The 72,089-nt window shown below is 35.8% G+C and overlaps 2 protein-coding genes across 3 annotated transcripts in view; both read left to right on the plus strand.

Moving 5' to 3' along the window:
• Window positions 1-6,809: 6,809 nt before the first annotated feature.
• On the plus strand, window positions 6,810-52,572 carry LOC124021069 (charged multivesicular body protein 2b-like). 2 transcript variants are annotated; one of them, XM_046336388.1, is made up of 7 exons: window positions 6,810-6,967; window positions 8,132-8,223; window positions 11,777-11,971; window positions 12,383-12,485; window positions 50,580-50,686; window positions 51,873-51,992; window positions 52,068-52,572. In XM_046336388.1, exons 1-6 carry the CDS (start codon window positions 6,934-6,936, stop codon window positions 51,984-51,986), a joined length of 645 nt encoding a protein of 214 aa, XP_046192344.1. In that variant the 5' UTR covers window positions 6,810-6,933; the 3' UTR covers window positions 51,987-51,992; window positions 52,068-52,572. The 2 variants fall into 2 exon arrangements, with proteins under 2 accessions (XP_046192344.1, XP_046192343.1); XM_046336387.1 differs by having other exon boundaries at window positions 51,873-52,572.
• Window positions 52,573-69,899: 17,327 nt separating this feature from the next.
• The window catches only part of LOC124021065, a 4,652-nt gene continuing 2,462 nt past the window's right edge, over window positions 69,900-72,089 (plus strand). Inside the window, exon 1 of the mRNA XM_046336384.1 lies at window positions 69,900-72,089. This exon is cut by the window's right edge and continues 2,462 nt beyond it. Within this exon, the coding sequence (XP_046192340.1) occupies window positions 71,650-72,089 (440 nt within the window). The 5' untranslated portion in view covers window positions 69,900-71,649.

Genomic DNA, 72,089 nt, shown 5'->3' on the forward strand with positions numbered 1-72,089 from the left:
GTCAGAATACACTGGGAGATAAACATGTCATTATAATACACTGGGAGATAAACATGGCATTATAATACACTGGGAGATAAACATGTCATTATAATACACTGGGAGATAAACATGTCATTATAATACACTGGGAGATAAACATGTCAGAATACACTGGGAGATAAACATGTCATTATAATACACTGGGAGATAAACATGTCATTATAATACACTGGGAGATAAACATGTCATTATAATACACTGGGAGATAAACATGGCATTATAATACACTGGGAGATAAACATGTCAGAATACACTGGGAGATAAACATGTCATTATAATACACTGGGAGATAAACATGTCATTATAATACACTGGGAGATAAACATGTCAGAATACACTGGGAGATAAACATGGAATACACTGGGAGATATAATACACTGGGAGATAAACATGTCATTATAATACACTGGGAGATAAACATGTCATTATAATACACTGGGAGATAAACATGAGATAAACATTATAATACACTGGGAGATAAACATGGCATTATAATACACTGGGAGATAAACATGTCAGAATACACTGGGAGATAAACATGGGAGATAAACATGTCATTATAATACACTGGGAGATAAACATGTCATTATAATACACTGGGAGATAAACATGTCAGAATACACTGGGAGATAAACATGTCATTATAATACACTGGGAGATAAACATGTCATCATAATACACTGGGAGATAAACATGTCAGAATACACTGGGAGATAAACATGTCATTATAATACACTGGGAGATAAACATGTACACTGGGAGATTATAATACACTGGGAGATAAACATGGCATTATAATACACTGGGAGATAAACATGTCATTATAATACACTGGGAGATAAACATGTCAGAATACACTGGGAGATAAACATGTCAGAATACACTGGGAGATAAACATGTCATTATAATACACTGGGAGATAAACATGGCATTATAATACACTGGGAGATAAACATGATAAACATGAATACACTGGGAGATAAACATGTCATTATAATACACTGGGAGATAAACATGTCATTATAATACACTGGGAGATAAACATGTCATTATAATACACTGGGAGATAAACATGCATTATAATACACTGGGAGATAAACATGTCATTATAATACACTGGGAGATAAACATGTCAGAATACACTGGGAGATAAACATGTCAGAATACACTGGGAGATAAACATGTCATTATAATACACTGGGAGATAAACATGGCATTATAATACACTGGGAGATAAACATGTCATTATAATACACTGGGAGATAAACATGGCATTATAATACACTGGGAGATAAACATGTCATTATAATACACTGGGAGATAAACATGTCATTATAATACACTGGGAGATAAACATGTCATTATAATACACTGGGAGATAAACATGGGAGATAAACATGTCATTATAATACACTGGGAGATAAACATGTCATTAGAATACACTGGGAGATAAACATGTCATTATAATACACTGGGAGATAAACATGTCAGAATACACTGGGAGATAAACATGTCATAATACACTGGGAGATAAACATGTCAGAATACACTGGGAGATAAACATGTCATTATAATACACTGGGAGATAAACATGGCATTATAATACACTGGGAGATAAACATGTCATTATAATACACTGGGAGATAAACATGGCATTATAATACACTGGGAGATAAACATGTCATTATAATACACTGGGAGATAAACATGTCATTATAATACACTGGGAGATAAACATGTCATTATAATACACTGGGAGATAAACATGGCATTATAATACACTGGGAGATAAACATGTCAGAATACACTGGGAGATAAACATGTCAGAATACACTGGGAGATAAACATGTCATTATAATACACTGGGAGATAAACATGTCAGAATACACTGGGAGATAAACATGTCATTATAATACACTGGGAGATAAACATGTCATTATAATACACTGGGAGATAAACATGTCATTATAATACACTGGGAGATAAACATGTCAGAATACACTGGGAGATAAACATGTCATTATAATACACTGGGAGATAAACATGTCAGAATACACTGGGAGATAAACATGTCATTATAATACACTGGGAGATAAACATGGCATTATAATACACTGGGAGATAAACATGTCATTATAATACACTGGGAGATAAACATGTCATTATAATACACTGGGAGATAAACATGTCAGAATACACTGGGAGATAAACATGTCATTATAATACACTGGGAGATAAACATGGCATTATAATACACTGGGAGATAAACATGTCAGAATACACTGGGAGATAAACATGGCATTATAATACACTGGGAGATAAACATGTCAGAATACACTGGGAGATAAACATGTCAGAATACACTGGGAGATAAACATGTCATTATAATACACTGGGAGATAAACATGTCATTATAATACACTGGGAGATAAACATGTCAGAATACACTGGGAGATAAACATGTCAGAATACACTGGGAGATAAACATGTCAGAATACACTGGGAGATAAACATGTCATTATAATACACTGGGAGATAAACATGTCATTATAATACACTGGGAGATAAACATGTCAGAATACACTGGGAGATAAACATGGCATTATAATACACTGGGAGATAAACATGTCATTATAATACACTGGGAGATAAACATGTCATTAATACACTGGGAGATAAACATGTCATTATAATACACTGGGAGATAAACATGGCATTATAATACACTGGGAGATAAACATGTCATTATAATACACTGGGAGATAAACATGTCATCAGAATACACTGGGAGATAAACATGTCAGAATACACTGGGAGATAAACATGTCATTATAATACACTGGGAGATAAACATGTCAGAATACACTGGGAGATAAACATGGCATTATAATACACTGGGAGATAAACATGGCATTATAATACACTGGGAGATAAACATGTCAGAATACACTGGGAGATAAACATGGCATTATAATACACTGGGAGATAAACATGGCATTATAATACACTGGGAGATAAACATGTCAGAATTATAATACACTGGGAGATAAACATGGCATTATAATACACTGGGAGATAAACATGTCATTATAATACACTGGGAGATAAACATGGCATTATAATACACTGGGAGATAAACATGGCATTATAATACACTGGGAGATAAACATGTCATTATAATACATACACTGGGAGATAAACTGGGAGATAAACATGGCATTATAATACACTGGGAGATAAACATGGCATTATAATACACTGGGAGATAAACATGTCATTATAATAGACTGGGAGATAAACATGGCATTATAATACACTGGGAGATAAACATGTCAGAATACACTGGGAGATAAACATGTCATTATAATACACTGGGAGATAAACATGTCATTATAATACACTGGGAGATAAACATGTCATTATAATACACTGGGAGATAAACATGTCATTATAATACACTGGGAGATAAACATGTCAGAATACACTGGGAGATAAACATGTCAGAATACACTGGGAGATAAACATGTCATTATAATACACTGGGAGATAAACATGTCATTATAATACACTGGGAGATAAACATGTCAGAATACACTGGGAGATAAACATGTCAGAATACACTGGGAGATAAACATGGCATTATAATACACTGGGAGATAAACATGTCAGAATACACTGGGAGATAAACATGGCATTATAATACACTGGGAGATAAACATGGCATTATAATACACTGGGAGATAAACATGTCATAATACACTGGGAGATAAACATGTCAGAATACACTGGGAGATAAACATGTCATTATAATACACTGGGAGATAAACATGTCATTATAATACACTGGGAGATAAACATGGCATTATGTCATTATAATACACTGGGAGATAAACATGTCATTATAATACACTGGGAGATAAACATGTCATTATAATACACTGGGAGATAAACATGTCAGAATACACTGGGAGATAAACATGTCAGAATACACTGGGAGATAAACATGTCATTATAATACACTGGGAGATAAACATGGCATTATAATACACTGGGAGATAAACATGTCATTATAATACACTGGGAGATAAACATGTCAGAATACACTGGGAGATAAACATGTCATTATAATACACTGGGAGATAAACATGGCATTATAATACACTGGGAGATAAACATGTCATTATAATACACTGGGAGATAAACATGTCAGAATACACTGGGAGATAAACATGGCATTATGATACACTGGGAGATAAACATGTCATTATAATACACTGGGAGATAAACATGGCATTATAATACACTGGGAGATAAACATGGCATTATAATACACTGGGAGATAAACATGGCATTATAATACACTGGGAGATAAACATGTCAGAATACACTGGGAGATAAACATGTCAGAATACACTGGGAGATAAACATGGCATTATAATACACTGGGAGATAAACATGTCAGAATACACTGGGAGATAAACATGGCATTATAATACACTGGGAGATAAACATGGCATTATAATACACTGGGAGATAAACATGTCATTATAATACACTGGGAGATAAACATGGCATTATAATACACTGGGAGATAAACATGTCAGAATACACTGGGAGATAAACATGTCATTATAATACACTGGGAGATAAACATGTCATTATAATACACTGGGAGATAAACATGTCATTATAATACACTGGGAGATAAACATGGCATTATAATACACTGGGAGATAAACATGTCAGAATACACTGGGAGATAAACATGTCATTATAATACACTGGGAGATAAACATGTCAGAATACACTGGGAGATAAACATGTCAGAATACACTGGGAGATAAACATGTCATTATAATACACTGGGAGATAAACATGTCATTATAATACACTGGGAGATAAACATGTCAGAATACACTGGGAGATAAACATGTCAGAATACACTGGGAGATAAACATGTCATTATAATACACTGGGAGATAAACATGTCATTATAATACACTGGGAGATAAACATGTCAGAATACACTGGGAGATAAACATGTCATTATAATACACTGGGAGATAAACATGTCATTATAATACACTGGGAGATAAACATGTCAGAATACACTGGGAGATAAACATGTCAGAATACACTGGGAGATAAACATGTCATTATAATACACTGGGAGATAAACATGTCATTATAATACACTGGGAGATAAACATGGCATTATAATACACTGGGAGATAAACATGTCATTATAATACACTGGGAGATAAACATGGCATTATAATACACTGGGAGATAAACATGTCAGAATACACTGGGAGATAAACATGTCAGAATACACTGGGAGATAAACATGGCATTATAATACACTGGGAGATAAACATGTCATTATAATACACTGGGAGATAAACATGGCATTATGATACACTGGGAGATAAACATGGCATTATAATACACTGGGAGATAAACATGTCATTATAATACACTGGGAGATAAACATGTCAGAATACACTGGGAGATAAACATGTCATTATAATACACTGGGAGATAAACATGTCAGAATACACTGGGAGATAAACATGGCATTATAATACACTGGGAGATAAACATGTCATTATAATACACTGGGAGATAAACATGTCAGAATACACTGGCAGATAAACATGTCATTATAATACACTGGGAGATAAACATGGCATTATAATACACTGGGAGATAAACATGTCAGAATACACTGGGAGATAAACATGGCATTATAATACACTGGGAGATAAACATGGCATTATAATACACTGGGAGATAAACATGGCCTCACAAGGTGAGGTATTGAAAACAGGGGTGCCAATAATTTTGGCACATGTCTTGTTTAGAATCAAAAGAATTACTTGTTGAACAAAATCTCTTCCTCTGAGCAATTGTATTAGTATAAAATAATATAATTTACGAATGCAAGCCTATAATATAGCTCAGTATATTCCAGGCGTTGTGGAATTTCAGCTCAGATGACATCAAGTCGCTCCAACGTCAATACTTCAAAACCAATTTTACATTTTGAAAACGCTTTATCTTGTACTTATGTTTGTCCCCTTGCGGTTGCCTTTCTTTATTTGATGAAAACCATACTTTTTCAAATAAACGTTAATCAAAAACAACCACCGACTATTTGCTCATTAATGTTGATCTAAAATGGAGACTCACGAGAAAATGCCGATGTGCCAATTGAATCTCAACAAGGAAACAAGTCCGTGGCTGTATTTAATTAACGTTATTTTTTTTTCAAGTAAGGATTTAATCTAACAAAGAATATGTTTTTTTTTTAAACTATAATTTGTTTGGGAGCATGAAAGCTGTAGTTTATGGTTGACCCCGCGGCTGTTTGCCATTAACCAAATCGGCGTTCTCAACAAGTTTAAAGCACTTGAAACCACACAAATCGTTGACCCAGTTTGCAATATTCCCACTTGGTTCCCACTTGTTATGAACACAGCATAATGTCACTATCAGGAGGAAACACCCACTTGGCAATAAAACTCAATACTTATTCAAATTCAAGACCCATTCCCAAATCATGAACAGACAGATCGAGTCAGCTGGAAGCTATTTACAGGTCTGTAAAAGAGCTCTGTGTTTGGCTGGGTATCCCCATGCAGCTGTGGGTGTGATGTGACTATGGAATTAGGTATCTACTGCCACCTAGCGGATATCTTTCAACCCAGGCGACATGGCTCAGTGTGAGCGCAGCGCTTATATTCTAGGCTGTCTCGAACGCCCCCATTAAAAGTGCTGCACTTCCTGCTTCTCTCCGAACCAGGAAATAAACAAGGTTTAATTAACAGGCGGTGTCCTTTTAAAATAGCATTGGATTATAGCTATTTGGCCAAATTATCCCGTGTCACCATGGCCGGCTTCTTCAAGAAAAAGACAGTAGATGGTAAGTGTACACAGACTCGGCGTTTCAGCTTGCGGACATTAGCAAAGTTAGATTCAGTCTCTTATTATAAGAGAGTGTAATACTTAACGTTACTCATCTGTCTTAACAGTTCGGCTCAGCACTCCTGAACATTCATATTACAAGTCAGAATGTTGAATAAACTTAATGTTTTTCTATTTTAAAAAAACAACAACTAGTTTTTGTCCTTAAATAGAAGGTAATCTGAAGGGACAGTGTTATCTGCCTGCCTTTCAGTACGCTGGTCTGTATAGAGTAGCACAGAGTCAGAACAACAATAACCTTTCAGTACGCTGGTCTGTATAGAGTAGCACAGAGTCATAACAACAATAACCTTTCAGTACGCTGGTCTGTATAGAGTAGCACAGAGTCATAACAACAATAACCTTTCAGTACGCTGGTCTGTATAGAGTAGCACAGAGTCATAACAACAATAACCTTTCAGTGCGCTGGTCTGTATAGAGTAGCACAGAGTCAGAACAACAATAACCTTTCAGTACGCTGGTCTGTATAGAGTAGCACAGAGTCAGAACAACAATAACCTTTCAGTACGCTGGTCTGTATAGAGTAGCACAGAGTCATAACAACAATAACCTTTCAGTACGCTGGTCTGTATAGAGTAGCACAGAGTCATAACAACAATAACCTTTCAGTACGCTGGTCTGTATAGAGTAGCACAGAGTCATAACAACAATAACCTTTCAGTACGCTGGTCTGTATAGAGTAGCACAGAGTCAGAACAACAATAACGTGGCAGCAGTTCGTGCTGTTGGTCCTTTTGGCCGTAGTGGGTGGCGATAAGAGTATCCACAGGAGAGGTTTGCTCTCCCGACTTTTTGGCGGTACAGGTAGGTTCTGTCACGTGGATTTTTTTAGTCTCTTCATGATGATGATGATGATGAAGATGATGATGATGATGTAGAATCCCCTCTGTGGATCTCTCGTCTGTCTCCTCTCTCTCAATTCAAAGGGCTTCATTGACATGGGAAACATGTTTTGGCCAAAACAAGTGAAATAAACAACAACAATTGTTTCTCTCTTCTCCTCTGTTTGCCAAGAACTAGTACTGATCTTGTAGTTTTCTTTCCCACCGCTACCAAGGCCTAGTACTGATCTTGTAGTTTTCTCTCCCACCGTTGTGTCTAGATGTGATAAAGGAGCAGACCAAAGAGCTGAGAGGAACCCAGAGACAGATCACCAGAGACAGATCTTCCCTGGAGAAACAGGAAAAACAACTGGTGGGGGTGTAGTAGTAGTCTGTTCTGTAGTAGTGAATACAGAGAGTATCTGAGTCATGGATAATGTACAGTGTATTCAGACTGCCTCAATCCACACACACACACACACACACACACACACACACACACACACACACACACACACACACACACACACACACACACACACACACACACACACACACACACACACACACACACACACACACACACACACACACACACTGACAAAAAATAACTGAAATATCACATTTTACATCAGTATTCAGATCCTTTACTCAGTACCCTTTCCCTCGACACTGACAAGTTTCCCAGTCCCTGCTGTAGAAAAACATCCCCACCGCATGATGCTGCCACCACCATGCTTCACTGTAGGGATGGTATTGGCCAGGTGATGAGTGGTGCCTGGTTTCCTCCAGACGTGATGCTGCCACCACCATGCTTCACTGTAGGGATGGTATTGGCCAGGTGATGAGTGGTGCCTGGTTTCCTCCAGACGTGATGCTGCCACCCCCATGCTTCACTGTAGGGACGGTATGGGCCAGGTGATGAGTGGTGCCTGGTTTCCTCCAGACGTGATGCTGCCACCACCATGCTTCACTGTAGGGACGGTATGGGCCAGGTGATGAGTGGTGTCTGGTTTCCTCCAGATGTGATGCTGCCACCACCATGCTTCACTGTAGGGACGGTATTGTCCAGGTGATGAGTGGTGCCTGGTTTTCTCCAGACGTGATGCTGCCACCACCATGCTTCACTGTAGGGACGGTATGGGCCAGGTGATGAGTGGTGCCTGGTTTCCTCCAGACGTGATGCTGCCACCACCATGCTTCACTGTAGGGATGGTATTGGCCAGGTGATGAGTGGTGCCTGGTTTCCTCCAGACGTGATGCTGCCACCACCATGCTTCACTGTAGGGATGGTATTGGCCAGGTGATGAGTGGTGCCTGGTTTCCTCCAGACGTGATGCTGCCACCCCCATGCTTCACTGTAGGGACGGTATGGGCCAGGTGATGAGTGGTGCCTGGTTTCCTCCAGATGTGATGCTGCCACCACCATGCTTCACTGTAGGGACGGTATTGGCCAGGTGATGAGTGGTGCCTGGTTTCCTCCAGATGTGATGCTGCCACCACCATGCTTCACTGTAGGGACGGTATGGGCCAGGTGATGAGTGGTGCCTGGTTTCCTCCAGACGTGATGCTGCCACCACCATGCTTCACTGTAGGGATGGTATTGGCCAGGTGATGAGTGGTGCCTGGTTTCCTCCAGATGTGATGCTGCCACCACCATGCTTCACTGTAGGGACGGTATTGGCCAGGTGATGAGTGGTGCCTGGTTTCCTCCAGATGTGATGCTGCCACCACCATGCTTCACTGTAGGGACGGTATGGGCCAGGTGATGAGTGGTGCCTGGTTTCCTCCAGACGTGATGCTGCCACCACCATGCTTCACTGTAGGGATGGTATTGGCCAGGTGATGAGTGGTGCCTGGTTTCCTCCAGACGTGATGCTGCCACCACCATGCTTCACTGTAGGGATGGTATTGGCCAGGTGATGAGTGGTGCCTGGTTTCCTCCAGACATGACGCTTGGCTTTCAGGCCAAAGAGTTCAATATTGGTCCTTTAGGTGCCTTTTTGGCAAACTCCAAGCGGGCTGTTATGTGACTTTTACTGAGGAGTGGCTTCCGTCTGGCCACTCTACCATGAAGGCCTGATTGGTGGAGTGCTGCAGAGATGGTTGTCTTTCTGGAAATTTATCCCATCTCCACAGAGGAACTCTGGAGCTCTGTCAGAGTGACCATCGGGTTCTTGGTCACCTCCCTGACCAAGGCCCTTCTCCCCCGATTGCTCAGTTTGGCCGGGCGACCAGCTCTAGGAAGAGTCTTGGTGGTTCCAAACTTCTTCCAATTAAGAATGATGGAGGCCACTGTGTTCTTGGGGAACTTTAATTCTGCATAAATGTTTTGGTACCCTTCCCCAGATCTGTGCCTCGACACAATCCTGTCTCGGAGCTCTACGGACGATTCCTTGAACCTCATGGCTTGGTTTTTGCTCTGACATGCACTGTCAACTGTAGGACCTTATATAGACAGGTGTGAGCCTTTCCAAATCATGTCCAATCAATTGAATTTACCACAGGTGGACTCCAATCAAGTTGTAGAAACATCTCAAGGATGATCAATGGAAACAGAGTGTACCTGAGCTCAATGTCAGGTCTCATAGCAAAGGGTCTGAATACTTATGTCAACAAGGTTTCTGTTTTTTTAAAATTTGTAATACATTTGTAAAAATATCTAAACCTGTTTTTGCTTTGTCATTATGGGATATTGTGTGTAGATTGATGAGAAAAAACCCATAAGTTTATTTAAGAATAAGGCTGTAATGTAAGAAAATGTGTAAAAAAGAAAAGAAAGTCTAGGGGTCTGAATTCTTTCCGGATGCTCTGTGGGTCCATGTGGAAAACCTTGAGTCTGTTTGTGACATCATTACTTTCATGCCAAACATAACAATGGAGTGACAAGAAGTTGGTATGATGGCGAAAACAGGCTGTCACCCAGGCTAGTCAGCCCCAGATTACTGTCTTGGTTTCTGGCTTTGTCTTTTGTATACAGTGCCCACCACGCTGGTGGGAGGCAGGTAGCCTAGTGGCTAGAGTGTAGAGGAGGCAGGTAGCCTAGCGGCTAGAGTGTAGAGGAGGCAGGTAGCCTAGCGGTTAGAGTGTAGAGGAGGCAGGTAGTCTAGCGGCTAGAGTGTAGAGGAGGCAGGTAGCCTAGCGGCTAGAGTGTAGAGGAGGCAGGTAGCCTAGCGGCTAGAGTGTAGAGGAGGCAGGTAGCCTAGCGGCTAGAGTGTAGAGGAGGCAGGTAGCCTAGCGGCTAGAGTGTAGAGGAGGCAGGTAGCCTAGCGGCTAGAGTGTAGAGGAGGCAGGTAGCCTAGCGGCTAGAGTGTAGAGGAGGCAGGTAGCCTAGCGGCTAGAGTGTAGAGGAGGCAGGTAGCCTAGCGGCTAGAGTGTAGAGGAGGCAGGTAGCCTAGTGGTTAGTGTTGGACTTGTAACCTGAAAGGTTGCTAGATCAAATCCCTGAGCTGACAAGGTAAAAACAAATCTGTCGTTCTGCCTCTGAACAAGGCAGTTAACCCACTGTTCCTAGGACCGTCATTGAAAATAACAATTTGTTCTTAACTGACTTGCCTAGTTAAATAAAGGTTAAATAAATAAAAATGCTTCACCGTAGGGATGGTACCAGGTTCCCAGTGCATTTCTAAAAACCTGTTTTTGCTTTGTCATTATGGGGTATTGTGATGTCATTATGGGCTATTGTGATGTCATTATGGGCTATTGTGATGTCATTATGGGCTATTGTGATGTCATTATGGGCTATTGTGATGTCATTATGGGCTATTGTGATGTCATTATGGGCTATTGTGATGTCATTATGGGCTATTGTGTGGTAGATTGATGAGGGGGGGGAGACGATTTAAATAATTTTAGAATGCTGTAACAAAATATGGGAAAAGTCCAAGGGGTCTGAATACTTTCCCGAATGTCCCGTTGTCTCCCAGGAGATGGAGATTAAGAAGATGGCGAAGACGGGGAACAAGGAGGCGTGTACCATCCTGGCCAAACAGCTGGTTCAGCTGAGGAGACAGAAGAACAGAAGCTACGCCGTCGGTTCAAAGGTCACCTCCATGTCCTCTCAGACCAAACTCATGAACTCTCAGATGAAGATGGCAGGGGCCATGGCGACCACTACCAAAGTACGTGTGGATCAGTGGGCTGCTTCTTCTTCCCACAGGGGGGGGGGGGGGGGGGGTGTACCTAGTGTGGGTCAGTGGGCTGCTTCTTCCCACAGGGGGGGGGGGTGTACCTAGTGTGGGTCAGTGGGCTGCTTCTTCCCACAGGGGGGGGTGTACCTAGTGTAGACACCTTGAACAGCGTTCTGTCTGTCTCTCCTTTGTCTGTGTCTCTGTCTCTGCGTCTCTGGTCTGTCTCTCCTGTCTGTCTGTGTCTCTGTCTCTGCGTCTCTGGTCTGTCTCTCCTGTCTGTCTGTGTCTCTGGTCTCTGTGTGTCTCTTGTCTGTCTCTGTGTGTGCTGTATTTTAATGGGTGTTGCCTGCCTTTTGTAAAGTGTAACCAGTCCATGTGACTCCCTCTCCTCTCCCGTCTCAGACTATGCAGGCTGTCAATAAGAAGATGGACCCTCAGAAGATGCAACAGACCATGCAGAACTTCCAGAAGGAGAACATGAAGATGGAGATGTCAGAGGAGCTGAGTAAGACTGGATCTATATTACACATTCTATGTTGTCCTCATGATGATAAGACTGGATCTATATTATACATTCTGTTGTCCTCCGTGATGGTAAGACTGGATCTATATTACACATTCTATGTTGTCCTCCATGATGGTAAGACTGGATCTATATTACACATTCTATGTTGTTGTCCTCCATGATGGTAAGACTGGATCTATATTATACATTCTATGTTGTCCTCCGTGATGGTAAGACTGGATCTATATTATACATTCTATGTTGTTGTCCTCATGATGATAAGACTGCTAACGCCACATTTAGCATAATGAAGAATACAGTGCCTTGCGACAAGTACTTTTTTCAAAAACGGCCCCCTTTTGAACTTTGATCTCTGAATGATCCAATGTTTTGACCACATTTCAAGTCTCCGTATCAATGCACCTGCACTGTGATAGTCTCAGAGGTCCGTTAAAAGCGCAGAGAGCATCATGAAGAACAAGGAACACACCAGGCAGGTCCGAGATACTGTTGTGAAGAAGTTTAAAGCCGGATTTGGATACAAAAAGATTTCCCAAGCTTTAAACATCCCAAGGAGCACTGTGCAAGCGATAATATTGAAATGGAAGGAGTATCAGACCACTGCAAATCTACCAAGACCTGGCCGTCCCTCTAAACTTTCAGCTCATACAAGAAGACTGATCAGAGATGCAGCCAAGAGGCCCATGATCACTCTGGATGAACTGCAGAGATCTACAGCTGAGGTGGGAGACTCTGTCCATAGGACAACAATCAGTCGTATATTGCACAAATCTGGCCTTTATGGAAGAGTGGCAAGAAGAAAGCCATTTCTTAAAGATATCCATAAAAAGTGTCGTTTAAAGTTTGCCACAAGCCACCTGGGAGACACACCAAACATGTGGAAGAAGGTGCTCTGGTCAGATGAAACCAAAATGGAACTTTTTGGCAACAATGCAAACGTTATGTTTGGCGTAAAAGCAACACAGCTCATCACCCTGAACACACCATCCCCACTGTCAACCATGGTGGTGGCAGCATCATGGTTTGGGCCTGCTTTTCTTCAGCAGGGACAGGGAAGATGGTTAAAATTGATGGGAAGATGGATGGAGCCAAATACAGGACCATTCTGGAAGAAACCCTGATGGAGTCTGCAAAAGACCTGAGACTGGGACGGAGATTTGTCTTCCAACAAGACAATGATCCAAAACATAAAGCAAAATCTACAATGGAATGGTTCAAAAATAAACATATCCAGGTGTTAGAATGGCCAAGTCAAAGTCCAGACCTGAATCCAATCGAGAATCTGTGGAAAGAACTGAAAACTGCTGTTCACAAATGCTCTCCATCCAACCTCACTGAGCTCGAGCTGTTTTGCAAGGAGGAATGGGAAAAAATGTCAGTCTCTCGATGTGCAAAACTGATAGAGACATACCCCAAGCGACTTACAGCTGTAATCGCAGCAAAGGTGGCGCTACAAAGTATTAACTTAAGGGGCTGAATGATTTTGCACGCCCAAATTTTTCAGTTTTTGATTTGTTAAAAAAGTTTGAAATATCCAATAAATGTCGTTCCACTTCATGATTGTGTCCCACTTGTTGTTGATTCTTCACAAAAAATACAGTTTTATATCTTTATGTTGAAGCCTGAAATGTGGAAAAAGGTCGCAAAGTTCAAGGGGGCCGAATACATTCGCAAGGCACTGTATATATATATATATATATATTTAGTGTACTACATACTATTAATACCTATATAGTGTGTACTACATGCTATTAATACCTATATAGTGTACTACTATTAATACCTATATAGTGTACTACATGCTATTAATACCTATATAGTGTACTACTATTAATACCTATATAGTGTACTGCTATTAATACCTATATAGTGTACTACATGCTATTAATACCTATATAGTGTACTACTATTAATACCTATATAGTGTACTACATGCTATTAATACCTATATAGTGTACTACTATTAATACCTATATAGTGTACTGCTATTAATACCTATATAGTGTACTACATGCTATTAATACCTATATAGTGTACTACTATTAATACCTATATAGTGTACTACATGCTATTAATACCTATATAGTACTACATGCTATTAATACCTATATAGTGTACTGCTATTAATACCTATATAGTGTACTGCTATTAATACCTATATAGTGTACTACTATTAATACCTATATAGTGTACTGCTATTAATACCTATATAGTGTACTGCTATTAATACCTATATAGTGTACTACTATTAAAACCTATATAGTGTACTACTATTAATACCTATATAGTGTACTGCTATTAATACCTATATAGTGTACTACATGCTATTAATACCTATATAGTGTACTACATACTATTAATACCTATATAGTGTACTACTATTAATACCTATATAGTGTACTACTATTAATACCTATATAGTGTACTGCTATTAATACCTATATAGTGTACTGCTATTAATACCTATATAGTGTACTACTATTAATACCTATATAGTGTACTACTATTAATACCTATATAGTGTATTACTATTAATACCTATATAGTGTACTACTATTAATACCTATATAGTGTACTGCTATTAATACCTATATAGTGTACTGCTATTAATACCTATATAGTGTACTGCTATTAATACCTATATAGTGTACTGCTATTAATACCTATATAGTGTACTGCTATTAATACCTATATAGTGTACTGCTATTAATACCTATATAGTGTACTGCTATTAATACCTATATAGTGTACTACTATTAATACCTATATAGTGTACTACTATTAATACCTATATAGTGTACTGCTATTAATACCTATATAGTGTACTGCTATTAATACCTATATAGTGTACTACTATTAATACCTATATAGTGTACTACTATTAATACCTATATAGTGTACTGCTATTAATACCTATATAGTGTACTGCTATTAATACCTATATAGTGTACTACATGCTATTAATACCTATATAGTGTACTGCTATTAATACCTATATAGTGTACTACATGCTATTAATACCTATATAGTGTACTACATGCTATTAATACCTATATAGTGTACTACTATTAATACCTATATAGTGTACTACTATTAATACCTATATAGTGTACTACTATTAATACCTATATAGTGTACTACTATTAATACCTATATAGTAATATAATAAAATAATATATGCCATTTAGCAGACGCTTTTATCCAAAGCGACTTACAGTCATGTGTGCATACATTCTACGTATGGGTGGTCCCGGGGATCGAACCCACTACCCTGGCGTTACAAGCGCCATGCTCTACCAACTGAGCTACAGAAGGACCATATAGTGTACTACTATTAATACCTATATAGTGTACTGCTATTAATACCTATATAGTGTACTGCTATTAATACCTATATAGTGTATTACATGCTATTAATACCTATATAGTGTACTACTATTAATACCTATATAGTGTACTGCTATTAATACCTATATAGTGTACTGCTATTAATACCTATATAGTGTATTACATGCTATTAATACCTATATAGTGTACTACTATTAATACCTATATAGTGTACTACATGCTATTAATACCTATATAGTGTACTACTATTAATACCTATATAGTGTACTGCTATTAATACCTATATAGTGTACTGCTATTAATACCTATATAGTGTACTGCATGCTATTAATACCTATATAGTGTATTACATGCTATTAATACCTATATAGTGTACTACTATTAATACCTATATAGTGTACTGCTATTAATACCTATATAGTGTACTGCTATTAATACCTATATAGTGTACTGCATGCTATTAATACCTATATAGTGTATTACATGCTATTAATACCTATATAGTGTACTACTATTAATACCTATATAGTGTGTACTACATGCTATTAATACCTACATAGTGTATTACTATTAATACCTATATAGTGTACTGCTATTAATACCTATATAGTGTATTACTATTAATACCTATATAGTGTACTGCATGCTATTAATACCTATATAGTGTACTACTATTAATACCTATATAGTGTACTACTATTAATACCTATATAGTGTACTGCTATTAATACCTATATAGTGTACTGCTATTAATACCTATATAGTGTACTACTATTAATACCTATATAGTGTACTACTATTAATACCTATATAGTGTACTGCTATTAATACCTATATAGTGTACTACTATTAATACCTATATAGTGTACTACTATTAATACCTATATAGTGTACTACTATTAATACCTATATAGTGTACTGCTATTAATACCTATATAGTGTACTGCTATTAATACCTATATAGTGTACTGCTATTAATACCTATATAGTGTACTGCTATTAATACCTATATAGTGTACTGCTATTAATACCTATATAGTGTACTGCTATTAATACCTATATAGTGTACTGCTATTAATACCTATATAGTGTACTGCTATTAATACCTATATAGTGTACTACTATTAATACCTATATAGTGTACTGCTATTAATACCTATATAGTGTACTGCTATTAATACCTATATAGTGTACTACATGCTATTAATACCTATATAGTGTACTACATGCTATTAATACCTATATAGTGTACTACATGCTATTAATACCTATATAGTGTACTACATGCTATTAATACCTATATAGTGTACTACATGCTATTAATACCTATATAGTGTACTACATGCTATTAATACCTATATAGTGTACTACATGCTATTAATACCTATATAGTGTACTGCTATTAATACCTATATAGTGTACTGCTATTAATACCTATATAGTGTACTACATGCTATTAATACCTATATAGTGTACTACATGCTATTAATACCTATATAGTGTACTACATGCTATTAATACCTATATAGTGTACTACATGCTATTAATACCTATATAGTGTACTACATGCTATTAATACCTATATAGTGTACTGCTATTAATACCTATATAGTGTACTGCTATTAATACCTATATAGTGTACTGCTATTAATACCTATATAGTGTACTACATGCTATTAATACCTATATAGTGTACTACATGCTATTAATACCTATATAGTGTACTGCTATTAATACCTATATAGTGTACTACATGCTATTAATACCTATATAGTGTACTACATACTATTAATACCTATATAGTGTACTGCTATTAATACCTATATAGTGTACTGCTATTAATACCTATATAGTGTACTACTATTAATACCTATATAGTGTACTGCTATTAATACCTATATAGTGTACTACTATTAATACCTATATAGTGTACTGCTATTAATACCTATATAGTGTATTACATGCTATTAATACCTATATAGTGTACTGCTATTAATACCTATATAGTGTATTACATGCTATTAATACCTATATAGTGTACTGCTATTAATACCTATATAGTGTACTGCTATTAATACCTATATAGTGTACTGCTATTAATACCTATATAGTGTACTACATGCTATTAATACCTATATAGTGTACTGCATGCTATTAATACCTATATAGTGTACTACATGCTATTAATACCTATATAGTGTACTGCTATTAATACCTATATAGTGTATTACATGCTATTAATACCTATATAGTGTACTGCTATTAATACCTATATAGTGTACTGCTATTAATACCTATATAGTGTACTGCTATTAATACCTATATAGTGTACTGCTATTAATACCTATATAGTGTACTGCTATTAATACCTATATAGTGTACTACATGCTATTAATACCTATATAGTGTACTGCATGCTATTAATACCTATATAGTGTACTACTATTAATACCTATATAGTGTACTACTATTAATACCTATATAGTGTGTACTACATGCTATTAATACCTATATAGTGTACTACTATTAATACCTATATAGTGTACTGCTATTAATACCTATATAGTGTACTGCTATTAATACCTATATAGTGTACTGCTATTAATACCTATATAGTGTACTGCTATTAATACCTATATAGTGTACTGCATGCTATTAATACCTATATAGTGTGTACTACATGCTATTAATACCTATATAGTGTACTGCTATTAATACCTATATAGTGTATTACTATTAATACCTATATAGTGTACTGCTATTAATACCTATATAGTGGTCCTTCTGTAGCTCAGTTGGTAGAGCATGGCGCTTGTAACGCCAGGGTAGTGGGTTCGATCCCCGGGACCACCCATACGTAGAATGTATGCACACATGACTGTAAGTCGCTTTGGATAAAAGCGTCTGCTAAATGGCATATATTATATATTATTATTATTATTATTATAGTGTACTGCATACTATTAATACCTATATAGTGTACTACTATTAATACCTATATAGTGTACTGCATGCTATTAATACCTATATAGTGTACTGCTATTAATACCTATATAGTGTACTACATACTATTAATACCTATATAGTGTACTACATACTATTAATACCTATATAGTGTACTACTATTAATACCTATATAGTGTACTACTATTAATACCTATATAGTGTACTGCTATTAATACCTATATAGTGTACTGCTATTAATACCTATATAGTGTACTGCTATTAATACCTATATAGTGTACTGCTATTAATACCTATATAGTGTACTACTATTAATACCTATATAGTGTACTGCTATTAATACCTATATAGTGTACTGCTATTAATACCTATATAGTGTACTACTATTAATACCTATATAGTGTACTACTATTAATACCTATATAGTGTACTGCTATTAATACCTATATAGTGTACTGCTATTAATACCTATATAGTGTACTACTATTAATACCTATATAGTGTACTACATGCTATTAATACCTATATAGTGTACTGCTATTAATACCTATATAGTGTACTGCTATTAATACCTTAATACCTATATAGTGTACTACATGCTATTAATACCTATATAGTGTACTACATGCTATTAATACCTATATAGTGTACTACTATTAATACCTATATAGTGTACTACTATTAATACCTATATAGTGTACTACTATTAATACCTATATAGTGTACTGCTATTAATACCTATATAGTGTATTACATGCTATTAATACCTATATAGTGTACTACTATTAATACCTATATAGTGTACTGCTATTAATACCTATATAGTGTACTGCTATTAATACCTATATAGTGTACTGCTATTAATACCTATATAGTGTACTGCTATTAATACCTATATAGTGTACTGCATGCTATTAATACCTATATAGTGTACTGCATGCTATTAATACCTATATAGTGTATTACATGCTATTAATACCTATATAGTGTACTGCTATTAATACCTATATAGTGTACTACTATTAATACCTATATAGTGTACTACATGCTATTAATACCTATATAGTGTACTACTATTAATACCTATATAGTGTACTACATGCTATTAATACCTACATAGTGTATTACTATTAATACCTATATAGTGTACTGCTATTAATACCTATATAGTGTATTACTATTAATACCTATATAGTGTACTGCATGCTATTAATACCTATATAGTGTACTACTATTAATACCTATATAGTGTACTGCTATTAATACCTATATAGTGTACTACTATTAATACCTATATAGTGTACTGCTATTAATACCTATATAGTGTACTACTATTAATACCTATATAGTGTACTACTATTAATACCTATATAGTGTACTACTATTAATACCTATATAGTGTACTACTATTAATACCTATATAGTGTACTGCTATTAATACCTATATAGTGTACTGCTATTAATACCTATATAGTGTACTGCTATTAATACCTATATAGTGTACTACATGCTATTAATACCTATATAGTGTACTGCTATTAATACCTATATAGTGTACTGCTATTAATACCTATATAGTGTACTACATGCTATTAATACCTATATAGTGTACTACTATTAATACCTATATAGTGTACTACTATTAATACCTATATAGTGTACTACTATTAATACCTATATAGTGTACTACTATTAATACCTATATAGTGTACTGCTATTAATACCTATATAGTGTATTACATGCTATTAATACCTATATAGTGTACTACTATTAATACCTATATAGTGTACTACTATTAATACCTATATAGTGTACTGCTATTAATACCTATATAGTGTACTGCTATTAATACCTATATAGTGTACTGCTATTAATACCTATATAGTGTACTGCTATTAATACCTATATAGTGTACTGCATGCTATTAATACCTATATAGTGTACTGCTATTAATACCTATATAGTGTACTACTATTAATACCTATATAGTGTACTGCTATTAATACCTATATAGTGTACTACTATTAATACCTATATAGTGTACTACTATTAATACCTATATAGTGTACTGCTATTAATACCTATATAGTGTACTGCTATTAATACCTATATAGTGTACTGCTATTAATACCTATATAGTGTACTGCTATTAATACCTATATAGTGTACTGCTATTAATACCTATATAGTGTACTGCTATTAATACCTATATAGTGTACTGCTATTAATACCTATATAGTGTACTGCTATTAATACCTATATAGTGTACTGCTATTAATACCTATATAGTGTACTGCTATTAATACCTATATAGTGTACTACTATTAATACCTATATAGTGTACTACATGCTATTAATACCTATATAGTGTACTACATGCTATTAATACCTATATAGTGTACTACATGCTATTAATACCTATATAGTGTACTACATGCTATTAATACCTATATAGTGTACTACATGCTATTAATACCTATATAGTGTACTGCTATTAATACCTATATAGTGTACTACATGCTATTAATACCTATATAGTGTACTGCTATTAATACCTATATAGTGTACTACATGCTATTAATACCTATATAGTGTACTACATGCTATTAATACCTATATAGTGTACTACATGCTATTAATACCTATATAGTGTACTACATGCTATTAATACCTATATAGTGTACTACATGCTATTAATACCTATATAGTGTACTGCTATTAATACCTATATAGTGTACTGCTATTAATACCTATATAGTGTACTGCTATTAATACCTATATAGTGTACTACATGCTATTAATACCTATATAGTGTACTACATGCTATTAATACCTATATAGTGTACTGCTATTAATACCTATATAGTGTACTACATACTATTAATACCTATATAGTGTACTGCTATTAATACCTATATAGTGTACTGCTATTAATACCTATATAGTGTACTGCTATTAATACCTATATAGTGTACTGCTATTAATACCTATATAGTGTACTACATGCTATTAATACCTATATAGTGTACTACTATTAATACCTATATAGTGTACTGCTATTAATACCTATATAGTGTACTGCTATTAATACCTATATAGTGTATTACATGCTATTAATACCTATATAGTGTACTGCTATTAATACCTATATAGTGTACTGCTATTAATACCTATATAGTGTACTGCTATTAATACCTATATAGTGTACTGCTATTAATACCTATATAGTGTACTGCTATTAATACCTATATAGTGTACTACATGCTATTAATACCTATATAGTGTACTGCATGCTATTAATACCTATATAGTGTACTACATGCTATTAATACCTATATAGTGTACTGCTATTAATACCTATATAGTGTATTACATGCTATTAATACCTATATAGTGTATTACATGCTATTAATACCTATATAGTGTACTGCTATTAATACCTATATAGTGTACTGCTATTAATACCTATATAGTGTACTGCTATTAATACCTATATAGTGTACTGCTATTAATACCTATATAGTGTACTACATGCTATTAATACCTATATAGTGTACTGCATGCTATTAATACCTATATAGTGTACTACTATTAATACCTATATAGTGTACTACTATTAATACCTATATAGTGTGTACTACATGCTATTAATACCTATATAGTGTACTACTATTAATACCTATATAGTGTACTGCTATTAATACCTATATAGTGTACTGCTATTAATACCTATATAGTGTACTGCTATTAATACCTATATAGTGTACTGCATGCTATTAATACCTATATAGTGTGTACTACATGCTATTAATACCTATATAGTGTACTGCTATTAATACCTATATAGTGTATTACTATTAATACCTATATAGTGTACTGCTATTAATACCTATATAGTGGTCCTTCTGTAGCTCAGTTGGTAGAGCATGGCGCTTGTAACGCCAGGGTAGTGGGTTCGATCCCCGGGACCACCCATACGTAGAATGTATGCACACATGACTGTAAGTCGCTTTGGATAAAAGCGTCTGCTAAATGGCATATATTATATATTATTATTATTATTATTATAGTGTACTGCATACTATTAATACCTATATAGTGTACTACTATTAATACCTATATAGTGTACTGCATGCTATTAATACCTATATAGTGTACTGCTATTAATACCTATATAGTGTACTACATACTATTAATACCTATATAGTGTACTACATACTATTAATACCTATATAGTGTACTACTATTAATACCTATATAGTGTACTACTATTAATACCTATATAGTGTACTGCTATTAATACCTATATAGTGTACTGCTATTAATACCTATATAGTGTACTGCTATTAATACCTATATAGTGTACTGCTATTAATACCTATATAGTGTACTACTATTAATACCTATATAGTGTACTACTATTAATACCTATATAGTGTACTACTATTAATACCTATATAGTGTACTACTATTAATACCTATATAGTGTACTACTATTAATACCTATATAGTGTACTGCTATTAATACCTATATAGTGTACTGCTATTAATACCTATATAGTGTACTACTATTAATACCTATATAGTGTACTACATGCTATTAATACCTATATAGTGTACTACTATTAATACCTATATAGTGTACTACATGCTATTAATACCTATATAGTGTACTGCTATTAATACCTATATAGTGTACTACTATTAATACCTATATAGTGTACTACATGCTATTAATACCTATAATGTGTACTACATGCTATTAATACCTATATAGTGTACTACTATTAATACCTATATAGTGTACTACTATTAATACCTATATAGTGTACTACTATTAATACCTATATAGTGTACTGCTATTAATACCTATATAGTGTATTACATGCTATTAATACCTATATAGTGTACTACTATTAATACCTATATAGTGTACTGCTATTAATACCTATATAGTGTACTGCTATTAATACCTATATAGTGTACTGCTATTAATACCTATATAGTGTACTGCTATTAATACCTATATAGTGTACTGCTATTAATACCTATATAGTGTACTGCATGCTATTAATACCTATATAGTGTATTACATGCTATTAATACCTATATAGTGTATTACATGCTATTAATACCTATATAGTGTACTGCTATTAATACCTATATAGTGTACTACTATTAATACCTATATAGTGTACTACATGCTATTAATACCTATATAGTGTACTACTATTAATACCTATATAGTGTGTACTACATGCTATTAATACCTACATAGTGTATTACTATTAATACCTATATAGTGTACTGCTATTAATACCTATATAGTGTATTACTATTAATACCTATATAGTGTACTGCATGCTATTAATACCTATATAGTGTACTACTATTAATACCTATATAGTGTACTGCTATTAATACCTATATAGTGTACTACTATTAATACCTATATAGTGTACTGCTATTAATACCTATATAGTGTACTACTATTAATACCTATATAGTGTACTACTATTAATACCTATATAGTGTACTACTATTAATACCTATATAGTGTACTACTATTAATACCTATATAGTGTACTGCTATTAATACCTATATAGTGTACTGCTATTAATACCTATATAGTGTACTACATGCTATTAATACCTATATAGTGTACTGCTATTAATACCTATATAGTGTACTGCTATTAATACCTATATAGTGTACTACATGCTATTAATACCTATATAGTGTACTACTATTAATACCTATATAGTGTACTACTATTAATACCTATATAGTGTACTACTATTAATACCTATATAGTGTACTACTATTAATACCTATATAGTGTACTGCTATTAATACCTATATAGTGTATTACATGCTATTAATACCTATATAGTGTACTACTATTAATACCTATATAGTGTACTACTATTAATACCTATATAGTGTACTGCTATTAATACCTATATAGTGTACTGCTATTAATACCTATATAGTGTACTGCTATTAATACCTATATAGTGTACTGCTATTAATACCTATATAGTGTACTGCATGCTATTAATACCTATATAGTGTATTGCATGCTATTAATACCTATATAGTGTACTACTATTAATACCTATATAGTGTACTGCTATTAATACCTATATAGTGTACTGCTATTAATACCTATATAGTGTACTGCATGCTATTAATACCTATATAGTGTACTGCATGCTATTAATACCTATATAGTGTGTACTACATGCTATTAATACCTACATAGTGTATTACTATTAATACCTATATAGTGTACTGCATGCTATTAATACCTATATAGTGTACTACTATTAATACCTATATAGTGTACTGCTATTAATACCTATATAGTGTACTGCTATTAATACCTATATAGTGTACTACTATTAATACCTATATAGTGTACTGCTATTAATACCTATATAGTGTATTACATGCTATTAATACCTATATAGTGTACTGCTATTAATACCTATATAGTGTACTGCTATTAATACCTATATAGTGTACTGCTATTAATACCTATATAGTGTACTGCTATTAATACCTATATAGTGTACTGCTATTAATACCTATATAGTGTACTACATGCTATTAATACCTATATAGTGTACTGCATGCTATTAATACCTATATAGTGTACTACATGCTATTAATACCTATATAGTGTACTGCTATTAATACCTATATAGTGTATTACATGCTATTAATACCTATATAGTGTACTGCTATTAATACCTATATAGTGTACTGCTATTAATACCTATATAGTGTACTGCTATTAATACCTATATAGTGTACTGCTATTAATACCTATATAGTGTACTGCTATTAATACCTATATAGTGTACTGCATGCTATTAATACCTATATAGTGTACTGCATGCTATTAATACCTATATAGTGTACTACTATTAATACCTATATAGTGTACTACTATTAATACCTATATAGTGTACTACATGCTATTAATACCTATATAGTGTACTACTATTAATACCTATATAGTGTACTACTATTAATACCTATATAGTGTACTGCTATTAATACCTATATAGTGTACTGCTATTAATACCTATATAGTGTACTGCTATTAATACCTATATAGTGTACTGCATGCTATTAATACCTATATAGTGTGTACTACATGCTATTAATACCTATATAGTGTACTGCTATTAATACCTATATAGTGTATTACTATTAATACCTATATAGTGTACTGCTATTAATACCTATATAGTGGTCCTTCTGTAGCTCAGTTGGTAGAGCATGGCGCTTGTAACGCCAGGGTAGTGGGTTCGATCCCGGGACCACCCATACGTAGAATGTATGCACACATGACTGTAAGTCGCTTTGGATAAAAGCGTCTGCTAAATGGCATATATTATATATTATTATTATTATTATTATAGTGTACTGCATACTATTAATACCTATATAGTGTACTACTATTAATACCTATATAGTGTACTGCATGCTATTAATACCTATATAGTGTACTGCTATTAATACCTATATAGTGTACTACATACTATTAATACCTATATAGTGTACTACATACTATTAATACCTATATAGTGTACTACTATTAATACCTATATAGTGTACTACTATTAATACCTATATAGTGTACTGCTATTAATACCTATATAGTGTACTGCTATTAATACCTATATAGTGTACTGCTATTAATACCTATATAGTGTACTGCTATTAATACCTATATAGTGTACTACTATTAATACCTATATAGTGTACTGCTATTAATACCTATATAGTGTACTACTATTAATACCTATATAGTGTACTACTATTAATACCTATATAGTGTACTACTATTAATACCTATATAGTGTACTGCTATTAATACCTATATAGTGTACTGCTATTAATACCTATATAGTGTACTACTATTAATACCTATATAGTGTACTACATGCTATTAATACCTATATAGTGTACTGCTATTAATACCTATATAGTGTACTACTATTAATACCTATATAGTGTACTACATGCTATTAATACCTATATAGTGTACTACATGCTATTAATACCTATATAGTGTACTACTATTAATACCTATATAGTGTACTACTATTAATACCTATATAGTGTACTACTATTAATACCTATATAGTGTACTGCTATTAATACCTATATAGTGTATTACATGCTATTAATACCTATATAGTGTACTACTATTAATACCTATATAGTGTACTGCTATTAATACCTATATAGTGTACTGCTATTAATACCTATATAGTGTACTGCTATTAATACCTATATAGTGTACTGCTATTAATACCTATATAGTGTACTGCATGCTATTAATACCTATATAGTGTATTACATGCTATTAATACCTATATAGTGTATTACATGCTATTAATACCTATATAGTGTACTGCTATTAATACCTATATAGTGTACTACTATTAATACCTATATAGTGTACTACATGCTATTAATACCTATATAGTGTACTACTATTAATACCTATATAGTGTGTACTACATGCTATTAATACCTATATAGTGTACTACTATTAATACCTATATAGTGTACTGCTATTAATACCTATATAGTGTACTGCTATTAATACCTATATAGTGTACTGCTATTAATACCTATATAGTGTACTGCTATTAATACCTATATAGTGTACTGCATGTGCTATTAATACCTATATAGTGTATTACATGCTATTAATACCTATATAGTGTACATGCTATTAATACCTATATAGTGTATTACATGCTATTAATACCTATATAGTGTACTACTATTAATACCTATATAGTGTACTGCTATTAATACCTATATAGTGTACTGCTATTAATACCTATATAGTGTATTACTATTAATACCTATATAGTGTACTGCTATTAATACCTATATAGTGTATTACTATTAATACCTATATAGTGTACTGCATGCTATTAATACCTATATAGTGTACTACTATTAATACCTATATAGTGTACTGCTATTAATACCTATATAGTGTACTACTATTAATACCTATATAGTGTACTGCTATTAATACCTATATAGTGTACTACTATTAATACTATATAGTGTACTACTATTAATACCTATATAGTGTACTACTATTAATACCTATATAGTGTACTACTATTAATACCTATATAGTGTACTGCTATTAATACCTATATAGTGTACTGCTATTAATACCTATATAGTGTACTGCTATTAATACCTATATAGTGTACTGCTATTAATACCTATATAGTGTACTACATGCTATTAATACCTATATAGTGTACTGCTATTAATACCTATATAGTGTACTGCTATTAATACCTATATAGTGTACTACATGCTATTAATACCTATATAGTGTACTACTATTAATACCTATATAGTGTACTGCTATTAATACCTATATAGTGTACTGCTATTAATACCTATATAGTGTACTGCTATTAATACCTATATAGTGTACTGCTATTAATACCTATATAGTGTACTGCATGCTATTAATACCTATATAGTGTATTACATGCTATTAATACCTATATAGTGTATTACATGCTATTAATACCTATATAGTGTACTGCTATTAATACCTATATAGTGTACTACTATTAATACCTATATAGTGTACTGCTATTAATACCTATATAGTGTACTGCTATTAATACCTATATAGTGTATTACTATTAATACCTATATAGTGTACTGCTATTAATACCTATATAGTGTATTACTATTAATACCTATATAGTGTACTGCATGCTATTAATACCTATATAGTGTACTACTATTAATACCTATATAGTGTACTGCTATTAATACCTATATAGTGTACTACTATTAATACCTATATAGTGTACTGCTATTAATACCTATATAGTGTACTACTATTAATACCTATATAGTGTACTACTATTAATACCTATATAGTGTACTACTATTAATACCTATATAGTGTACTACTATTAATACCTATATAGTGTACTGCTATTAATACCTATATAGTGTACTGCTATTAATACCTATATAGTGTACTGCTATTAATACCTATATAGTGTACTGCTATTAATACCTATATAGTGTACTACATGCTATTAATACCTATATAGTGTACTGCTATTAATACCTATATAGTGTACTGCTATTAATACCTATATAGTGTACTACATGCTATTAATACCTATATAGTGTACTACTATTAATACCTATATAGTGTACTACTATTAATACCTATATAGTGTACTACTATTAATACCTATATAGTGTACTACTATTAATACCTATATAGTGTACTGCTATTAATACCTATATAGTGTATTACATGCTATTAATACCTATATAGTGTACTACTATTAATACCTATATAGTGTACTACTATTAATACCTATATAGTGTACTGCTATTAATACCTATATAGTGTACTGCTATTAATACCTATATAGTGTACTGCTATTAATACCTATATAGTGTACTGCTATTAATACCTATATAGTGTACTGCATGCTATTAATACCTATATAGTGTATTGCATGCTATTAATACCTATATAGTGTACTACTATTAATACCTATATAGTGTACTGCTATTAATACCTATATAGTGTACTGCTATTAATACCTATATAGTGTACTACTATTAATACCTATATAGTGTACTACTATTAATACCTATATAGTGTACTGCTATTAATACCTATATAGTGTACTGCTATTAATACCTATATAGTGTACTGCTATTAATACCTATATAGTGTACTGCTATTAATACCTATATAGTGTACTGCTATTAATACCTATATAGTGTACTGCTATTAATACCTATATAGTGTACTGCTATTAATACCTATATAGTGTACTGCTATTAATACCTATATAGTGTACTGCTATTAATACCTATATAGTGTACTGCTATTAATACCTATATAGTGTACTACTATTAATACCTATATAGTGTACTACTATTAATACCTATATAGTGTACTACTATTAATACCTATATAGTGTACTACTATTAATACCTATATAGTGTACTGCTATTAATACCTATATAGTGTATTACATGCTATTAATACCTATATAGTGTACTACTATTAATACCTATATAGTGTACTACTATTAATACCTATATAGTGTACTGCTATTAATACCTATATAGTGTACTGCTATTAATACCTATATAGTGTACTGCTATTAATACCTATATAGTGTACTGCATGCTATTAATACCTATATAGTGTACTGCATGCTATTAATACCTATATAGTGTATTGCATGCTATTAATACCTATATAGTGTACTACTATTAATACCTATATAGTGTACTGCTATTAATACCTATATAGTGTACTGCATGCTATTAATACCTATATAGTGTGTACTACATGCTATTAATACCTACATAGTGTATTACTATTAATACCTATATAGTGTACTGCATGCTATTAATACCTATATAGTGTACTACTATTAATACCTATATAGTGTACTGCTATTAATACCTATATAGTGTACTGCTATTAATACCTATATAGTGTACTGCTATTAATACCTATATAGTGTACTACTATTAATACCTATATAGTGTACTACTATTAATACCTATATAGTGTACTACTATTAATACCTATATAGTGTACTACTATTAATACCTATATAGTGTACTACTATTAATACCTATATAGTGTACTGCTATTAATACCTATATAGTGTACTGCTATTAATACCTATATAGTGTACTACATGCTATTAATACCTATATAGTGTACTACATGCTATTAATACCTATATAGTGTACTGCTATTAATACCTATATAGTGTACTACTATTAATACCTATATAGTGTACTACTATTAATACCTATATAGTGTACTACTATTAATACCTATATAGTGTACTGCTATTAATACCTATATAGTGTACTACTATTAATACCTATATAGTGTACTACATGCTATTAATACCTATATAGTGTACTGCTATTAATACCTATATAGTGTACTGCTATTAATACCTATATAGTGTACTGCTATTAATACCTATATAGTGTACTACTATTAATACCTATATAGTGTACTACATGCTATTAATACCTATATAGTGTACTGCTATTAATACCTATATAGTGTACTACTATTAATACCTATATAGTGTACTACTATTAATACCTATATAGTGTACTACTATTAATACCTATATAGTGTACTGCTATTAATACCTATATAGTGTATTACTGCTATTAATACCTATATAGTGTATTACATGCTATTAATACCTATATAGTGTACTACTATTAATACCTATATAGTGTACTACTATTAATACCTATATAGTGTACTACTATTAATACCTATATAGTGTATTACATGCTATTAATACCTATATAGTGTACTACTATTAATACCTATATAGTGTACTACTATTAATACCTATATAGTGTACTACATGCTATTAATACCTATATAGTGTACTACATGCTATTAATACCTATATAGTGTACTGCTATTAATACCTATATAGTGTACTACTATTAATACCTATATAGTGTACTGCTATTAATACCTATATAGTGTACTGCTATTAATACCTATATAGTGTACTACTATTAATACCTATATAGTGTACTACATGCTATTAATACCTATATAGTGTACTGCTATTAATACCTATATAGTGTATTACATGCTATTAATACCTATATAGTGTACTGCTATTAATACCTATATAGTGTACTGCTATTAATACCTATATAGTGTACTGCTATTAATACCTATATAGTGTACTGCTATTAATACCTATATAGTGTACTACATGCTATTAATACCTATATAGTGTACTGCATGCTATTAATACCTATATAGTGTACTACTATTAATACCTATATAGTGTACTACTATTAATACCTATATAGTGTACTACTATTAATACCTATATAGTGTGTACTACATGCTATTAATACCTATATAGTGTACTACTATTAATACCTATATAGTGTACTGCATGCTATTAATACCTATATAGTGTGTACTACATGCTATTAATACCTACATAGTGTATTACTATTAATACCTATATAGTGTACTGCATGCTATTAATACCTATATAGTGTACTACTATTAATACCTATATAGTGTACTGCTATTAATACCTATATAGTGTACTGCTATTAATACCTATATAGTGTACTACTATTAATACCTATATAGTGTACTACTATTAATACCTATATAGTGTACTACTATTAATACCTATATAGTGTACTACTATTAATACCTATATAGTGTACTGCTATTAATACCTATATAGTGTACTACTATTAATACCTATATAGTGTACTACATGCTATTAATACCTATATAGTGTACTGCTATTAATACCTATATAGTGTACTACTATTAATACCTATATAGTGTACTACTATTAATACCTATATAGTGTACTACTATTAATACCTATATAGTGTACTACTATTAATACCTATATAGTGTACTGCTATTAATACCTATATAGTGTACTACTATTAATACCTATATAGTGTACTACATGCTATTAATACCTATATAGTGTACTACATGCTATTAATACCTATATAGTGTACTGCTATTAATACCTATATAGTGTACTGCTATTAATACCTATATAGTGTACTACTATTAATACCTATATAGTGTACTACATGCTATTAATACCTATATAGTGTACTGCTATTAATACCTATATAGTGTACTACTATTAATACCTATATAGTGTACTACTATTAATACCTATATAGTGTACTGCTATTAATACCTATATAGTGTACTGCTATTAATACCTATATAGTGTATTACATGCTATTAATACCTATATAGTGTACTACTATTAATACCTATATAGTGTACTACTATTAATACCTATATAGTGTACTACTATTAATACCTATATAGTGTACTACTATTAATACCTATATAGTGTATTACATGCTATTAATACCTATATAGTGTACTACTATTAATACCTATATAGTGTACTACTATTAATACCTATATAGTGTACTACATGCTATTAATACCTATATAGTGTACTACTATTAATACCTATATAGTGTACTGCTATTAATACCTATATAGTGTACTACTATTAATACCTATATAGTGTACTGCTATTAATACCTATATAGTGTACTGCTATTAATACCTATATAGTGTACTACTATTAATACCTATATAGTGTACTACATGCTATTAATACCTATATAGTGTACTGCTATTAATACCTATATAGTGTATTACATGCTATTAATACCTATATAGTGTACTGCTATTAATACCTATATAGTGTACTGCTATTAATACCTATATAGTGTACTGCTATTAATACCTATATAGTGTACTGCTATTAATACCTATATAGTGTACTACATGCTATTAATACCTATATAGTGTACTGCATGCTATTAATACCTATATAGTGTACTACTATTAATACCTATATAGTGTGTACTACATGCTATTAATACCTATATAGTGTACTACTATTAATACCTATATAGTGTACTGCATGCTATTAATACCTATATAGTGTACTGCTATTAATACCTATATAGTGTACTGCTATTAATACCTATATAGTGTACTGCTATTAATACCTATATAGTGTACTGCATGCTATTAATACCTATATAGTGTGTACTACATGCTATTAATACCTATATAGTGTACTGCTATTAATACCTATATAGTGTATTACTATTAATACCTATATAGTGTACTGCTATTAATACCTATATAGTGGTCCTTCTGTAGCTCAGTTGGTAGAGCATGGCGCTTGTAACGCCAGGGTAGTGGGTTCGATCCCCGGGACCACCCATACGTAGAATGTATGCACACATGACTGTAAGTCGCTTTGGATAAAAGCGTCTGCTAAATGGCATATATTATATATTATTATTATTATTATTATAGTGTACTGCATACTATTAATACCTATATAGTGTACTACTATTAATACCTATATAGTGTACTGCATGCTATTAATACCTATATAGTGTACTGCTATTAATACCTATATAGTGTACTACATACTATTAATACCTATATAGTGTACTACATACTATTAATACCTATATAGTGTACTACTATTAATACCTATATAGTGTACTACTATTAATACCTATATAGTGTACTGCTATTAATACCTATATAGTGTACTGCTATTAATACCTATATAGTGTACTGCTATTAATACCTATATAGTGTACTGCTATTAATACCTATATAGTGTACTGCTATTAATACCTATATAGTGTACTGCTATTAATACCTATATAGTGTACTACTATTAATACCTATATAGTGTACTGCTATTAATACCTATATAGTGTACTACTATTAATACCTATATAGTGTACTCCTATTAATACCTATATAGTGTACTACTATTAATACCTATATAGTGTACTGCTATTAATACCTATATAGTGTACTGCTATTAATACCTATATAGTGTACTACTATTAATACCTATATAGTGTACTACATGCTATTAATACCTATATAGTGTACTGCTATTAATACCTATATAGTGTACTACTATTAATACCTATATAGTGTACTACATGCTATTAATACCTATATAGTGTACTACATGCTATTAATACCTATATAGTGTACTACTATTAATACCTATATAGTGTACTACTATTAATACCTATATAGTGTACTACTATTAATACCTATATAGTGTACTGCTATTAATACCTATATAGTGTATTACATGCTATTAATACCTATATAGTGTACTACTATTAATACCTATATAGTGTACTACTATTAATACCTATATAGTGTACTGCTATTAATACCTATATAGTGTACTGCTATTAATACCTATATAGTGTACTGCTATTAATACCTATATAGTGTACTGCATGCTATTAATACCTATATAGTGTATTGCATGCTATTAATACCTATATAGTGTACTACTATTAATACCTATATAGTGTACTGCTATTAATACCTATATAGTGTACTACTATTAATACCTATATAGTGTACTACATGCTATTAATACCTATATAGTGTACTACTATTAATACCTATATAGTGTGTACTACATGCTATTAATACCTACATAGTGTATTACTATTAATACCTATATAGTGTACTGCTATTAATACCTATATAGTGTATTACTATTAATACCTATATAGTGTACTGCATGCTATTAATACCTATATAGTGTACTACTATTAATACCTATATAGTGTACTGCTATTAATACCTATATAGTGTACTGCTATTAATACCTATATAGTGTACTACTATTAATACCTATATAGTGTACTACTATTAATACCTATATAGTGTACTGCTATTAATACCTATATAGTGTACTACTATTAATACCTATATAGTGTACTACTATTAATACCTATATAGTGTACTACTATTAATACCTATATAGTGTACTACTATTAATACCTATATAGTGTACTGCTATTAATACCTATATAGTGTACTGCTATTAATACCTATATAGTGTACTACATGCTATTAATACCTATATAGTGTACTGCTATTAATACCTATATAGTGTACTACATGCTATTAATACCTATATAGTGTACTACATGCTATTAATACCTATATAGTGTACTACTATTAATACCTATATAGTGTACTGCTATTAATACCTATATAGTGTACTACTATTAATACCTATATAGTGTACTACTATTAATACCTATATAGTGTACTGCTATTAATACCTATATAGTGTATTACATGCTATTAATACCTATATAGTGTATTACATGCTATTAATACCTATATAGTGTACTACTATTAATACCTATATAGTGTACTGCTATTAATACCTATATAGTGTACTGCTATTAATACCTATATAGTGTACTGCTATTAATACCTATATAGTGTACTGCATGCTATTAATACCTATATAGTGTATTGCATGCTATTAATACCTATATAGTGTACTACTATTAATACCTATATAGTGTACTGCTATTAATACCTATATAGTGTACTGCTATTAATACCTATATAGTGTACTGCATGCTATTAATACCTATATAGTGTACTGCATGCTATTAATACCTATATAGTGTACTACATGCTATTAATACCTACATAGTGTATTACTATTAATACCTATATAGTGTACTGCATGCTATTAATACCTATATAGTGTACTACTATTAATACCTATATAGTGTACTGCTATTAATACCTATATAGTGTACTGCTATTAATACCTATATAGTGTACTGCTATTAATACCTATATAGTGTACTACTATTAATACCTATATAGTGTACTACTATTAATACCTATATAGTGTACTACTATTAATACCTATATAGTGTACTACTATTAATACCTATATAGTGTACTACTATTAATACCTATATAGTGTACTGCTATTAATACCTATATAGTGTACTACTATTAATACCTATATAGTGTACTACATGCTATTAATACCTATATAGTGTACTGCTATTAATACCTATATAGTGTACTGCTATTAATACCTATATAGTGTACTGCTATTAATACCTATATAGTGTACTACTATTAATACCTATATAGTGTACTACTATTAATACCTATATAGTGTACTACTATTAATACCTATATAGTGTACTGCTATTAATACCTATATAGTGTACTACTATTAATACCTATATAGTGTACTACATGCTATTAATACCTATATAGTGTACTACATGCTATTAATACCTATATAGTGTACTGCTATTAATACCTATATAGTGTACTGCTATTAATACCTATATAGTGTACTACTATTAATACCTATATAGTGTACTACATGCTATTAATACCTATATAGTGTACTGCTATTAATACCTATATAGTGTACTACTATTAATACCTATATAGTGTACTACTATTAATACCTATATAGTGTACTGCTATTAATACCTATATAGTGTACTGCTATTAATACCTATATAGTGTATTACATGCTATTAATACCTATATAGTGTACTACTATTAATACCTATATAGTGTACTACTATTAATACCTATATAGTGTACTACTATTAATACCTATATAGTGTACTACTATTAATACCTATATAGTGTATTACATGCTATTAATACCTATATAGTGTACTACTATTAATACCTATATAGTGTACTACTATTAATACCTATATAGTGTACTACTATTAATACCTATATAGTGTACTACTATTAATACCTATATAGTGTACTGCTATTAATACCTATATAGTGTACTACTATTAATACCTATATAGTGTACTGCTATTAATACCTATATAGTGTACTACATGCTATTAATACCTATATAGTGTACTGCTATTAATACCTATATAGTGTACTGCTATTAATACCTATATAGTGTACTGCTATTAATACCTATATAGTGTACTGCTATTAATACCTATATAGTGTACTGCTATTAATACCTATATAGTGTACTACTATTAATACCTATATAGTGTACTGCTATTAATACCTATATAGTGTACTACTATTAATACCTATATAGTGTACTGCTATTAATACCTATATAGTGTACTACATGCTATTAATACCTATATAGTGTACTACTATTAATACCTATATAGTGTGTACTACATGCTATTAATACCTACATAGTGTATTACTATTAATACCTATATAGTGTACTGCTATTAATACCTATATAGTGTACTGCATGCTATTAATACCTATATAGTGTACTACTATTAATACCTATATAGTGTACTGCTATTAATACCTATATAGTGTACTACTATTAATACCTATATAGTGTACTGCTATTAATACCTATATAGTGTACTACTATTAATACCTATATAGTGTACTACTATTAATACCTATATAGTGTACTACTATTAATACCTATATAGTGTACTACTATTAATACCTATATAGTGTACTGCTATTAATACCTATATAGTGTACTGCTATTAATACCTATATAGTGTACTACATGCTATTAATACCTATATAGTGTACTGCTATTAATACCTATATAGTGTACTGCTATTAATACCTATATAGTGTACTACATGCTATTAATACCTATATAGTGTACTACTATTAATACCTATATAGTGTACTACTATTAATACCTATATAGTGTACTACTATTAATACCTATATAGTGTACTACTATTAATACCTATATAGTGTACTGCTATTAATACCTATATAGTGTATTACATGCTATTAATACCTATATAGTGTACTACTATTAATACCTATATAGTGTACTACTATTAATACCTATATAGTGTACTGCTATTAATACCTATATAGTGTACTGCTATTAATACCTATATAGTGTACTGCATGCTATTAATACCTATATAGTGTACTGCATGCTATTAATACCTATATAGTGTATTGCATGCTATTAATACCTATATAGTGTACTACTATTAATACCTATATAGTGTACTACTATTAATACCTATATAGTGTACTGCATGCTATTAATACCTATATAGTGTACTGCATGCTATTAATACCTATATAGTGTACTGCATGCTATTAATACCTATATAGTGTACTACATGCTATTAATACCTACATAGTGTACTACTATTAATACCTATATAGTGTACTGCATGCTATTAATACCTATATAGTGTACTACTATTAATACCTATATAGTGTACTGCTATTAATACCTATATAGTGTACTGCTATTAATACCTATATAGTGTACTGCTATTAATACCTATATAGTGTACTACTATTAATACCTATATAGTGTACTACTATTAATACCTATATAGTGTACTACTATTAATACCTATATAGTGTACTACTATTAATACCTATATAGTGTACTACTATTAATACCTATATAGTGTACTGCTATTAATACCTATATAGTGTACTGCTATTAATACCTATATAGTGTACTACATGCTATTAATACCTATATAGTGTACTACATGCTATTAATACCTATATAGTGTACTGCTATTAATACCTATATAGTGTACTGCTATTAATACCTATATAGTGTACTACTATTAATACCTATATAGTGTACTACTATTAATACCTATATAGTGTACTACTATTAATACCTATATAGTGTACTGCTATTAATACCTATATAGTGTACTACTATTAATACCTATATAGTGTACTACATGCTATTAATACCTATATAGTGTACTGCTATTAATACCTATATAGTGTACTGCTATTAATACCTATATAGTGTACTGCTATTAATACCTATATAGTGTACTACTATTAATACCTATATAGTGTACTACATGCTATTAATACCTATATAGTGTACTGCTATTAATACCTATATAGTGTACTACTATTAATACCTATATAGTGTACTACTATTAATACCTATATAGTGTACTGCTATTAATACCTATATAGTGTACTGCTATTAATACCTATATAGTGTATTACATGCTATTAATACCTATATAGTGTACTACTATTAATACCTATATAGTGTACTACTATTAATACCTATATAGTGTACTACTATTAATACCTATATAGTGTACTACTATTAATACCTATATAGTGTATTACATGCTATTAATACCTATATAGTGTACTACTATTAATACCTATATAGTGTACTACTATTAATACCTATATAGTGTACTACTATTAATACCTATATAGTGTACTACTATTAATACCTATATAGTGTACTACTATTAATACCTATATAGTGTACTACTATTAATACCTATATAGTGTACTGCTATTAATACCTATATAGTGTACTACATGCTATTAATACCTATATAGTGTACTACATGCTATTAATACCTATATAGTGTACTGCTATTAATACCTATATAGTGTACTGCTATTAATACCTATATAGTGTACTGCTATTAATACCTATATAGTGTACTGCTATTAATACCTATATAGTGTACTACTATTAATACCTATATAGTGTACTGCTATTAATACCTATATAGTGTACTACTATTAATACCTATATAGTGTACTGCTATTAATACCTATATAGTGTACTACATGCTATTAATACCTATATAGTGTACTACTATTAATACCTATATAGTGTGTACTACATGCTATTAATACCTACATAGTGTATTACTATTAATACCTATATAGTGTACTGCTATTAATACCTATATAGTGTATTACTATTAATACCTATATAGTGTACTGCATGCTATTAATACCTATATAGTGTACTACTATTAATACCTATATAGTGTACTGCTATTAATACCTATATAGTGTACTACTATTAATACCTATATAGTGTACTGCTATTAATACCTATATAGTGTACTACTATTAATACCTATATAGTGTACTACTATTAATACCTATATAGTGTACTACTATTAATACCTATATAGTGTACTACTATTAATACCTATATAGTGTACTGCTATTAATACCTATATAGTGTACTGCTATTAATACCTATATAGTGTACTACATGCTATTAATACCTATATAGTGTACTGCTATTAATACCTATATAGTGTACTGCTATTAATACCTATATAGTGTACTACATGCTATTAATACCTATATAGTGTACTACTATTAATACCTATATAGTGTACTACTATTAATACCTATATAGTGTACTACTATTAATACCTATATAGTGTACTACTATTAATACCTATATAGTGTACTGCTATTAATACCTATATAGTGTATTACATGCTATTAATACCTATATAGTGTACTACTATTAATACCTATATAGTGTACTACTATTAATACCTATATAGTGTACTGCTATTAATACCTATATAGTGTACTGCATGCTATTAATACCTATATAGTGTACTACTATTAATACCTATATAGTGTACTGCTATTAATACCTATATAGTGTACTGCATGCTATTAATACCTATATAGTGTACTGCATGCTATTAATACCTATATAGTGTACTGCATGCTATTAATACCTATATAGTGTGTACTACATGCTATTAATACCTACATAGTGTATTACTATTAATACCTATATAGTGTACTGCATGCTATTAATACCTATATAGTGTACTACTATTAATACCTATATAGTGTACTGCTATTAATACCTATATAGTGTACTGCTATTAATACCTATATAGTGTACTGCTATTAATACCTATATAGTGTACTACTATTAATACCTATATAGTGTACTACTATTAATACCTATATAGTGTACTACTATTAATACCTATATAGTGTACTACTATTAATACCTATATAGTGTACTACTATTAATACCTATATAGTGTACTGCTATTAATACCTATATAGTGTACTGCTATTAATACCTATATAGTGTACTACATGCTATTAATACCTATATAGTGTACTACATGCTATTAATACCTATATAGTGTACTGCTATTAATACCTATATAGTGTACTGCTATTAATACCTATATAGTGTACTACTATTAATACCTATATAGTGTACTACTATTAATACCTATATAGTGTACTACTATTAATACCTATATAGTGTACTGCTATTAATACCTATATAGTGTACTACTATTAATACCTATATAGTGTACTACATGCTATTAATACCTATATAGTGTACTGCTATTAATACCTATATAGTGTACTGCTATTAATACCTATATAGTGTACTGCTATTAATACCTATATAGTGTACTACTATTAATACCTATATAGTGTACTACATGCTATTAATACCTATATAGTGTACTGCTATTAATACCTATATAGTGTACTACTATTAATACCTATATAGTGTACTACTATTAATACCTATATAGTGTACTGCTATTAATACCTATATAGTGTACTGCTATTAATACCTATATAGTGTATTACATGCTATTAATACCTATATAGTGTACTACTATTAATACCTATATAGTGTACTACTATTAATACCTATATAGTGTACTACTATTAATACCTATATAGTGTACTACTATTAATACCTATATAGTGTATTACATGCTATTAATACCTATATAGTGTACTACTATTAATACCTATATAGTGTACTACTATTAATACCTATATAGTGTACTACATGCTATTAATACCTATATAGTGTACTACATGCTATTAATACCTATATAGTGTACTACTATTAATACCTATATAGTGTACTACTATTAATACCTATATAGTGTACTACTATTAATACCTATATAGTGTACTACTATTAATACCTATATAGTGTATTACATGCTATTAATACCTATATAGTGTACTACTATTAATACCTATATAGTGTACTGCTATTAATACCTATATAGTGTACTACTATTAATACCTATATAGTGTACTACTATTAATACCTATATAGTGTACTGCTATTAATACCTATATAGTGTACTACTATTAATACCTATATAGTGTACTGCTATTAATACCTATATAGTGTACTACATGCTATTAATACCTATATAGTGTACTACTATTAATACCTATATAGTGTGTACTAGTGTATTAATACCTACATAGTGTATTACTATTAATACCTATATAGTGTACTGCTATTAATACCTATATAGTGTATTACTATTAATACCTATATAGTGTACTGCATGCTATTAATACCTATATAGTGTACTACTATTAATACCTATATAGTGTACTGCTATTAATACCTATATAGTGTACTACTATTAATACCTATATAGTGTACTGCTATTAATACCTATATAGTGTACTACATGCTATTAATACCTATATAGTGTACTGCTATTAATACCTATATAGTGTACTGCTATTAATACCTATATAGTGTACTACATGCTATTAATACCTATATAGTGTACTACTATTAATACCTATATAGTGTACTACTATTAATACCTATATAGTGTACTACTATTAATACCTATATAGTGTACTACTATTAATACCTATATAGTGTACTGCTATTAATACCTATATAGTGTATTACATGCTATTAATACCTATATAGTGTACTACTATTAATACCTATATAGTGTACTACTATTAATACCTATATAGTGTACTGCTATTAATACCTATATAGTGTACTGCTATTAATACCTATATAGTGTACTGCATGCTATTAATACCTATATAGTGTACTGCATGCTATTAATACCTATATAGTGTATTGCATGCTATTAATACCTATATAGTGTACTACTATTAATACCTATATAGTGTACTGCTATTAATACCTATATAGTGTACTGCATGCTATTAATACCTATATAGTGTACTGCATGCTATTAATACCTATATAGTGTACTGCATGCTATTAATACCTATATAGTGTGTACTACATGCTATTAATACCTACATAGTGTATTACTATTAATACCTATATAGTGTACTGCATGCTATTAATACCTATATAGTGTACTACTATTAATACCTATATAGTGTACTGCTATTAATACCTATATAGTGTACTGCTATTAATACCTATATAGTGTACTGCTATTAATACCTATATAGTGTACTACTATTAATACCTATATAGTGTACTACTATTAATACCTATATAGTGTACTACTATTAATACCTATATAGTGTACTACTATTAATACCTATATAGTGTACTACTATTAATACCTATATAGTGTACTGCTATTAATACCTATATAGTGTACTGCTATTAATACCTATATAGTGTACTACATGCTATTAATACCTATATAGTGTACTACATGCTATTAATACCTATATAGTGTACTGCTATTAATACCTATATAGTGTACTGCTATTAATACCTATATAGTGTACTACTATTAATACCTATATAGTGTACTACTATTAATACCTATATAGTGTACTACTATTAATACCTATATAGTGTACTGCTATTAATACCTATATAGTGTACTACTATTAATACCTATATAGTGTACTACATGCTATTAATACCTATATAGTGTACTGCTATTAATACCTATATAGTGTACTGCTATTAATACCTATATAGTGTACTGCTATTAATACCTATATAGTGTACTACTATTAATACCTATATAGTGTACTACATGCTATTAATACCTATATAGTGTACTGCTATTAATACCTATATAGTGTACTACTATTAATACCTATATAGTGTACTACTATTAATACCTATATAGTGTACTGCTATTAATACCTATATAGTGTACTGCTATTAATACCTATATAGTGTATTACATGCTATTAATACCTATATAGTGTACTACTATTAATACCTATATAGTGTACTACTATTAATACCTATATAGTGTACTACTATTAATACCTATATAGTGTACTACTATTAATACCTATATAGTGTATTACATGCTATTAATACCTATATAGTGTACTACTATTAATACCTATATAGTGTACTACTATTAATACCTATATAGTGTACTACATGCTATTAATACCTATATAGTGTACTACTATTAATACCTATATAGTGTACTGCTATTAATACCTATATAGTGTACTACTATTAATACCTATATAGTGTACTGCTATTAATACCTATATAGTGTACTGCTATTAATACCTATATAGTGTACTACTATTAATACCTATATAGTGTACTACATGCTATTAATACCTATATAGTGTACTGCTATTAATACCTATATAGTGTATTACATGCTATTAATACCTATATAGTGTACTGCTATTAATACCTATATAGTGTACTGCTATTAATACCTATATAGTGTACTGCTATTAATACCTATATAGTGTACTGCTATTAATACCTATATAGTGTACTACATGCTATTAATACCTATATAGTGTACTGCATGCTATTAATACCTATATAGTGTACTACTATTAATACCTATATAGTGTACTACTATTAATACCTATATAGTGTGTACTACATGCTATTAATACCTATATAGTGTACTACTATTAATACCTATATAGTGTACTGCATGCTATTAATACCTATATAGTGTACTGCTATTAATACCTATATAGTGTACTGCTATTAATACCTATATAGTGTACTGCTATTAATACCTATATAGTGTACTGCATGCTATTAATACCTATATAGTGTGTACTACATGCTATTAATACCTATATAGTGTACTGCTATTAATACCTATATAGTGTATTACTATTAATACCTATATAGTGTACTGCTATTAATACCTATATAGTGGTCCTTCTGTAGCTCAGTTGGTAGAGCATGGCGCTTGTAACGCCAGGGTAGTGGGTTATCCCCGGGTGTAGAATGTATGCACACATGACTGTAGTCGCTTTGGATAAAAGCGTCTGCTAAATGGCATATATTATATATTATTATTATTATTATTATAGTGTACTGCATACTATTAATACCTATATAGTGTACTACTATTAATACCTATATAGTGTACTGCATGCTATTAATACCTATATAGTGTACTGCTATTAATACCTATATAGTGTACTACATACTATTAATACCTATATAGTGTACTACATACTATTAATACCTATATAGTGTACTACTATTAATACCTATATAGTGTACTACTATTAATACCTATATAGTGTACTGCTATTAATACCTATATAGTGTACTGCTATTAATACCTATATAGTGTACTGCTATTAATACCTATATAGTGTACTGCTATTAATACCTATATAGTGTACTACTATTAATACCTATATAGTGTACTGCTATTAATACCTATATAGTGTACTACTATTAATACCTATATAGTGTACTCCTATTAATACCTATATAGTGTACTACTATTAATACCTATATAGTGTACTGCTATTAATACCTATATAGTGTACTGCTATTAATACCTATATAGTGTACTACTATTAATACCTATATAGTGTACTACATGCTATTAATACCTATATAGTGTACTGCTATTAATACCTATATAGTGTACTACTATTAATACCTATATAGTGTACTACATGCTATTAATACCTATATAGTGTACTACATGCTATTAATACCTATATAGTGTACTACTATTAATACCTATATAGTGTACTACTATTAATACCTATATAGTGTACTACTATTAATACCTATATAGTGTACTGCTATTAATACCTATATAGTGTATTACATGCTATTAATACCTATATAGTGTACTACTATTAATACCTATATAGTGTACTACTATTAATACCTATATAGTGTACTGCTATTAATACCTATATAGTGTACTGCTATTAATACCTATATAGTGTACTGCTATTAATACCTATATAGTGTACTGCATGCTATTAATACCTATATAGTGTATTACATGCTATTAATACCTATATAGTGTACTACTATTAATACCTATATAGTGTACTGCTATTAATACCTATATAGTGTACTATATTAATACCTATATAGTGTACTACATGCTATTAATACCTATATAGTGTACTACTATTAATACCTATATAGTGTGTACTACATGCTATTAATACCTACATAGTGTATTACTATTAATACCTATATAGTGTACTGCTATTAATACCTATATAGTGTATTACTATTAATACCTATATAGTGTACTGCATGCTATTAATACCTATATAGTGTACTACTATTAATACCTATATAGTGTACTGCTATTAATACCTATATAGTGTACTGCTATTAATACCTATATAGTGTACTACTATTAATACCTATATAGTGTACTACTATTAATACCTATATAGTGTACTGCTATTAATACCTATATAGTGTACTACTATTAATACCTATATAGTGTACTACTATTAATACCTATATAGTGTACTACTATTAATACCTATATAGTGTACTACTATTAATACCTATATAGTGTACTGCTATTAATACCTATATAGTGTACTGCTATTAATACCTATATAGTGTACTACATGCTATTAATACCTATATAGTGTACTGCTATTAATACCTATATAGTGTACTACTATTAATACCTATATAGTGTACTACATGCTATTAATACCTATATAGTGTACTACTATTAATACCTATATAGTGTACTACTATTAATACCTATATAGTGTACTACTATTAATACCTATATAGTGTACTACTATTAATACCTATATAGTGTACTGCTATTAATACCTATATAGTGTATTACATGCTATTAATACCTATATAGTGTACTACTATTAATACCTATATAGTGTACTACTATTAATACCTATATAGTGTACTGCTATTAATACCTATATAGTGTACTGCTATTAATACCTATATAGTGTACTGCTATTAATACCTATATAGTGTACTGCATGCTATTAATACCTATATAGTGTATTGCATGCTATTAATACCTATATAGTGTACTACTATTAATACCTATATAGTGTACTGCTATTAATACCTATATAGTGTACTGCTATTAATACCTATATAGTGTACTGCTATTAATACCTATATAGTGTACTGCATGCTATTAATACCTATATAGTGTACTGCATGCTATTAATACCTATATAGTGTGTACTACATGCTATTAATACCTACATAGTGTATTACTATTAATACCTATATAGTGTACTACTATTAATACCTATATAGTGTACTGCTATTAATACCTATATAGTGTACTGCTATTAATACCTATATAGTGTACTGCTATTAATACCTATATAGTGTACTACTATTAATACCTATATAGTGTACTACTATTAATACCTATATAGTGTACTACTATTAATACCTATATAGTGTACTACTATTAATACCTATATAGTGTACTACTATTAATACCTATATAGTGTACTGCTATTAATACCTATATAGTGTACTACTATTAATACCTATATAGTGTACTACATGCTATTAATACCTATATAGTGTACTGCTATTAATACCTATATAGTGTACTGCTATTAATACCTATATAGTGTACTGCTATTAATACCTATATAGTGTACTACTATTAATACCTATATAGTGTACTACTATTAATACCTATATAGTGTACTACTATTAATACCTATATAGTGTACTGCTATTAATACCTATATAGTGTACTACATGCTATTAATACCTATATAGTGTACTACATGCTATTAATACCTATATAGTGTACTACATGCTATTAATACCTATATAGTGTACTGCTATTAATACCTATATAGTGTACTACTATTAATACCTATATAGTGTACTACATGCTATTAATACCTATATAGTGTACTACATGCTATTAATACCTATATAGTGTACTACTATTAATACCTATATAGTGTACTACTATTAATACCTATATAGTGTACTGCTATTAATACCTATATAGTGTACTGCTATTAATACCTATATAGTGTATTACATGCTATTAATACCTATATAGTGTACTACTATTAATACCTATATAGTGTACTACTATTAATACCTATATAGTGTACTACTATTAATACCTATATAGTGTACTACTATTAATACCTATATAGTGTATTACATGCTATTAATACCTATATAGTGTATTACATGCTATTAATACCTATATAGTGTACTACTATTAATACCTATATAGTGTACTACTATTAATACCTATATAGTGTACTGCTATTAATACCTATATAGTGTACTGCTATTAATACCTATATAGTGTACTGCTATTAATACCTATATAGTGTACTACATGCTATTAATACCTATATAGTGTACTACATGCTATTAATACCTATATAGTGTACTGCTATTAATACCTATATAGTGTACTGCTATTAATACCTATATAGTGTACTACTATTAATACCTATATAGTGTACTACTATTAATACCTATATAGTGTACTGCATTCTATTAATACCTATATAGTGTACTGCTATTAATACCTATATAGTGTACTACTATTAATACCTATATAGTGTACTACATGCTATTAATACCTATATAGTGTACTACATGCTATTAATACCTATATAGTGTACTGCTATTAATACCTATATAGTGTACTGCTATTAATACCTATATAGTGTACTGCATGCTATTAATACCTATATAGTGTACTGCTATTAATACCTATATAGTGTACTACTATTAATACCTATATAGTGTACTACATGCTATTAATACCTATATAGTGTACTACATGCTATTAATACCTATATAGTGTACTGCTATTAATACCTATATAGTGTACTGCTATTAATACCTATATAGTGTACTACTATTAATACCTATATAGTGTACTACTATTAATACCTATATAGTGTACTACTATTAATACCTATATAGTGTACTACATGCTATTAATACCTATATAGTGTACTGCTATTAATACCTATATAGTGTACTGCTATTAATACCTATATAGTGTACTACATGCTATTAATACCTATATAGTGTACTACTATTAATACCTATATAGTGTACTGCTATTAATACCTATATAGTGTACTACTATTAATACCTATATAGTGTGTACTACATGCTATTAATGCCTATATAGTGTACTACATGCTATTAATACCTACATAGTGTACTACATGCTATTATTGCATTTCAATTAACAGCTGTGCCTTATGTTAATTAGAGGGATTTCTTTCTTTCCTTAATGCATTTGAGCCAATCAGTTGTGTTGACAATGTAGGGGTGGTACACAGAAGACAGCCCTATTGGGTAACAGACCAAGTCCATATTATGGCAAGAACAGCTCAAATAAGCAAAGAGAAACGACAGACCATCATTACTTTAAGACATGAAGGTCAGTCAATACGGAACATTTCAAGAACTTTGAAAGTTTCTTCAAGTGCAGTCGCAAAAACCATCATGCTCTGTGATGAAACTGGCTCTCATGAGGACCGCCACAGGAAATGAAGACCCAGAGTTACCTCTGCTGCAGAGGATAAGTTCATTAGAGTTCCCTCTGCTGCAGAGGATAAGGTCATTAGAGTTTACCAGGCTCAGAAATTGCAGCCCAAATAATTGCTTCACAGAGTTCAAATAACAGACACATCTCAACATCAACTGTTCAGAGGAGACTGCGTGAATCAGACCTTCATGGTCGAATTGCTGCACAGAAACCACTACTAAAGGACACCAATAAGAAGAGACTTACTTGGGCGAAGAAACACGAGCAATGGACATTAGACTGGTTTGTGGTTTCTGGACATTAGACTGCCATTTGTGGTTCCCACATTGAAGCATGGAGGAGGAGGTGTGGGGGTGCTTTGCTGGTGTCTGTGATTTTATTTAGAATTTTAAAGCACAGAAAACCAACATCGCCCTACACAGTCACCCGACCCCAACCCAATTGAGATGGTTTGGGATGAGTTGGACCGTAGAGTGAATGAAAAGCAGCCAACAAGTGCTCAGCATATGTGGGAACTCCTTCAAGACTGTTGCAAAAGCATTCCAGGTGAAGCTGGTTGAGAGAATGCCAAGAGTGTTGCAAAGCTGTCATCAAGGTCAAAGGGTCGCAACTTTGAAGAATCTCAAATATAAAATATTTTGATTTGTTTAACACTTTTTTTGGTTGCTACATGATATTTGATAGTTTTGATGTCTTAACTATTATACTACAATGTAGAAAATAGTAAAAATAAAGAAAAACCCTTTAATGAGTAGGTGTGTCCAGACTTTTGACAGGTAATGTGTGTGTGTGTGTGTGGGGAGGTGTGTGTGTGCGGAGGTGTGTGTGTGTGGGGAGGTGTGTGTGTGTGTGTGGGGTGGTGTGTGTGTGTGTGTGTGTGTGTGTGTGTGTGTGTGGGGATGTGTGTGTGTGTGGGGAGGTGTGTGTGTGGATGTGTGTGTGTTTTAATAGGAGTCATCTCTCTGTCTCCTTCTCTCAGTTAACGACACGTTGGATGAGATCTTTGACGAGTCTGGAGACGAGGAGGAGTCTGATAGCATTGTTAACCAGGTTCTGGACGAGATCGGCATCGAGATATCAGGAAAGGTGAGACATTGGTGTTTTTATTGTCAAATAAAATGTGTTCTCGATGATGTACCTGATTTTTAATAAAGCCAGAATAAATCCAGACTAAACCCTGAACGAGATCCTTGGGGCTGGTTTCCCAGATGTAGATCTGAAATAGAACCAGGGTTAGTCAGTGTCTGGGGAAACTGGACCTGTATCTAGCATTATAAACTGTCTGGATCCAGCCCTGAATGCTGATTGGCTGACAAGGGTCCCACTGGGTGAGGGTCCCACTGGGTGAGGGTCCCACTGGGTGAGGGTTCAACTGGGTGAGGGTCCCACTGGGTTAGGGTCCCACTGGGTTAGGGTCCCACTGGGTTAGGGCCCTACTGGGTTAGGGCCCTACTGGGTTAGGGTCCCACTGGGTTAGGGTCCCACTGGGTTAGGGTCCCACTGGGTTAGGGTTCAAATGGGTTAGGGTCCCACTGGGTTAGGGTCCCACTGGGTTAGGGTCCCACTGGGTTAGGGTCCCACTGGGTTAGGGTCCCACTGGGTTAGGGTCCTACTGGGTTAGGGTCCTACTGGGTTAGGGTATTCCTGGGTTAGGGTCCTACTGGGTTAGGGTCCTACTGGGTTAGGGTCCCACTGGGTTAGGGTCCTACTGGGGATGTCATTCTGCAGCTCTATGGAAATACTCTGTAAAGTAAGTTAGCCTTGTCTGAGCCAGAATGGCCCATAAGGCAGGAGCTGAATCTCCTGTTTCTGTAGTGAGACAGCTTGATATACAGGACACCCCCTGGACAGGACACTAGTCTATCTCCTGTTTCTGTAGTGAGACAGCTTGATGTACAGGACACCCCCTGGACAGGACACTAGTCTATATCCTGTAGTGAGACAGCTTGATGTACAGTACACCCCCTGGACAGGACACTAGTCTATCTCCTGTTTCTGTAGTGAGACAGCTTGATGTACAGGACACCCCCTGGACAGGACACTAAGTCCTGTGGAAATACTATGAATGGTGTATGCTTGGGAGAATCAAGGTTGAGTTGATTCACTTGGGAGAATCAAGGTTGAGTTGATTCACTTGGGAGAATCAAGGTTGAGTTGATTCACTTGGGAGAATCAAGGTTGAGTTGATTCACTTGGGAGAATCAAGGTTGAGTTGATTCACTTGGGAGAATCAAGGTTGAGTTGATTCACTTGTTGTTCTTATTGATCGTAGATGGTGAACGCTCCTTCAACCAGCAGAAACAAACCCACCTCTTCTGCCACCAAATCAGACGGCATCTCAGACGAAGACATCGAACGACAGCTCAAAGCCTTGGGAGTGGACTAACACACACACACACACACACACACACACACACACCACACACACACACACACACACACACACACACACACACACACACACACACACACACACACACACACACACCCTGTGCCTGGACACACACAACTCCCCCTGCTCAGTTTCTGACATGCCTTTTCTGGGATATAGTGACACTATTATATTTATATATATAGTCTATATGACTGTAGATGGCACTTGATGTAGTTGTAGAGGTCCTGCTGTGTATTGGGTCTACGCAGTGGGCCACACAAGGAGAGTGAGTTTTGAATAACAAGGAAACCACGTTCAGTAGCCTAACGTTGTAGAACGTTGCTGATACAATAAAGTGTAACGAATAAGAGTCTCATTCTACACGTCATAGAGGCGTGTTTTTGTTCTGTACAGCACATTCCTATCTGAACGTTGCAAAAACGTTTTCGTCCTACTGAACGCGCCCCAACAGGTTTTCCACCTGTGTGGAGTTCTAGAACAGGAAGTAAAGGAGAATGCTGCTTTAGTTCCAGGGCAGTGCTCCAAAAGGTCACGGGATTTATCAAGATTTAAAGTTAACAACAGCCTATCAATTAAACAAAGAAACTGGAAAGTTGAATTGCATGTGTAACTGATGATTATACTCATTGTCAGACATATCTTTCCATTTTGAATGCATGAACAGTAGAATCTGAAACTACCTTTCACCCCCCCACTTAGCCCCACCTCTCCCTGTCTTACTTCCCAAGCTGTCCTTTCCAGAACAGGTCCGTACAACAGCGGGACTGCTAGCTCTGTGTGTGTGTGTATCTCAAGGGCGAGTTTCACAGGTGTGTGAGACACTACTGCGTCTTCGTCTAGTGACGCCGTCCTTCCAAATGTCACGGAAACCTGGGCTTCTGAGGCCGACTGGATCTCAATGTTATTACATGTCTGTCAGTAATGACGCCACTGAACCAGTAGGGGACTTCAACAGGGCTCGTACGCACAAAGCCTCTCAGGGTGGTCGTGCTGATCTAGGATCAGATCCCCTCTTATTCAATATGATCTAGGATCAGATCCCCTCTTATTCATTATGATCTAGGATCAGGCCCCCTCTTATTCATTATGATCTAGGATCAGATCCCCTCTTATTCATTATGATCTAGGATCAGGTCCCCTCTTATTCATTATGATCAGTAGTAGTGCTGATCTAGGATCAGGTCCCCTCTTATTCATTATGATCAGTAGTAGTGCTGATCTAGGATCAGGTCCCCTCTTATTCATTATGATCAGTAGTAGTGCTGATCTAGGATCAGTTCCCCTCTTATTCAATATGATCTAGGATCAGGTCCCCTCTTATTCAATATGATCTAGGATCAGATCCCCTCTTATTCATTATGATCTAGGATCAGGTCCCCTCTTATTCATTATGATCAGTAGTAGTGCTGATCTAGGATCAGATCCCCTCTTATTCATTATGATCTAGGATCAGGTCCCCTCTTATTCATTATGATCAGTAGTAGTGCTGATCTAGGATCAGGTCCCCTCTTATTCATTATGATCAGTAGTAGTGCTGATCTAGGATCAGGTCCCCTCTTATTCATTATGATCAGTAGTAGTGCTGATCTAGGATCAGTTCCCCTCTTATTCAATATGATCTAGGATCAGTTCCCCCCTTATTCATTATGATCTAGGATCAGGTCCCCTCTTATTCATTATGGTCAGTAGTAGTGCTGATCTAGGATCAGTTCCCCTCTTATTCAATATGATCTAGGATCAGGTCCCCTCTTATTCATTATGATCTAGGATCAGGTCCCCTCTTATTCATTATGATCAGTAGTAGTGCTGATCTAGGATCAGGTCCCCTCTTATTCATTATGATCAGTAGTAGTGCTGATCTAGGATCAGTTCCCCTCTTATTCAATATGATCTAGGATCAGGTCCCCTCTTATTCATTATGATCTAGGATCAGGTCCCCTCTTATTCATTATGATCAGTAGTAGTGCTGATCTAGGATCAGGTCCCCTCTTATTCATTGTGATCAGTAGTAGTGCTGATCTAGGATCAGTTCCCCTCTTATTCAATATGATCTAGGATCAGGTCCCCTCTTATTCATTATGATCTAGGATCAGGTCCCCTCTTATTCATTATGATCAGTAGTAGTGCTGATCTAGGATCAGGTCCCCTCTTATTCATTATGATCAGGTCCCCTCTTATTCATTATGATCAGTAGTAGTGCTGATCTAGGATCAGTTCCCCTCTTATTCATTATGATCTAGGATCAGGTCCCCTCTTATTCATTAGGATCAGGTCCCCTCTTATTCATTATGATCAGTAGTAGTGCTGATCTAGGATCAGGTCCCTCTTATCCATTATAACCTAAAGCCAAAACTGATGCTAGATCAGCACTACATTTACATTACATTTAAGTCATTTAGCAGACGCTCTTATCCAGAGCGACTTACAAATTGGTGCATTCACCTTATGACATCCAGTGGAACAGTCACTTTACAATAGTGCATCTAAATCTTAAGGGGGGGGGGGTGAGAGGGATTACTTATCCTATCCTAGGTACACTACTACTGATCATAATGAATAAGAGGGGACCTGATCCTAGATCATAATGAATAAGAGGGGAACTGATCCTAGATCAGCACTACTACTGATCATAATGAATAAGAGGGGACCTGATCATAATGAATAAGGGGGGAACTGATCCTAGATCAGCACTACTACTGATCATAATGAATAAGAGGGGACCTGATCATAATGAATAAGAGGGGAACTGATCCTAGATCAGCACTACTACTGATCATAATGAATAAGAGGGGACCTGATCCTAGATCATAATGAATAAGGGGGGACCTGATCCTAGATCAGCACTACTACTGATCATAATGAATAAGAGGGGACCTGATCCTAGATCATAATGAATAAGGGGGGAACTGATCCTAGATCAGCACTACTACTGATCATAATGAATAAGAGGGGACCTGATCCTAGATCAGCACTCCTGTTCTGAGATGCTTTGTGAACACGGCTCTGATATCTTAGAGCTGTGATGTGGTGGCCAACTCTTGTCCTGGGGAGCTACGCTCCTGCAGGGATTTGTTCCGGCCCAACAGTCATCTTTGTTTTTCTGCTATCCTCTCGTTTTGAGAAAGTGTAAATAAATAAATACATTTATTTCATCAGATATACAAGGCACTTCATTAGATCTTCAGTCTGAAACAGAAAGCTGTCAGTGGACCCTGGTCTAAAGTAGTGCACTATATAGGGCCCTGGTCTAAAGTAGTGTACTATATAGGGCCCTGGTCTAAAGTAGTGTACTATATAGGGAATAGGGTTCTATAGGGCCCTGGTCTAAAGTAGTGTACTATATAGGGTTCTGTAGGGCCCTGGTCTAAAGTAATGTACTATATAGGGCCCTGGTCTAAAGTAGTGCACTATATAGGGAATAGGGTTCTATAGGGCTCTGGTCTAAAGTAGTGTACTATATAGGGAATAGGGTTCTGTAGGGCCCTGGTCTAAAGTAGTAGGGCCCTGGTCTAAAGTAGTGCACTATATAGGGCCCTGGTCTAAAGTAGTGCACTATATAGGTAATAGGGCCCTGGTCTAAAGTAGTGCACTATATAGGTAATAGGACCCTGGTCTAATGCTGCACCCAGCTCTTTAAGCCCTGGTGTTCCAGAGGATTACAGAAGTCAATGATGACACTGAGCTGTCCAGCTGAGAGACAGACTCAGCACCCCGGCAAATCAGGAACAGAACCCCAGCTGCCGTGGCAACCTGGGCCTCTGTTCCGGAACCCTCGGGCCGGGCAGCTGTTGCACTTTCCCCATCCCGGCGATGCTGGCGACCATGGAGACCAAGATGGAGATGATGGTTCTGCAGGTCTCTGGGGAGAGTCAACATGGAGTCGTACACCTTGACCAGGAAGAGAAGAGGAAGTCATGCTGATACCTCAACTGTTAATATGAACCATCACTTTGTGTATGTAGGTTAAAATGTCTACTCACCATCTTTAAAAAGTGACTGAAACACCAGTCAGAGAAATAGTCTTTAGAAAATGTGCTTATTCCTGAAAATAAAACATCTTTGCATTAACTAGTGATGCCTCCACTTATGTCACTTGTTGTATTCAAAATGTCAGCGTATTCCCAAAAGTATCTGGTCTAAAAAAAAGAATAGTGCACTATATAGGGAATAGGGCCCTGGTCTAAAGTAGTGCACTATATAGGGAATAGGGCCCTGGTCTAAAGTAGTGCACTATATAGGGAATAGGGCCCTGGTCTAAAGTAGTGCACTATATAGGGAATAGGGCCCTGGTCTAAAGTAGTGCACTATATAGGGAATAGGGCCCTGGTCTAAAGTAGTGCACTATATAGGGAATACGGAGAAAGAATAGTGCACTATATAGGGAATACGGAGAAAGAATAGTGCACTATATAGGGAATACGGAGAAAGAATAGTGCACTATATAGGGAATACGGAGAAAGAATAGTGCACTATATAGGGAATACGGAGAAAGAATAGTGCACTATATAGGGAATACGGAGAAAGAATAGTGCACTATATAGGGAATACGGAGAAAGAATAGTGCACTATATAGGGAATACGGAGAAAGAATAGTGCACTATATAGGGAATATGGAGAAATCTTTGGCCCTCTGACCTTGCATCTGTCCAGTACTCTGCACCTCACAGTATCATCCACAGCCTCTCCCAGAAGATCTGAGCCGTCACTATGTTGTCGCCGATAACGACTGGGACTCTCCACAGCAGCAGGACAAGATGATTACCAACCAGCCCACGACCCCTGAGATGAACGTTAATTCATCCCCTCATGGGGAAATTAGTCTGTCATCCTTACAGACATAGTATATTCACAACAGTTAAAATAAATATAAATATATAAATAAATATATAAATATAAATACATAAATATATAAATACATAAATAACTAAATATAAATACATAAATAAATATATATAAATATAAATAAATATATATAAATACATAAATAAAAAATAAAAAAATAAATATATATAAATACATAAATAAAAAATAAATAAATATAAATACATAAATAAAAAATAAATAAATATAAATACATAAATAAAAAATAAATAAATGTAAATACATAAATATAAAAATATATATATATAAAATCATAGGATAATAACGATATGATTGGTCAGGTAAAACGTACAGTATAGTCTGCACAGTGGCCGTTACGGTGCTGGGTGATGTCATGTGGTGTAGGACCACCTGTTGACATGGTGGTCAACAAGAGTCCTGAACTACTGCAACCTACAGGGGAACTGGAGCCAAAACAGGATCAATAAGGACATGATGCAATGAGACAGCGATCAATTACCTTTTGAGGAATCGGTCTGAAGAAAAAGGACCCCCCTTACTCAAAGGGTGAGGGGCTAGTATGAACCACACGGGGTAGCATCTCAAAATGGTCTAATCGGCTCTTCGCCGTCATATTCACATCGGCTACGTTTAAAACACATGCCAATTCCAGGTTACATATACTGCCTTTACATAGTAGGTTTTAAAATGGCAGAGAAATAAGGGGTAAAGGTAGATAAAAATTAACTTGCATAAACCAAATTGTTTGACAAACTCAAAGGATGAGGAAGGTTTTTTTTCCCCAAAGCATTCCATAAATGAAACAGTTATAAACATTGGTCACCTGCTGCTCAACTGTGACCTAATCCTCCTTGGAATCAACAGCCAGAACTGATTCATTTTACCGAGACAGTAGGGGATGGATTTATAAAGGTAGGCGCGCTGGTGTCACCTGTTAATTAATAAATGAGCACAAATCCAATATCATCTCATGTCAACCAATCAACGGAATGGAAAGATATAACGTGTTTTTGATCAGGCCGCCGTTCTGAAATGAGAGAGACACAGACAGATAAAAATCACTAATTTGACTCGTTCAATATTAGGTTGGCGACAACGTTCAAAAAGAAACGTTAATCAAACACGTTGCAACACTGTTCCAATGTAACCCATAATATATAAACACGCAAGATACCTTTCAATGTAGGGGCGTATTTTTAAATTATTTTTAGATGATGTCCTCCAATCACAAGACGTCTTTTTCCGCCGTAGGACAAGACAGACGTGAGTTTCATCCAATCAAATCTCTCGACCGCGATTACGCTCGGCCGCGTCGCGTTTTAGCCGCTGTAGCTACGCGCTAGGCGAGACAAGCAGTATGGCGGAAGAAGAGAGTGAATTTCAGTTAGAAGCTTTTAAACAACAATTGAAGAGTTTATTTGTCAGTAGTTCGAGTGAAGAATACGGACTTCAAAGCAAGTTATATTGTGTACGGTTCTGTAAGGTAAAGCAATGTATTGGAATTACACCTTTTTGGGGAGAGAGAGAGAGGAAAAGACTTGTTTTCCCCAGTACAGACTAGCTAACGGTAGCTAGCTAGCTAGCCAGAGCTCCTTTCTCTAATCTATGCTAAGGCTAACTAGCCAACCAACCTAATTCCCCCCTCAAACAGACGGATAACAACCCGTAAATGGCTAGCTAGAAACCAATAAACCAACCTGTTTTCCTCTCCCCTGTAATGTCACATATGTTATATCCTAATTCACCCTTTTCAAAATGCATTATAGTAGCTAGCTAGCTACGGGGAAAATGCATTGGCAAGTCGTTTTCGGGTAGCTTGCTTGTTAGCCAAGTTATCTTCAGTTCACACTTTAGTTAGTTTTAGTTTAGCTGGTAGTTTACCAACATTAGACTCGTGAACGTGTTTAATAAGGCCTCTAGTGGAATTAATGTCTGCACTTTCAGTTTTGAAGTTGCTTTTTACAGTTTGTCAGATTGAAGCGTTAACGTTACATATACTTGTAGCTAGTTACAGTGTCTAGTTAGTCTGACTGTGGCCTAGTTAGGTAATAATGTAGCTAGCTACAGTGTCTAGTTAGTCTTGACTGGCCTAGTTTGGTAATAATGTAGCTAGTTACAGTGTCTAGTTAGTCTGACTGTGGCCTAGTTAGGTAATAATGTAGCTAGCTACAGTGTCTAGTTAGTCTGACTATGGCCTAGTTAGGTAATAATGTAGTGTCTAGTTAGTCTGACTGTGGCCTAGTTAGGTAATAATGTAGTGTCTAGTTAGTCTGACTGTGGCCTAGTTAGGTAATAATGTAGCTAGCTACAGTGTCTAGTTAGTCTTGACTGGCATAGTTTGGTAATAATGTAGTGTCTAGTTAGTCTGACTGTGGCCTAGTTAGGTAATAATGTAGCTAGCTAGTGTCTAGTTAGTCTAACTATGGCCTAGTTAGGTAATAATGTAGCTAGCTACAGTGTCTAGTTAGTCTTGACTGGCCTAGTTTGGTAATAATGTAGCTAGCTACAGTGTCTAGTTAGTCTTGACTGGCCTAGTTTGGTAATAATGTAGCTAGCTACAGTGTCTAGTTAGTCTAACTATGGCCTAGTTAGGTAATAATGTAGCTAGCTACAGTGTCTAGTTAGTCTTGACTGGCCTAGTTTGGTAATAATGTAGCTAGCTACAGTGTCTAGTTAGTCTAACTATGGCCTAGTTAGGTAATAATGTAGTGTCTAGTTAGTCTGACTATGGCCTAGTTAGGTAATAATGTAGATAGTTACAGTGTCTAGTTAGTCTGACTATGGCCTAGTTGGGTAATAATGTAGCTAGCTACAGTGTCTAGTTAGTCTAACTATGGCCTAGTTAGGTAATAATGTAGCTAGCTACAGTGTCTAGTTAGTCTAACTATGGCCTAGTTAGGTAATAATGTAGTGTCTAGTTAGTCTGACTATGGCCTAGTTGGGTAATAATGTAGCTAGCTACAGTGTCTAGTTAGTCTGACTATGGCCTAGTTAGGTAATAATGTAGCTAGTTACAGTGTCTAGTTAGTCTGACTATGGCCTAGTTGGGTAATAATGTAGCTAGCTACAGTGTCTAGTTAGTCTGACTATGGCCTAGTTAGGTAATAATGTAGCTAGCTACAGTGTCTAGTTAGTCTTGACTGACCTAGTTAGGTAATAATGTAGCTAGCTACAGTGTCTAGTTAGTCTTGACTGACCTAGTTAGGTAATAATGTACATTACATCATTACATTTAAGTCATTTAGCAGACGCTCTTATCCAGAGCGACTTACAAATGTAGCTAGCTACAGTGTCTAGTTAGTCTATGGCCTAGTTTGGTAATAATGTAGCTAGCTACAGTGTCTAGTTAGTCTGACTGGCCTAGTTTGGTAATAATGTAGCTAGCGAAGTATTCAGTTGCTATGAAATAAGTTGAGATGGTGATCCAGTGAAAGATTACTTATCCTATCCTAGGTATTCCTTAAAGAGGTGGGGTTTCAGGTGTCTCTGGAAGGTGGTGATTGAGATGGTGATCCAGTGAAAGGGACAATTGTTTTTAATTAATCCAACGTCTTGGTATGGTTTCCCTATCCACTGTCTTTATTTTTCCTCCCCCCTTTCCTACCTGTACCACCCCCCCTGCCCTTTCCTACCTGTATCCCCCCCTTTCCAACCTGTATCCCCCCCTTTCCAACCTGTATCCCCCCTTTCCAACCTGTATCCCCCTTTCCAACCTGTATCCCCCTTTCCAACCTGTATCCCCCCTTTCCAACCTGTATCCCCCCCCCCAACCTGTTCCAACCTGTATCCCCCCCTTTCCAACCTGTATCCCCCCTTTCCAACCTGTATCCCCCCTTTCCAACCTGTATCCCCCCTTTCCAACCTGTATCCCCCCTTTCCAACCTGTATCCCCCTTTCCAACCTGTATCCCCCCCCCTTTCCAACCTGTATCCCCCCTTTCCAACCTGTACCCCCCCTTTCCAACCTGTATCCCCCCCTTTCCAACCTGTATCCCCCCCCCTTTCCAACCTGTACCCCCCCTTTCCCCTTTCCAACCTGTATCCCCCCTTTCCAACCTGTATCCCCCTTTCCTACCTGTATCTCCCCCCCTTTCCTACCTTTATCTCCCCCCCCCCTTCCCTCTCTCCTCCCTCTGCTCCCTTCCCCTGTAGTTGGTGGAGGTGTATTCAGGACGATGGCAGGTACCCTTGCCACAGCTGCAGGTGCTCCAGACTGCTCTATGTTCCTTTGTCCAAGCCTCGGCCTGCTTCCCGTCTGACTGTGAACATGTATGCTACACACTGAGTAGCCTTGCCCTGTAAGTATGAGTCTTGACTTGTTTACCTGCTCCTTGGGGTCCATAGTCCTGTCACCCCCAGTCTCCAGTATGAGTGTTGTTTTCTAGGGTGACTCTGCCCCTTGGGGTCCATAGTCCTGTCACCCCCAGTCTGACTCCGCCCCTTTCAGCCTTGTTATTCCGTCCCTGTTGTAACATTTATTAAAGGAGGTATGAGGCTCAAACAGACCCCTCCCCTTTCTCTCCCCACACCCCTCTCCTTTCTCTCTCCCCACACCCCTCCCCTTTCTCTCCCCACACCCCTCCCCTTTCTCTCCCCCACACCCCTCCCCTTTCTCTCCCCCACACCCCTCCCCTTTCTCTCCCCACACCCCTCCCCTTTCTCTCCCCCACACCCCTCCCCTTTCTCTCCCCCACACCCCTCCCCTTTCTCTCCCCCACACCCCTCCCCTTTCTCTCCCCCCACCCCTCCCCTTTCTCTCCCCCACACCCCTCCCTTTCTCTCCCCCACACCCCTCCCCTTTCTCTCCCCACACCCCTCCCCTTTCTCTCCCCCTCCCCTTTCTCTCCCCCCCCCCTTTCTCTCCCCCCTCCCCTTTCTCTCCCCCTCCCCTTTCTCTCCCCCTCCCCTTTCTCTCCCCTCCCCTTTCTCTCCCCCTCCCCTTTCTCTCCCCCCCCTCCCCTTTCTCTCCCCCCCCCCTTTCTCTCCCCCCTCCCCCTTTCTCTCTCCCCCTCCCTTTCTCTCTCTCTCTCCCCCTCCCCTTTCTCTCTCCCCCCCCCCCTTTCTCTCTCCTCCCCCTCTCCTTTCTCTCTCCTCCCCCTCCCCTTTCTCTCTCCTCCCCCTCCCCTTTCTCTCTCCTCCCCCTCCCCTTTCTCTCTCCTCCCCCTCCCCTTTCTCTCTCCCCCCCCCCTTTCTCTCTCCCCCCCCCTTTCTCTCTCCCCCTCCCCTTTCTCTCTCCCCCTCCCCTTTCTCTCCCCCCCTTTCTCCCTTTCTCTCTTCTCCCCCTCCCCTTTCTCTCTTCTCTCCCCCTCTCCTTTCTCTCTCCTCCCCCTCTCCTTTCTCTCTCCTCCCCCTCTCCTTTCTCTCTCCTCCCCCTCTCCCTTTCTCTCTCCTCCCCCTCTCCTTTCTCTCTCCTCCCCCTCTCCTTTCTCTCTCCTCCCCCTCTCCTTTCTCTCTCCTCCCCCTCTCCTTTCTCTCTCCTCCCCCTCCCCTTTCTCTCTCCTCCCCCTCCCCTTTCTCTCTCCTCCCCCTTTCTCCCCTTTCTCTCTCCTCCCCCTCCCTTTCTCTCTCCTCCCCCTCCCCTTTTCTCTCTCTCTCCCCCTCCCCTTTCTCTCTCCTCCCCCTCCCCTTTCTCTCTCTCCCCCTCCCCTTTCTCTCTCCCCCTCCCCTTTCTCTCTCCCCCCTCCCCTTTCTCTCTCCCCCTCCCTTTCTCTCTCCCCCTCCCCTTTCTCTCTCCCCTCTCCTTTTCTCTCTCCCTCCCCCTCTCCTTCCCCTTTCTCTCCCTCCCCCCTCCTTTCTCTCCCTCCCCCTCTCCTTTCTCTCTCCTCCCCCTCTCCTTTCTCTCTCCTCCCTTTCTCTCCCCCTCTCCTTTTCTCTCCTCCCCCTCTCCTTTCTCTCTCCCCCTCCCCCTCTCCTTTTCTCTCCCTCCTCCCCCCCCCTCCTTTCTCTCTCCTCCCCCTCCCTTTTCTCTCTCCCCCTCCCCTTTCTCTCTCCACAGGAGTGCTTTTGAGCTCTTGCTGTTTTTGAACAGAAATAAGATCCTGCAGGATCCCTTGAAAAAAATCCTTGATTCGTTCCAGGTGAGTTGTCTTAACAACCCCTTGCTTCCTAGCCTGGTTCCATATCTGTTTGTGCTGTCTTGCCAGCTCCTATGGTTGTTGTCATGTCAACAAGACGACACAAAGAGGCTGTGTTGACTCAGCTGACCAATCAGATCATATCCGTTTGAATCAGCTGACCAATCAGATCATATCCATTCCTCACTGCTTTATGGAATGCTCTAAAACCTCACTCTTGAGTTTGTCAAGATGACACGTAAGATCTTGGACCAGGCTAACCTCTTCCTCCTTTTTTCAGGAATGTTTTTCCCAGCTGGAGAGACACCAGAACATCCACCTGCTGCAGGTGGGACAGATCATCAGAGAGAAGGGACCGTGGACCAACCCCATACTGCAGGCCATCCTGAAGGACTCACAACTGCCCCGGGATGAAGGTGAGGGAAAGGCAGGATGAGAGGGAAGGGCCATGGACCAACTTCTACATACTCATCCATGTACCATGTTGTATTACTGACTAGAAATCTGTCCTGTAAATATCTGCTCTGGAGTCGTCCGTCTATAATGACAGGAGTCCGTTAACTGGAGGTTCCTCTCTCTGTGGATTTAATATTTACTATTTATATAATATTTTTATTTATTTACCACTTTTACACTCCTTTCTCTTTCTTTCCCCCAAATATAGAGCACTATTTGGGATGCAGCATTGACCCTTGACCTGTCTCTCTCCACAGTGGACCGGTACCTAGGCTCAGAGGTGCAACATTGACCCTTGACCTGTTTCTCTCCACAGTGGACCGGTTCAGAGGTGCAACATTGACCCTTGACCTGTCTCTCTCCACAGTGGACCGGTTCAGAGGTGCAACATTGACCCTTGACCTGTCTCTCTCCACAGTGGACCGGTACCTGGGCTCAGAGGTGCAACATTGACCCTTGACCTGTCTCTCTCCACAGTGGACCGGTACCTAGGCTCAGAGGTGCAACATTAACCCTTGACCTGTCTCTCTCCACAGTGGACCGGTACCTAGGCTCAGAGGTGCAACATTAACCCTTGACCTGTCTCTCTCCACAGTGGACCGGTACCTAGGCTCAGAGGTGCCAGTGTTCTTTGAGCTGCGTGTTCGTTACCTGCTGTCCAGTGAGCTGTTCACCGAGGCGGTGGTCTTGGCTAAGACCTGCTCTCAGCACCCCGTTGCCGGGCGACACCTGTTCTTCCGACAGGCCTACCTCACCTGTCTGTTGAAGGCATCGCTCCCTCGCCATATGCACGAAGAGGTGAGGAGAACAAACTTTGGTTATTAGGATTCCTGGGTTCTGGATAATAGCATCTGCTAAATGACTTAAATATAACATGTTGGGAATGGGGAGGGGGGCTAATGACTGCTCGGGATAATTACTGTAATTGATAGATGGGATCTACTGTAGAGAGGAGAGGATGGACTGATATGCTAGATGGGATCTACAGTAGAGATGAGAGGATGGACTGATGCAAGCTGGGATCTACAGTAGAGATGAGAGGATGGACTGATATGCTAGATGGGATCTACAGTAGAGATGAGAGGATGGACTGATATGCTAGATGGGATCTACAGTAGAGATGAGAGGATGGACTGATATTCTAGATGGGATGTAGAGATGATAGGATGGACTGATATGCTAGATGGGATCTACAGTAGAGATGAGAGGATGGACTGATATGCTAGATGGGATCTACAGTAGAGATGAGAGGATGGACTGATATTCTAGATGGGATCTACAGTAGAGATGAGAGGATGGACTGATATGCTAGCTGGGATCTACAGTAGAGATGAGAGGATGGACTGATATTCTAGATGGGATGTAGAGATGATAGGATGGACTGATATGCTAGCTGGGATCTACAGTAGAGATGAGAGGATGGACTGATATGCTAGCTGGGATCTGCAGTAGAGATGAGAGGATGGACTGATATGCTAGCTGGGATGTAGAGATGAGAGGATGGACTGATATGCTAGCTGGGATCTACAGTAGAGATGAGAGGATGGACTGATATGCTAGATGGGATCTACAGTAGAGATGAGAGGATGGACTGATATGCTAGATGGGATCTACAGTAGAGATGAGAGGATGGACTGATATGCTAGATGGGATCTACAGTAGAGATGAGAGGATGGACTGATATGCTAGCTGGGATCTACAGTAGAGATGAGAGGATGGACTGATATGCTAGCTGGGATCTACAGTAGAGATGAGAGGATGGACTGATATGCTAGCTGGGATGTAGAGATGAGAGGATGGACTGATATGCTAGCTGGGATCTACAGTAGAGATGAGAGGATGGACTGATATGCTAGCTGGGATCTACAGTAGAGATGAGAGGATGGACTGATATGCTAGCTGGGATGTAGAGATGAGAGGATGGACTGATATGCTAGCTGGGATCTACAGTAGAGATGAGAGGATGGACTGATATGCTAGATGGGATCTACAGTAGAGATGAGAGGATGGACTGATATGCTAGATGGGATCTACAGTAGAGATGAGAGGATGGACTGATATGCTAGATGGGATCTACAGTAGAGATGAGAGGATGGACTGATATGCTAGCTGGGATCTACAGTAGAGATGAGAGGATGGACTGATATGCTAGCTGGGATGTAGAGATGAGAGGATGGACTGATATGCTAGATGGGATCTACAGTAGAGATGAGAGGATGGACTGATATGCTAGATGGGATCTACAGTAGAGATGAGAGGATGGACTGATATGCTAGCTGGGATCTACAGTAGAGATGAGAGGATGGACTGATATGCTAGGTGGGATCTACAGTAGAGATGAGAGGATGGACTGATATGCTAGCTGGGATGTAGAGATGAGAGGATGGACTGATATGCTAGCTGGGATCTACAGTAGAGATGAGAGGATGGACTGATATGCTAGCTGGGATCTACAGTAGAGATGAGAGGATGGACTGATATGCTAGATGGGATCTACAGTAGAGATGAGAGGATGGACTGATATGCTAGATGGGATCTACAGTAGAGATGAGAGGATGGACTGATATGCTAGATGGGATCTACAGTAGAGATGAGAGGATGGACTGATATGCTAGATGGGATCTACAGTAGAGATGAGAGGATGGACTGATATGCTAGCTGGGATGTAGAGATGAGAAGATGGACTGATATGCTAGATGGGATCTACAGTAGAGATGAGAGGATGGACTGATATGCTAGCTGGGATGTAGAGATGAGAGGATGGACTGATATGCTAGCTGGGATGTAGAGATGAGAGGATGGACTGATATGCTAGCTGGGATGTAGAGATGAGAGGATGGACTGATATGCTAGATGGGATCTACAGTAGAGATGAGAGGATGGACTGATATGCTAGATGGGATCTACAGTAGAGATGAGAGGATGGACTGATATGCTAGATGGGATCTACAGTAGAGATGAGAGGATGGACTGATATGCTAGATGGGATCTACAGTAGAGATGAGAGGATGGACTGATATGCTAGCTGGGATGTAGAGATGAGAAGATGGACTGATATGCTAGATGGGATCTACAGTAGAGATGAGAGGATGGACTGATATGCTAGATGGGATCTACAGTAGAGATGAGAGGATGGACTGATATGCTAGCTGGGATCTACAGTAGAGATGAGAGGATGGACTGATATGCTAGCTGGGATGTAGAGATGAGAGGATGGACTGATATGCTAGCTGGGATCTACAGTAGAGATGAGAGGATGAACTGATATGCTAGATGGGGATGTAGAGATGAGAGGATGGACTGATATGCTAGCTGGGATCTACAGTAGAGATGAGAGGATGAACTGATATGCTAGATGGGGATGTAGAGATGAGAGGATAAGGTTTTGACGAAGATGTGTTTTGTAGAAGAGCACTAATACAAGCACTAACTAATTCCTAAATGTGGTTTTTGCAGTCCATATTTGGAGTTGCTGCCTTTCCCCCTTGTTTGGAAGGTTTAGTAGGTCACGTATGGGGGTGGATGGGATTGCTGACGACAGGTAGAAGACAATAGACATTTCTGCTCGCCTGCTAGAAGACGATATTTGACCAGTACTCCCATTTTTATTTTTTTATCATCTGTTTTTCTCTTAGTTTTGGGTGATGTCATTAGGAATCTAGCAACAGTGTAGTGGGGAGAATTTTTCTGGTGTAGCGGGGGGAGGAATAGCCGGTGTAGCGGCGTTGCCCTGCGTTCGTCCTCCACTATACCACTGGAATCTACCGTATAAATACTTGAATGATGTCACCATTTCTTCTTCTCTCTCTACCTGTAGATGTCTGACATCGACGGCCAGGACGCTGTGGATATCGTGTGTAACACAGAGAGTGAGGAGAGCGACGAGACGCTCCTGGCCCTCTGCACAGCCTTCCTCTCTCAGCAGCTACACCGGGGAGACCTGTACTGCATGTGGTGAGCCTCGTCACTGTCTATACACATCATACTGGTCTGTGTTCTACATCAGGGGAGACATGTATCATACTGGTCTGTGTTCTACAGGGGGGAGACATGTATCATACTGGTCTGTGTTCTACATCAGGGGAGACGTGTATCATACTGGTCTGTGTTCTACATCAGGGGAGACGTGTATCATACTGGTCTGTGTTCTACATCAGGGGAGACGTGTATCATACTGGTCTGTGTTCTACGTCGGAGGACGTGTGTATCGTACCGGTCTGTGTTCTACGTCGGAGGACGTGTGTATCGTACCGGTCTGTGTTCTACGTCGGGGGGGCGTGTGTCGTACTGGTCTGTTCTACACCGGGGGGGGGTGTGGCTACTGCGTAGTCTGTGTTAGAGTTTGGCTACCTATATATATATTTATTTATTTATTTATTTATTAAAAAATACCTAAATAAATACAAGTACTGAGATGTATTTATCCTGCTTGTTTTTTGGGGTTTTCTGGGCCTGGTTACCGTTCAGCACCTGTTGATAACTATTGACATTAATGGGGCTTTATAGACAACATTGATTGATCTTGGACCACTTCTTACTCCCCCTGTTGGGATCTGATTTACAAACCCAGGTTTTTAATGGAGTCCGCTAATGAATAAATGTACTTTTTTAAAAATAAACCCCAGTAATAATTAACGTTTTTATTAATGAAGTGGATTTTTTATTTTTTATAATTTTGTTATTAAATCACTTCCTCTTCCAGGGATCTGGTGTTCATATGGAGTCGACTCCGCCTGCGGGTCAACCCTTCCAAACAGGCCTTCCTGGAAGAGAGTCATCGCCTGCTGCTGTCGGCCACCAACATCAGATCCATATTCTCTTTCATTAGAGTGATCCTTGCAGAGGTGAGCCAGGAACTCCTGTGATTGGTGATTTTAGTGCTGACATTCCAGCTGCCATTTTTTTTGTTTGTTCAGATGTAATGGAGTTGTTGTGGTAGAGGATGATGTGAAAAGCTTGGGTTGTACCTCCGCTCAGGTGGCTTGGCTTTAGGTCAGCGTTCTTCAGATGCTTGTTGAGGATTACTGTGCCGACTAGAGAGATGAATAGAAGTCATGGCTTTGGTTTGTTTTCATCTGATTACTGTGCCGACTAGAGATGAATAGAAGTCATGGCTTTGGTTTGTTTTCATCTGATTACTGTGCCGACGAGAGAGATGAATAGAAGTCATGGCTTTGGTTTGTTTTCATCTGATTACTGTGCCGACTAGAGATGAATAGAAGTCATGGCTTTGGTTTGTTTTCATCTGATTACTGTGCCGACTAGAGATGAATAGAAGTCATGGCTTTGGTTTGTTTTCATCTGATTACTGTGCCGACTAGAGATGAATAGAAGTCATGGCTTTGGTTCATCTGATTACTGTGCCGACTAGAGATGAATAGAAGTCATGGCTTTGGTTTGTTTTCATCTGATTACTGTGCCGACTAGAGATGAATAGAAGTCATGGCTTTGGTTTGTTTTCATCTGATTACTGTGCCGACTAGAGATGAATAGTCATGGCTTTGGTTTGTTTTCATCTGATTACTGTGCCGACTAGAGATGAATAGTCATGGCTTTGGTTTGTTTTCATCTGATTACTGTGCCGACTAGAGATGAATAGAAGTCATGGCTTTGGTTTGTTTTCATCTGATTACTGTGCCGACTAGAGATGAATAGAAGTCATGGCTTTGGTTTGTTTTCATCTGATTACTGTGCCGACTAGAGATGAATAGAAGTCATGGCTTTGGTTTGTTTTCATCTGATTACTGTGCCGACTAGAGATGAATAGAAGTCATGGCTTTGGTTTGGGGTTTTTGACAGAGTTTATCAAGGATGCCTATCATTTTGGACCTGACTGTGTCTAAAAAAAAATATATAATATTTATTTAATAAATAAATATAGAAATACATGTTTTTGTACAGCATGGGTAATTCACTGACCCCTTCTGTTCTATTTCTGTTCTGCTCACCCAGCTGGGAAAGGATGGTCTCCAGTTCTGTGTGGAGCTCTGCACCCACGCCCTCCAGACGAACACCTGTGATGCCGCCACCAAGTCCCTCATCTACAAGACGGTAGCCTACCTCCTCCCCAACGACCTGGAGGTCTGCCGGGCCTGCGCCCTCCTCGTCTTCTTCCTGGAACGCACCGTGGAGGCCTACAAAACGGTGTTCCTCCTCTACACGCACCCCGACCAGGAGTACCACGTCGAAGCCGGTCCCATCGGGAACCACATCCGCTTTGAGATCCTCCAGACCCTGAAGAGAGGTCTCTACTTCGATCCAGAGTTCTGGAACCTTTTGAATCTCCGGACCAACTGCCTGAAGCTGATGAGCGAGAAGAAGGCGGCGTTGGCGAGGATGATGATGATGGAGGATGATGGGTGGGTGTCTAACTACTGCAGCACCGCCACCAAAGAGCCCTGTTGCAGCTGGAGCGCTGGCCTGTCAGAGCGTGTGCAGCCTAAACATGTAGAGAGTAAACCAGCACAGAAGCACGTTCAGATTAAACCCTTTCACCAGGTAACAGCGCCCAAAAAGGCGGTTCCAAAAAGAAGAGAAGAATCACGTTTCGACGGCGCCGGTGGCAGCCAAACGTGTCAAAGCTCAAAGGTTGGAAAAAACCTCTGTTGTCGAGTCGCAGCGGCTGCCTGTTAATCATGTGACGACGACGAAGACTGAGAAGCTGGCTGAACCCCCTGTAATAAAAAGAAGAGGGAGGAAGCCTGGGCCGAAGCCGGGACCGCGGTCATCTGTCAAAACAACAGAGCCCTCAGCCGAGACCACCTCTGTCAGACGGTCCTTCAGACAACTGGACATGGCGCAGGAGAACCTGGCCGGGCAAGTCGGTCACAGACCACATAGGCACATGACCAGACTCTCGGAGAAGAAACCTCCCAAACGGAGGGGTAGGAAACCCCGGTGGCTCCTGGAGGGTACGTTCCAGGCCGAGAACAGTGCTCCCCGGAAGGGTCGCCGACCGGGGAGGAAACCACAGCAGAAGACCCAGCAGACACCAGTGGACAAGACCAATAAGACCTCTCGGTCTGGTGCCACAGTCAAGGAAAGCACAACCAAACAAAAGAATGCCGTGACCTCCCAAAATAAAATGGCGGCCGCTCGTCTAACAGCTCCGAGGGAACAGGAAGGTAAACGTCAGGAGATTCCTGCTACTAACCACCTACCAGCAGGATCTCCTGCTCATGACTCAAAGCTGGAGGTCTCCCTACCTGACAACGAAGTATTTGGGTTCTTCCATGAGGATTATCTCAGTAGGCAAGGACCGGTGACTCTAAACTGTGATAAATCTAAGGCACCAATCCAGGCACAGTATCGGGTGAAGGATAGACTCGGAGAGGTGTTTCTCCTTTCCGCTCAGAACGCCAGTCTCTTCATACAGCAGTTGCACAACTACTCCCAGACGGGAGAGGCGGAAGGTGTCACGTTGAACACTGAAACCTGTTTGTTGAAAGCGACAGATGTCCGTCCCTCCCTAAACCCAAGTTGTCTGCCGGTGCCGTGTGACGCTTCGAGGGTATTTTACCAGACGTCTGCAGTGGAAATGGAAGTTGAGGTCTCCTCACAAACTGTCACTGCGACCGACATGACTTCCACACCACAAGGTGGTGCTGTCGAACACATCGAAAGTCCCAAGAATGAGGACGGATTCTCTACCGATGCTCAGCAGACATGTATTCCATCTGTTCTCTCAGTGAATGTAATTGTTCCTAATAACACAAGAACAACAAATGCATATGTAACTAATGTTCCAAGAGAACCAACGGAAGTTACGAATGTTCCAAAAAAGCGAACCGCTTCTGAAGTCGGGGAGATTCTAGAATCGTCCAGGAAGTCCGAAGTTACCGATATTCTGAAAGAGGCTATGGATATAGCAAACATTGGTGTGGATGAAGCAATGGTGGGGGACGGTGGCACTGGCAGCGTCCCTGGAAAGGAAACTCGGGAGCTTGTTGTTCTTACTCCTTTCTGCTGGCTGGCTAATACCTCAATGGATGCGTTTGCTAGAGAGTTTGAAAAGTTTGCCAAGGGTCCGGATTCTGATGTTGTCGCAAAGCAGCAGTCGGTGACACCACAGACCATAGGTGGTGTCTCGCGCAAAACGTTGGAGACGACATCGTCAACGGTGACACCACAGACCACAGATGGTGTCCTCTCCAAGGTTTTTGCGAGACACTGTCAACGTCTCCAAAAGTCATCCCTACGGCTGTCACAGACCCAGTGGTCCTTGAGGACACTTCAAAAATAACCAAAGTCACCCCACAGGACACTACAGACATCCAGGAAAACATGGACACTCGACACACCCAACTGGACATTAAAGGTACCTCACAAAACATGGAGCCGGAGGATATCCCAATGGCCGCTGAGAGCTTCCCACGGCTCACTGATGAGACCCGGCAGCCTGAGCACCCTCTGAAAGGCACTGTGGGTAGTCTAGAGTTACCTGTGGACTCTACACAGGACAATGACACCCCTCGGTTCACTGAAGACCCCCCACAGAATACACAGGACATAAGACAACTCGCAGAGGACACCCTGAAAGTCACTTTCACTGAGGTCACCCCACAGGCTACTGAGGACCGCACAAAAGCCACGGTGGATACTCCAGAGGCTGTGGACACACTACCACAGAACATAGAGGAGGACAGCTCGGAGGGAATTGTAGACAGCCGGGAAGTCACTGTAGACAGCCGGGAAGTCACTGTAGACAGCCGGGAAGTCACTGT

This window comes from Oncorhynchus gorbuscha, unplaced genomic scaffold (assembly GCF_021184085.1).
Source record: "Oncorhynchus gorbuscha isolate QuinsamMale2020 ecotype Even-year unplaced genomic scaffold, OgorEven_v1.0 Un_scaffold_1037, whole genome shotgun sequence".
Taxonomy (NCBI): Eukaryota; Metazoa; Chordata; class Actinopteri; order Salmoniformes; family Salmonidae; genus Oncorhynchus; species Oncorhynchus gorbuscha.

Bases quoted from the DNA above. Each gene is read 5' to 3' on its own strand.
- LOC124021069 (XM_046336387.1), top strand. From the start codon at position 6,934: ATGGCCGGCTTCTTCAAGAAAAAGACAGTAGATG. The intron at 6,968-8,131 runs GTAAGTGTACAC...CGTTGTGTCTAG, and splicing joins CAAGAAAAAGACAGTAGATG to ATGTGATAAAGGAGCAGACC. The intron at 8,224-11,776 runs GTGGGGGTGTAG...GTTGTCTCCCAG, and splicing joins AGAAACAGGAAAAACAACTG to GAGATGGAGATTAAGAAGAT.